General features: G+C 41.9%; 5 protein-coding genes across 7 annotated transcripts; 2 read left to right on the forward strand and 3 right to left on the reverse strand.

The window, feature by feature from the left end:
• Positions 1-3378: 3378 nt before the first annotated feature.
• Positions 3379-14191, reverse strand: hhipl1 (HHIP-like 1). The gene is made up of 9 exons (XM_053845595.1): positions 13857-14191; positions 11738-12384; positions 11503-11646; positions 9323-9651; positions 8569-8695; positions 7958-8103; positions 7799-7880; positions 4733-4815; positions 3379-4652 (listed from the first exon to the last, which is right to left on the reverse strand). The coding sequence occupies exons 1-9, from the start codon at positions 14127-14129 to the stop codon at positions 4126-4128; spliced, it is 2358 nt and encodes a 785-aa protein (XP_053701570.1). The 5' UTR covers positions 14130-14191; the 3' UTR covers positions 3379-4125.
• Positions 14192-15074: 883 nt separating this feature from the next.
• On the reverse strand, positions 15075-22296 carry rrh (retinal pigment epithelium-derived rhodopsin homolog). Its single transcript, XM_053845596.1, has 7 exons — positions 22126-22296; positions 18815-19005; positions 18221-18320; positions 17885-18038; positions 17502-17670; positions 15439-15617; positions 15075-15356 (listed from the first exon to the last, which is right to left on the reverse strand). The coding sequence occupies exons 1-7, from the start codon at positions 22235-22237 to the stop codon at positions 15254-15256; spliced, it is 1008 nt and encodes a 335-aa protein (XP_053701571.1). The 5' UTR covers positions 22238-22296; the 3' UTR covers positions 15075-15253.
• A 1132-nt stretch (positions 22297-23428) lies between these two features.
• Positions 23429-24453, forward strand: LOC128747594 (cytochrome c oxidase subunit 8A, mitochondrial). The gene is made up of 2 exons (XM_053845575.1): positions 23429-23625; positions 24160-24453. The coding sequence occupies exons 1-2, from the start codon at positions 23509-23511 to the stop codon at positions 24253-24255; spliced, it is 213 nt and encodes a 70-aa protein (XP_053701550.1). The 5' UTR covers positions 23429-23508; the 3' UTR covers positions 24256-24453.
• A 1215-nt stretch (positions 24454-25668) lies between these two features.
• On the forward strand, positions 25669-32845 carry LOC128747316 (glucosamine-6-phosphate isomerase 2). 2 transcript variants are annotated; one of them, XM_053845128.1, is made up of 7 exons: positions 25669-25910; positions 26347-26525; positions 26597-26698; positions 29850-30032; positions 30296-30480; positions 30774-30948; positions 31860-32845. In XM_053845128.1, exons 2-7 carry the CDS (start codon positions 26402-26404, stop codon positions 31922-31924), a joined length of 834 nt encoding a protein of 277 aa, XP_053701103.1. In that variant the 5' UTR covers positions 25669-25910; positions 26347-26401; the 3' UTR covers positions 31925-32845. The 2 variants fall into 2 exon arrangements, with proteins under 2 accessions (XP_053701103.1, XP_053701102.1); XM_053845127.1 differs by having other exon boundaries at positions 26401-26525; positions 31860-32541.
• Positions 32846-57297: 24452 nt separating this feature from the next.
• On the reverse strand, positions 57298-70226 carry gabrg1 (gamma-aminobutyric acid type A receptor subunit gamma1). Of its 2 annotated transcripts, none has more exons than XM_053845319.1 (9): positions 70008-70226; positions 63856-64016; positions 62890-62957; positions 62064-62284; positions 61716-61798; positions 59996-60133; positions 59764-59916; positions 58779-58981; positions 57298-58705 (listed from the first exon to the last, which is right to left on the reverse strand). In XM_053845319.1, the coding sequence occupies exons 1-9, from the start codon at positions 70076-70078 to the stop codon at positions 58427-58429; spliced, it is 1377 nt and encodes a 458-aa protein (XP_053701294.1). In that variant the 5' UTR covers positions 70079-70226; the 3' UTR covers positions 57298-58426. The 2 variants fall into 2 exon arrangements, with proteins under 2 accessions (XP_053701294.1, XP_053701293.1); XM_053845318.1 differs by having other exon boundaries at positions 57298-58708; positions 70008-70225.
• Between the last annotated feature and the right edge of the window lie 628 nt (positions 70227-70854).

Genomic DNA, 70854 nt, shown 5'->3' on the forward strand with positions numbered 1-70854 from the left:
GATACACTGAAAATCCTCCCTGTCTCTGTCTGTCTGTTCCTTTAAGATATGACTGAAAATATGGTCGACAAGACCTTGAGGTCGCAACCAAGCAGCACTATCTCCTGATAAGGTGGCACCTTCTTACTGAATTTACGATCGTTTCCCAGATCTGTCCGACATCATTTGTGCAACCCAAAGTGAAATGGTGTTTCAGCATTTTATGCAATGAATTGAGTGACTAACACATTCAAGTCGTACACTGTGTAATTTAATTTGGATTTTCTGATTGTGAAAGAGAGGGACCTCTCAGGTGCAGGGGTCCTTTGTACAAGTAACATCCGACTTACCACCTGCTCGACTTACGTCCACCCGTACTTACGACCACGGCCAGCAGATACCAGCAGATGCTTTTTTTTATTCAATGTCTGGCACATAGCAGCCCCTTAATGAGGGGAAGAAGCTGTTCCTGTGACGGGAGGTTCTGGTCTGGATGGGCCATAGCCTCCTGCCAGAGGGAAGAGGAACAAACAGTCCATGACCAGGGTGAGAAGGCTCTGATCCAACCTGCACGTCTCTGGGTCCTGGAGACATACAGGTCCTGAAGAGGTGGCAGGCTCTCCTGAAGTCTATGACCATCTACACTGTCTTCTGGGCGTTGAGCTCCAGGTTGTTGTGGCTGCACCAGGACACCCGCCGCTCCACCTCTCTCCTGTAAGCCGACTCATCTCCATCTGAGATGAGCCCCGATGATGGTGGTGTCATCCGCAAACTTGATCAGCTTCACAGACTCATGGCTGGAGGTGCAGCAGTTAATGTACAGAGAGAAGAGCCATGGAGAGAGAACACAGCCCTGAGGAGACCCAATGATGAGGGTCAGAGTGTCGGAGACAGTCGTCCCCAGCCGCAGGTGCTGACTCCGGCTGGTCAGGAAGTCTGTAATCCATCTGCAAAGGGAGTCAGGCACGTTGAGCAGGCGAAGCTTGTCTTGCTGCAAATGCTGCAGAATGAAATGAAGGGCCTGAAGGGGGCACGTGGCTTGTAGTTTGTGACCACCTTGAGCCCTCTCCACACCACAGCCGAGTCATTGGCTGAGAACTGCTTTCCACGTTTGTCAGAGTATACGGCCTTAGCTTTCTTCAGCTTACTCTGAAACCGATAATTCAACTCTTTGTAGCAGTTCCTGTCCCCACTCTTGCGCGCTGCCTCCTTCTCCCGTCAAATCTGGCTGAGTTTAGCTGTGAACCAAGGTTTGTCATTTGCATAACTCACCTTGGTGCACGTTGGAACTACTATATATCCAAGTCACAGTGTCTGTATCCTCATCCAGATTATTGGTAGCAGCCCTGAACACCTCCCAGTCTGTAGTCTCCATACAAGACTGCAGCTCCTCTTTAGCTTCACTTGTCCAGATGCTCATGCTCCTCACAACAGGCTTGGAATGCCTTGTAACAGAGTGTTCAGGTAATTTTTAAGATTTTTGTAAGATTTTAAATGACACAAAAGCTTATACGCATGGAGACTTGAGTACTAAAATCAGGAGCTGCAGGTGAAAGGTTGTGGGATTCCTGTTCCCCTTGCTCAGTAGTGAGTGAGTAATCCAATCTGGGCAACCTGAGCAAGGAGTATTGAAAGGCTGGGTGTAGGAACGCTGCTGATCTCCATTTTGCTTTTGCACACAGGATGGCACACTTCCTTGGTGCGGGTACCTTGTCGTACTACCTACCTATGCTACCGTGGCTTCTCAGACAGGCTTCTAGCTTGACTGGAAAAGTGTATCAAGACATAGAACCTTTCCATTGTGATAAATCCATAAGCTTTTGCATGTGGATTAGACATAATAGTGCCAGATGAAGTTAAACTTGAAGTTCAACCTCATAAATAATATACTCTCACTATATACAGTGTGAGTCTCTTTGCACCCTTGGCTCTTCGATGAAAGACCATCCAGTCAACTGACTACCAAGTAGGGGTAAATCGTTGCAGGCTACTGTGTAAAACTGTCATGTCTGCAGTGGAGAGTCACGAGAGGCACATTTTATAGCTGCATGGACAGAGGGATACTTATTGTATCTTCATTTTTAAAATGTGGAGTAGTTGTCATTAAGTAAAATAAGAATAGTAATCTAATACAGTGGTACCTCACGACACGCTTTCTTATTGTGTATAACGCAGCCTCTGTATGCAGACGTGTCCGGTTAGCTCCATTTACTGACTGTTTTTTCTTCATATTGAGGTGTAAAACCGTTCCTGTCTCCACACTGGACCGTGGTAGAGTGTCACAGGGGAGGTGCTCGCTCTCAACACCTTTGAGGCTGGAGCGCGCACTCCAGGATTTTATGTCCTGTGGTCGGCTGGAGCTCAGACAGGAATGAGACGAGTCTCGGACAGAGCGTTACTTGGTTTATGACTTTGTCACAGCCAAACTGCACAGAAGCGCACATTCAGAGCTGGACACGCACCGGGCACTTCTTCACTTCTGGAGAGACGTCACACACTTGGCAACCCCTCCCACATGCAGCAGCCACACACATAGACGAACAGCACACCTGCAGCAGACACTCTACATTCACTCCTACAAAAGCCTATTTTATGGCTTGGAACGCATTATTTCTTTTTCCATTCATTGTAATGGGAGAAATCGATTCAGATTTCTAACAAATCACTTCTCGAACGGCGGTCTGGAACGGATTGTGGTGGAGAACCGAGGTACCACTGTTTACCCTGCACACTATCTGCTCCAGCCACCAGTCTGTGAAGATGATCAAGTTTGAGGACCGGCAGAGAATGTTCTTCTTGAGGCAGCTACAAAAACTACAACTGCCGACGAAGTTGCTGGTGGAGTTCTACACGGCCATCATCCAGTCCATCCTCACCTCCTCTATCACCGTCTGGTACAACAGCGCCACCTCCAGGGACAAGAGCAGACTGAAGCGCATCATGTGTTCTGCTGAGAAGGTGATGGGTTGCAGCCTACCACCTCTTCATGACCTGTGTGTCTCCAGGACCCAGACACGTGCATGTTGGATCAGGTTGGACCCTTCTCACCCTGGTCATGTTTCTCTTCCCTCTGGCAGGCGGCTACGGTCGATCCAGACAAGAACCTCCCGTCACAGGAACAGCTTCTTCCCCTTGGCCGTCAGACTGTTGAATTTGTGATCAGCCTTTTTAATTTAATTTTATTGACAGCAGTTTATTCCGAAGCACTTTCCTAGTTGGTGGTATCCCCACTGACCATGGCTATACATTTAATTCTGATTATCTGATCACACCATTTGTAAATGCGTAATACCAGCAAACACCAGAAACATGCACTGCTACGGTCGTTTCAATGCAGTTGAACAACAGCAACAATAAATGTAGAAATGACACCTAAGTGCAAACTTTAAATGATGAAGTAAAAATACAAGATGACCGATGACATGTAGAAGTTCTTTAGTTTGGCCTTTATTCATCATCTCAAGAGACAAAAGCTTGTACTCATTAAGATAAAATCTCTCAAAAACTCTTCATTGTTAAATTTCTTTTAACCAGTGAACAGTTCATTAGTGTTTAGAGGAAGGCCATCAGTGAAACTGGAGACACCTTGGGCTTCTTTCAACGTGCTGGTTTACCAAAACCATGTGTGGGTTGTCCAAACTCACAGCTAGTTTCATTAAACCTGAGTGGTGTGGTGTTGTTTACCCTGTCTGCATCAGACCGAGGTACCTGACCATCTAATGCTAACTATGCAACCCTTTATATGACGCACACGTCTCATCTTGTGCTGCATGCTGAATAACATTTTCACTTGTAAGACACTTTTTTTTCCTATAATACAACATAGCAATTCAAAAAGTTCTGGTTGTTGTCTGTGACTTTCCGAGTAAAAGTTAAGAAAAGATATTTCATGATTTGTATTTTAGAATTCAGAAAGCAGAAGTCAGATTTTTCATTTTCATTTTCTTCTACTCTCAAGCTAATGTTAGCACATGACCACATTTGAAAGAAGCTCAAATTGCATTTCACTACTTTTACCATACATGTACGCCAACCCTTGACAAAACCCAAACTTTGATTATACAACCCGAGAAACCCAAATTTAAAACACCAATTTTAAAAGAGAATGGTAGTTTGATTGTTTATGCTCATTTTTTGTTTGTACCGTCAGACCTCAGTTGCCTGATCTTGGCTACCACAAATAACTCCAGCATCTTCGTAGTGTTGACAGTTATGCTTCCCCACGCCTGCATGCTGACACTCTAGCAAGCTCGATTCAGTTCCTTCACACTGGACGTCATCCAGCAAAATGGGCAGATGCTCTCCTTCTCCAAACTCTGCGTTCTTGACAGGGACCAGAGCGTTCTGGAATCCAAGCTGTTTACAAACCACTATTGCGTTCTGGATATTCCAGAGATCATCACATACTGTTCCCCATTGCCCATTAACAAAGATCTCCACCCGTCCACGATTTCTTCCTGCATCACTGATAAGTCTAACCGAACCATTTTGATGTTTGCCCTTTCTTCGCCGGCCTTTACGACCTTTGGGTATTTTGCTGGTGTCTTTTGTTGGTGATGGGAAGTTTTGGTCCTGTCCAGCCAAATGATCAGTGAGCTTCTCGAGCCTGTCATGTGTTTCTGTGTGGTGGGGGCCATCTTTGTGTTTCTTAGGAGGATCAACAGAAATGAATGCTGATTTAAAAAAAAAAAAAAAAACAAGAACAGAGTGAGTTGTGAGAGTCATGCCTTAATAAACACTGAGGCTAACTCACTTTCCTGCGGCACAAACTTGATCAGGGAACTCTTCACTCTGACAGGTTGAGCATCATAGTGACACTGTCTTGGTGGAGCACGTCTGAAACATATATTCAACATTTAGGTCAAATCAAAGCAGTTGAGTAAAAAGACTGAGGTTTTAGGTTTAAAATGGAATTTTAACAGTATCCTGCACTTTGTAATAGCCATTTTGAATTTGAATTGGGGACAAAAACCTTCTGTTGCATGTCTATGAAAATACATACATACAAGTACATGGTAACTGATGAGATCATTTTTATCACTTTGAATCAATCAGTCTTTATTAATGCAACTCAATATTGCCTCAATGTCCAGACAGGAAGTGCACACTTTATACAGCTAAGCTTAAACATCAATGGAAAAGCGATCAATTGAAAACATAGCTAATACCATTGTATCCTGTGATTCTAATATTACTCATACTTAAATATAGATTTTTTAAAACCAATAAAGTACTATTCTTGATAATGAAAACTAATAATCTAAAAAGTGGTCAGCTTCAAAGCTCAAATATTCACATCAACAGGCATCATCAGGAACAGCTGAGAACAGGCCTCAAGTCATCGCTCAAGTTTGCAGATGACATCACCGGAATTAGACTTATCTCAGAGACTACAAGAGACTACTGACCTGGCGCAGCCATAAGAGCTCCAGTCACCCCAAAATGACTCAGCAACTCCATACTTCACATCGTAGAGTTTATCAGTCAGCTTGGAATCTTGTCCACCCGAGACATAAAGTGGGAGCTAAATATCGGTCTCATCATGAAGACGGCTCAGAAGCGGATATAATAATAATAATAATAATAATAATAATAATAAACCTGTTTTCAAAAGCGATGAACGGTTTTCAGATTCTGAAATTAAAGCGATGTTGGACAACATGACCTTTGCCTCTCTCTACTGAATTAATTGTGTACTGCATTTGCTTGAACATCGGTAGACTGCTGCCACTTTACTGAAAGATCACCTCCTTCTGTTATATTTGACATCAGTCAATTACACCTACAGTGGTGGTCAAACGTTTACATAACATAATGTCATGGCTGCCTTGAGTTTCCAGGTATTTCTACAAATCTGATTTTTCTCTGATAGAATGATTGGAACAGATACTTTTTTGTCACAAAAAACAATCATGAAGTTTGATTCTTTCATGACTTTATTATGGGTAAACTGAAAATGTGACCAAATCAGCTGGGTCAAAAATATACATACAGCAATGCTTATATTTATATTTGGTTACTATCGGACTTCAGGACTTTGGGAAGGCCATTCTAAAACCTTACTTATTTAGCGATTCCATTACCACTTTTGATGAGTGTTTGGGGTCATCGTCCTATTGGAACACCCAACTGCGCTCAAGACCCAACCTTCAGGCTGATGACTTTAGGTTTTCTTGAACAATTTGAAGGTAATCCTCCTTCTTCAGTGTCCCATTGACTCCCTGTAAAGCACCACTTCCATTGGCAGCAAAACAAGCCCACAGCATAATACTACCACCACCGTGCTTGATGGTAGGCATGGTATTCTTGGGGTTAAAGGCAGCACCTTTTCTACTACAAACATATTGCTGGGCCATATTGTGGCCAAACAGCTCAATTTTTGTTTCATCTGACCACAGAACTTTCCTCCAGAAGGTCTTGTCTTTGTCCATGTGATCAGCAGCAAACTTTAGTCGAGCCTTTAAGGTGCCGCTTTTGGAGCAAGGGCTTCCTTCTTACACGGCAGCCTCTCAGTCCATGGCGATGCAAAACACGCTTGACCGTGGACGCTGACACCTGTGTTCCAGCAGCTTGTAATTCTTGGCAGATGTGCTTTTTGGTGCTCCTGGGTTGACTCTTCACCCTCCTGAACAGTTTTCTCTCAGCAGCAGGTGACAGCTCACGTTTTCTTCCTGATCATGGCAGTGACAAAACAGTGCCATGCACTTTATACTTACAAACAATTGTTTGCACTGTTGCTCTTGGAACCTGCAGCTGCTTTGAAATGGCTCCAAGTGACTTTCCTGACTTGTTCAAGTCAATGATTCTCTTTTTCAGATCTGTGCTGAGCTCCTTTGACTTTCCCATTGTAGCGTTTGTGGGTGTTTTTATTCAATGAGCCCTTTTGAAATGGCCTCAGAGAAGTCACCAGCTGTAGCCACTCATGATCACTCACAAGAAGTTAAGAAGCCATGCTATGAATCTCATGTCATTGACACAACTTTCTAAGTCTCCAAAATTGCTCATTCATGTTGCTGTATGTATATTTTTGACCCAGCAGATTTGGTCACACTCAGTTTATAATAATAATAATAAAATCATAGAAGAACCAAACTTCATGAATGTTTTTTGTGACAAAGAAGGACCTGTTCCAATCACTATATCAGTTATATCAGAGTTGTAGAAATAACTGGAAACATGACATGCCATGACATTATGTTCTTTACAAGTGTATGTAAACTTTTGACCACCACTGTACATGAGCAACATTTTTTTCTGCTATGTGACTTACACTGCAGAGCAACAGCAACCCTTCACTGAAAACAAGCTGAAGTGAAAGAGTCACAGATTCGAAACTGTCTGCTCCCCATCGCCTTTATTATCATTGGCACCAGTGACCACCACGGTTACTTGATGGCCAACAAAACCAAATTACTTTACTTTAAAAATCACACAAACTGCCTCATGAGGATGCTGTATGAGAGAAGAATTTGAGTTTGTTTTTGGATAATCCAGTTAGCGTGTTAACACAACTGCTGTTGAGTGAATATTTTCCAATGACATCAGTTATATGTTAACAAGATAGAACTGGCTTCAGATTTCTATCAAGGAGTCTTGTTGGTCGGTCAGTCAGTGGAGCATCATTGGGTGATAAAAACAACATTGTGAAACTTGAGAGTTTAATTCAATCCAGTCAAATGTGTTGAAGCTTGGCACTATGCTTTCTGTTGCGGGATCAAGCTATTGCAATATTGCAGCTATTGTAAAAACATTCCATCAATTCATATTTCATTTTGTTTGTCTCTTCCTGTTTGAACCTTCAAAGCTACAGTCACCTTACCTGGAAGGATCCACCACTTTATAAATGACACCTGAAGAAGACATAGCGCTCGGCACTGACGTTGACAGGAAGTACAGCTCACCTGGGGGTACAGAATGATCAAGTACTGAAAGTGAAACAATAATGGAATTGCAAAATGATTAGAGGAGAGGATTTGACCTGCTTCATCCTCAGCAAAGGAGATGATGTACTGATGATAGTTGTTGATGAGCCCAGGAAAAAGACACGTCTGACCTAACCCCATGCAAATCTCATTGTAATGCCAACGCTGTGTGTGTTGATCCTCTCGGAGACTCATCAGACGCCTGCAAACAGAAAACAATACGAGTAAGTATGTAAAACTGGAAAAGTGGTGAAAGACCAAAGTACACACTTGTTTGTCTGTTGGTTTGTCCGTAAACAGAATAAATCCCAAATGGGCTAATGTACTTGAACGAGAAGTAGTGACTTGATTTTGGAGAAGCTCCGCAGGTTCATTTGGATTTATGTGGGTTTTTATAAAAGATTCCACCGTTTCAATTTTTCAAAAGAAATATCCAGTTGCATGAGAATGTCACATTTGGACGTTTAACATTATGACTTAAGAAAACACAACATGCAATGAAATCACTGCTGTAAATCAATGTTGGTGTCAATGTGGAGACCTTTTGAAGGTTAAATTAAATCCAGCAGACAGCATCACAGATAATGTCACACGCCTGGATCAAGCTTCCTCCCCTGGTGAAAACGCCCCACAGTTCCACTGAAAAGCCGTTGCGAAAAGCATTTACCCACTCATGAAGTCTCCAAAGATGTACAGACCATTTAAGTTAGGATATTCACAGCCTCGGTAGATGTATCCTCCAGTCACTGACTTTCCCTTGCTGTGGGGATATGCGTAGATGGGAAGAGTATCACCTGAAAGAAAGTGCAAATTGGTTTTCATTTAAGTATTTCATTCCGAAACATGTGAAATATGCGTATAATGGTAGCAAGCAGTGGTGTTCCTTCAGCTCACTGTACTCTCAATCTACACTTACAGGACTCCGGAAACCAAAATGGATTGCAAGAGACACCTAAACCTATAAGGGGCAGAAATCATTATAACAGTTCTACACTTTACTCCTTTTCGATCCCTCATATCAAGTTGATGATGATGAAAGAATTTTTTTGTAGCAAGCTGTAGTTTAGAGCTTGTGCAACTTTCAGACCATGCTTGCTACTACTTTGGGCAAATGGTTCACAAAATTCTCGTATGCTTTTCTACGCAGGTCCCTGAAGGTAATGAGGCTTCATGAAACAGTGCCATTTTTTTCCAGAGCCCACTGTAAGGTAACATTGGCTTTAAATATTTTGGTATGAAAAACCATTTACATGAAACCTCCTACTGAGCACCACCGACTGAGCCCTGAAAATGAGGACACTGTTTGATAAAACCTCATGAGCCTTCTACTAATTCACACTGAAAGTGAAAATGTTTTCGTCTAATAGCGACAGTGGTTGCTCCAGGAAGCAATAAAAGACAATCACAGTCGTGGTCCTCACCAAGGGAAGTGTTGACACACAGTTTGTTATCATAGCAGGAGAAGCCCTCTCTGGCCCGCCAGCCGTAGTTGTGACCTTTCTCGATGATGTCAATCTCTTCGAACTTGTTTTGGCCCACATCTCCACAGATAATACGACCCTTGCCCTCTTTACTCCTTGGGTCTCCTCTGTCCACTGAACACCTCCACATGTTGCGGACGCCGTATGCGTAGACCTCAGGACGAGCTCCAGGTTCATGGATGAAGGGATTGTCAGGGGGAATCCTGTACAGTGGACCTCTGTCATTGTCATCCACATCAATTCGGAGGACTTTGCCAAGAAGAGTTGACCTAGTGGAGCAACCAGCCAAATTAGCAGATCAACATCATGATAACACTCTATAAATCATAGTATTAAAATCTACTGCGATGGGACTTCAAATACCAGACACCAAATGTTACTAAATGACAGTCAGTTATCATGGTCTGCTTTTTGGTTTTATTTTGTCTGTATTCCTCCTGTGTTCTACCCTCTGTGTCTCTATTCCTCCTTGTGTTTGAACTTTTAATAGCCGTGATCCATGATCTAGTTCTGACATCCATGTGCTTAGTGTTCCTTCTTTTGTTTCCTCTGATCTGCTGGGTGTGAGTTGGACCACCACATGCTTGTTTGTTCGCTCTGATTATTTGTTGTGGTTTTTGTGTGAGTGTTCTGACCGCAGACTTTCTTTTATCAGATTTTGCTCTCCCGGTTCGGTGACACCCTCAGTTCTGATTTTTTATGTATTAACAAATTGTAATGTTGAGCAATTGAACCCTTTATACTACATCAATTATCAGCACCTGGAATCCGCTGGATTCCGGATAAAATTCATCATAAAAGCGGTTTGTGGTGAAGGGATGAATTTGTAAAATATAGTTTGTTAATTGAGTCGGTATGTTGATGTAAAATATTGCAGTGTCAAGGATTGAGAGCTAACTACTGGGTCGAATTTCCCAAAGTGGGACAAATAAAGGCAATTTCATCTAATCTCTCAAGTCTTTAAACTGTGTTTATGCAATAAAAAAGGACACTATTAAAAGCCCCAACACTCATTGTTGGAATTGTTTTTTTTTGTTGTTGTCATCCATTTGTTTTTACTTTATTTACCAGTAGGGAGGCCACCCGAGGATCTGAGAGAATTTCTACAATGTATTCAGGGGCACAAGGGACAGAGTGATCAGTCTCAAGTTAGAAATTAAGTGGTCATCATCAATGTAGTGAGTGCTTATGCCCCACAGGTGGGGTGTGACCTTGAGGAGAAGGAGACCTTCTGGAGCGAATTAAATGTACTGCAGCAGAGTATACCCAGAGGTGAGAGAGTAGTCATTGAGGCAGACTTCAATGGACATGTTGGTGCAGGAAACAGAGGTGATGAGGAAGTGATGAGGAAGTGAACTTTGGTATCCAGGATAGGAACAATGAAGGTCAGATGGTTGTAGACTTTGCAAAAAGGATGGAAGTGGCTGTGGTCAATAGTGTCTCCCAGAAGAGAGAGGAGCATAGGGTGACTTATAGAAGTGGAGGTAAGGAGCACACAGGTGGATTACATCTTGTGTAGACGATGCCACTTGAAGGAGATTGGTGATTGTAAAGTAGTAGTGGGTGAGAGTGTGGCCAGACAACATAGGATGGTGGTGTGCAGGATGACCATGGTGGTGAGGAAGGTGAAGAGGGCAAAGGCAAAGTGGTGGACGCTGTAGGAGGAAGAGTCAAGAGTTCTTGGTGTGTCATCTGGAAGAAAAGTGTATAAGGAGACTTGGTGCTGGAATGAAGAAGTGCCGGAGTGTGCACAAAGGAAGAGGTTAGCTAAGAAAAAGTGGTACATTGAGAGCACAGAAGAGAGTAGACAGGAGTACAGGGAGGCCCAACAAAGACAAAGGTAATGGTGTCAATGGCCAAACAGAGGGCCTACGAGGACTTGTATATGAGGTTGGACAGTAAGGAGAGTGAGGGAGATTTGTACAGGATTGCAAGGCAGCGAGATAGAGATGGGAAGGACGTGCAGCAGGTTAGGATGATCAAGGATAGAGAGGGGAATGTTTTGACTGATAACAGAAGTGTCTTGCAGCTGTCATTGCAAAGAGTCAAATCCACTCTTCTAGCAGCCATTTTGGTAGGGATTTGGGGGTGGACTCGATGAAAGGTGAGCAGCTTCTTACTTGTTCTGGGCATTTCCGTGAGTTCCAAAAGGATCACCCGCCATGCCGCCATCTCCGGTAAAAATGTACATGTATCCATCGTCACCAAACAGTAGTTGCCCTCCATTGTGATTGGACGCTGGTTCATCGATTTCAAGAATCACTCTGAAATGTCAGTGGACAGGACAAAATCATTGTAGATATGGTTGTGAGACACCCACATTATTATGAGAGACAACCTGGTAAGTATACCCACCGCTCAGAACTATGGTCCACCATATTCATGTCATGAGTGGAAATGCGAAATTCACTGATTCTGATTCGCTCATCAAACCCCACTTCCACAGAGTAGTACACATATAGCTTCCCATTATACTTGTATTTGGGGTGAAAGGTTAGTCCGAGGAAGCCTCTTTCGTCCCCCTCCCATGGAGATGTCAGCACTGCCTTTGTAATATTCAAAAATGGTCTTTCTAGTTTTGACCGGTTTGGCAGGTAAACCCATACCACACCCACTTGTTCTGCCACAAAAAAACGGTGCGTTCCATCATTCGCATGGACCATGGCGAGAGGATTTCGGAGTCCATTCGCCACCTCTTCAAGACAGAGCTGCATGCAACCATCCACCCCTGACTGGACTTGACCCAGGCTCTGCGACAGCTTGTGGTTACTGAGAAGGTGAGGGTAGCAGTAGTCTGCATCATTCAGCTGTAGGTACTGACAGAGACTTGTTTCATCATTTATGAGTCTGTGAATGTTCTTGTCATCAGACAGATGAGAGATGGTGGAGCTGCACTTGGACCAGAACCTGGAGCAGTAGTCTGGACACAGCCCTGGCATGGTCCGGACTGGAGTGTTGGGGTCCTCAGCATCAAACAAGTGAGCAGCATAAGGTGAACACTCCTGATCAAAGAGGCAAACCCATTGTTTATAGAGGATCTGTACAATAGACTACAGGCTTCGGTTATGACATGATATTGCAGTAAGCTGTTGGCAGTGCCAGAATTAATAACAGCAGGCAGTAGTGTCAGTAGCTGTAGGATCACCAGTAGAATCTGGCGCCGACAAAATAGCAGCAATGACGACAGTATACTGGAAGTAGTGAGTGGCAGACATACTGCTCCTTTCTTGGATTTTGCACCAGTCAATTGAATATTGAATATTATTTGAATATTATTTATCATTTGTGACGTTGTTGCCTTGAACTGGCTTTTTTGCAGGTCACTTTTTTTTTCCATTTTCCTCCTATCTTGTTTTTTTGTGTTTTCATGTGTTGTATATTTCATGTATTAGGTTCTTGTTGTCAAGTCATTTGAATCACTGGCACATATTGCAAATCTATCAAAACCCTTAGGTGTTGCTGAGAACAGCCATGCAGTGCATATTGTTTGCAATTGTTCTTTTCAATATAAATACAGACTGTGGGTGCTGTCATTTTAAATTACATTTTTAAAGAATAATTATGATTTTAAAATGTACCATTCATTCCTCAAGAGGTTAAACTAAATTTCAACAGATTCGTCTTCATACTGACCCGGACTACAGTCACTGTATGTTGGAAGACCACAACAATGACTATAATGCAACATGCAGGTGCACATGTTCTGTGCACAAGATGTGCAGCAGATCACATGCGGACACCTGCAGCTTCAGGTACAGCTCATCTGAGATCTAGAGAGCTCAACCTCTTCTCCGTCTTTATTGTCAATTGCTTTCACATTGGTTTTCACAAGGTGTTTGCATTCATCCAGATCATGTACTTGATGTGGTAAAATCTTCACTGAGATTATGTATATTAATTTCCCTTTTGTTTATTCCAGTTATTTCATTTGAGTCAGTTTGAATGCCACCCATTGATCTCTGTCATATCCTCTCTTTGTTTTCACTTTTCTTCATCATATTGATCATCACCTAGGCTGACCCTCAACAATCTCTTCCGACTAACTTCGGGGTCAGAGTCCAGCAGCTAAGCCAGTACTTTTTTGGGATATTATGTTGTAATGTTTCACTGGATGCTGGGTTTTATAAGTATTAATTTTCCTTTTCTCTCCCTAAGCACACAGTTATCAGTGTATATGTATATATGTGCAGAAGTTAGACTCATAAAGCAAACTTAGACTTGTATATTGCATCACTATATACATATATATAGATAGATAGATAGATAGATAGATAGATAGATAGATCTATCTATACACACACACAGAGTGATGGAGGCGCTTGACTGAAGGCGCAGTGTACTTGCAAGTGTGGACTGGTGAAGACTGAAATCACAGATCACAGTGGCAGAACAACATTAGTTCCTTAGACGCACGCTAGAATACCAGGGCACAGTGATTTCAGTGATTCTCCAGTCAGATCGTGGCTGTTGTTACCTGACACAGCAGCTCCACTACATAGCCCGCACAGCTCGCGTACCCTTCGTCATCGAATTGGTTCATTACGTGATAGAACCGGGTCATCAGCTGCTGGTCCTTTTCAAAGTCGCAGCAGCCGAATTCCTTGTACATGACGCAGAACTCCAGCTCCCGAAGCGGTCGGAACGGGGGCTTAAAGTCCAAGCACTGCGGGTGCAACTTCGCTGGTGCGATCATCCACGCACAAAGGTACAAAGCATGTGCGAACCGCAGGACTTTTCTCGGATTCATTGCGTTCGATAACGAGTTCAGAACCGCAGCTTCCTGTGTGCACTTTGCTCTGGTTCTGATCACATGCTTTGATTTGTGACGTCGTGTCCGGACCACTCTCTCGGGGTCCATAAAAGGGAAGGAGAAATAACATGGACGGATCGCAGGTAGTTCACCTGGATTTCTGTCGCTACTGAGGCATGGCTAATATCAGCGTTGTATTACTTAACAGTGTTATATTACAGATGACCTGCAGGTGTCGACATTCCCCGTCTCAAACAAACCGAGCAAAAAAGACCAATTTTCATGTCTTTTCAGCGAGGGATTTGTACGGTAGTGAAGAAGTACAAAACACATTTACAAACATCTTTAGCAAACATTATTTTTCCTGAGTTTGTAAGCGGTTTGTAAGCAGGTTAGTAAATCTGTTTTCAGAGTCCGTAAATTAAATTTGAGTTTGTAGGTATGTTTCCAGTGTATGCAGGTTTTTTTTTTTTTTTTTTTTTTAACTCTTATTATTTTTGCAGGCTGGCTCCACCAGTGTCTGCCGCACATTTTTGTCTTTCAAATGGCAAAATACATTCTATTACATGACGTTGTCAATTTGAAGTGAAATAATTGTTGAGGCCTACTTGCACGTTGTTTGATTGTGTTATTGCTTCACACGCGAATCTTGAGCCTTGTTTTTAACTCATGGCACATGGGTTTTTATTTGCAATATTTGGTGACTAAATGTTTGTTGTATCATTAGTCAAAATAGAAACTAACTAATGTACTGTAATTTTTGCTCATGGGGCTTCTACTTTTTAAGTATTTTTTTTTTTTTTTTTTAATGTCCCTTTCCAATCGGCCCTCAAAGTTTCATTGAAACGTGCGACGTAGTTATTCTGTTTCACCAAGATTAAAAAAAAGAAAGAAAAAAATGGGGCCCCATTATATAACCCAGTCTGTCATTGGTGTAAGTTAAGATACAAGCTTCCACAACATTTCAAGCACCCTTTATTGACACAATGTAATGTAATGTAATGATTCATGCAACAGAAGAGAAGAGCTTGAAATCAACTCATTCATTCAGACACACTTTGCTTGACTTTCTACATAACCACAGCAGTCCATTCAATTATAGAAATCATCTTAGACAAGTTCTACTGACTCAGTGGGGGCTGTGGAGTTGTCATGACAACCTCACTAATGGAAATGTGCTGTCTGCTCTGACACCGTATCATGCCTAGGATGGCTCTTCTGAATCTGCAAGAAAGAAAAAAAAACATATTTCCGAAATGTTTTTTGTGCATCGGCTTATGCTGTGGCAAGTAACGTGTTTACAAACTTCTTGTTGGCGATGACATAAATGCAGGGGTTGTAGAAGGTGGAGGACTTGGCAAAGAGTGGAGCAATGATGGCCATGGGGGCAGAGATTGTTTTGGGGTCACTGAACGATGCCCACAGACACACTATGGCGTAGGGAGACCAGGCCACCAGAAACATCACGATCATCACAATTGACATCTACAACACACATAAGAACGACAACTTAACCATTTTGTTAATGCTGCCAACTGAATCACGCTATGATTAATTAAAGTGTCATGAAGACAGGCTTCTATACATGGTAAGCAGAGGGTCACAGAATTGTCTATGGTCAACCTATTGCCACAGCAAATCTGCATCTTCCACTGGAACCCATTGTGTGTACTAACTCTGCGTTGCTGAGATTTCGGTCAACTAAATAATTGGAGACACTCAAAACAAGGGGTGTCCAAATGTGCGTCTGGTGCTGCTTGTTTTAGCTGACACCCGATTGGCAAAGATGTGTGTGCTTGGTTTTTTTTTTTTTTTCACCACCGTGGCTCTTTCTGGAACAGTTTGAACACCCCTGCTCCAAACCTTCCTCTAAATTTGGGATTTACTTAAATCCACTCACATTCATTTATAAGTGAGAGCAGCAACCCTTGCTTGTGATAAATATGTTTTAAGTAGAGACTATATTTTCCTTTTTATTGTAATATACTACAGTATATGCTCATTTCTTTACGCTTTGAGGTAAGCCCAACCCATCGGAAGTGATCCGGGTTTTGTTTCCCACAGTTACATAAGCGCTCCCCTGTGACTATAGTCTATCAAAGAAAATGTTGACCTATTTTCTGGGTACATTTTGATTGAAAGCATGACAGGTCACTGCAGTCAGAGAGCCAGTCTCCCCATGTCACAGCTTCTTGTCTGTTTCCCCACACAGCTTCCCTGCCTGTCTAATCTGTTCCTCACACATCAACCTCGTACACCCTCCTTTGCACTTAATCACCTTTATAATATTCCTATTTGTCACCCACCTCGTTCTCCTTGACTTCTTGGTCACCTCCCTGACAAGAGTCCATCTCCCCAGATTGCTCAGTTTAGTTGACAGACAGCTCTGGTGGTTCCAAATCTGATCCATTTACGAGAAATGGAGGTTCTGGTGCCCGTTTACCACCTTAAATGTACAGTGGTACCTTGGTTTTCAAACATCCTGGACTTCGAACAAATCGGAAGCCGGAAAAAACACAATGTGCGCGGACGAATCAGATGACCCACGACGCGTTGTTATGTATAACGCAGCCTCTGTATGCAGACGTGTCCCGTTAGCTACATTTACGGACTGTTTTTTCTTCATATTGAAGTGTAAAAACCTTTCCTGTCTCCGCACTGGACAGTGGTAGAGTGTCACAGGGGAGGCGTTCACTCTCTGCACCTCCGAAGCTGGAGCGCGCACTCCAGGGTTTGATGACCTGTTGTCGGCTGGAGCTCAGACAGGGATGAGGACAGAGTGTTACTTGGTTTATGACTTTGTCACAGCCAAACTGCACAGAACAGCACATTCAGAGCTGGACACGCACCGGGCACCTCTTCACTTCTGGAGAGACGTCATTCACTCGACAAGCGGCCACACACATAGACGAACAGCGCACCTGCAGCAGACGCATTACACTCACTCCTACAAAAGCCTATTTTAAGGCTTGGAACGCATTATTTGTTTTTCCATTAATTGTAAGGGGAAAAATCGATTCAGATTTCGAACAAATCGTTTCGCAAACGGCCGTCTGGAACGGATTGTGTGAAGAACCGAGGTACCACTGTACCTATTTTCCTTAGGTGGATTTCAATTCCAGGTCCCTCACACCTTAGCAAGGACTGTGGATACTAGCAAATAAAAAGACCCATGTTGACGTAGTTGACATTATACTAAGGGTCTCTTGTCAACTCTTTGGAAAAGTTCTACAGTAAAATATGGATAACTCGAGTTACCACCCTAGACATGTATCGAACTTCTGGTTTCACTCACTTTTCTGATATCCAAATAATGTCACTAGTTATCTTGTCCAACAGACAAACAAATAAATTTTTTTTTTTTCTCACCTTCGTCACATCCATCTGGTCTGACCAGGTAGCGTTGCTATTGTCTAAACCATCTGTGGACTTGTACCTCTTTACCATGACAGACACGTTGTAGTAGCAGTAGAACATAACAGTGAGTGGAATCACAAAGTTAACAGCAATCACGGCCATGGTGTATGAAATGAAGGACCTGTAAGGAGATATTGGCAGTCAAAACCTTGCTAGTTAAATCACCTTCACAAGTTCAATGAGTTATAAAAATGGGTTTGAATCATAGCAGCTTCTCAGTACCTCAAAACATGTTCATAATTTTGCATTATTGACTCTGGATTTTAATGAAATACTAAAAGTAGAGTATAAATCATTAGTGAAAGGCAGACAAAAGTGATGTTGCATCAACTCACGCATCATTCTTCCTCCAGTTGACTGTGCATGTGGCACCTGTTGGATCTGGGGCATAGCTTGCCCAACCCACTAGGGGCATGGAAGACCAAAACACTGCATTGAGCCAGGCAGCTAGAATAAGAAGGTTGTATGACCTGAGTGTCATTTTCTGACCTGAAATGACAAGACACACTCAGATATATAAATGACTATGGATCATCGTACAATCAGTACATTTGCCTTTCGTTTTTGTCTTTCCTGACAAACAAAAAGTGTCAGTCTTAATGTTTACATTTTTCTTTTTCTTCAGAAGACTATTTTCTGTCAAATTTGGATAGAAAGGAGGAGGTTCGTACTTATGTCTGGCCTGCAGATGGTCAAGTAGCGGTCAATGGCCACGACGGTCAGCAGGCCGATGCTGGCCATACCAAAGAAGATGTTTAGAGCTGCGTAGATCTGGAGACAAATACATGAAGAACACACACTTTGAGAAGATGTCAAAGTGAATATTAGGCACGATTAGAGAACAGACACGTGCGGCTAAGCAGATGGCAGAGACAGCAATTTATTTTCTCTTCTTTTTTCTTTTAATGAATTCAGGTTTGAATCTTTTGATTTTTCTGTGTGGAGCATGCACGTTTTCCCTGTGCTTGCGTGGTTAGAAGGACACTCTAAAATTGCCCCTAGGTGTGTGTGTGTGTGAATGGTGTGTGTTCTCTATGATGGACTGGACCTGTACAAGGTGTATTCCTGCCTGTCGCCCAATGACTGCTGGGATAGGCTCCGACATTATTATTATTGTTGTTGTTGTTGTTGTTGTTGTCGATGATGATGTTGTTATTATTCGTACTATTATTATTATTTTTGTTGACAAACTTTTACATCCATCCAACACCACTTCCTTAATTTTAACATACTGTAAATGGCACTATGGTCCACAGTGCACCCACCTGGCAGCCGGTGTAGCCAAACTTCCAGCTCCCGTGAATATCGGAAGCAGCCGACATGGGATATCCAATGCCAGCCACCCCTATATCAGTGAAGGCCAGGTTGATGATGATGAAGTTGGTGGCATTTCGGAGCTCCTTAAACTTCACAAACATCAGGAGTACTACGATGTTACTGGCCAAACTGATGATCCCTAGAAAAGAGGAACAGATGTCACTATTACTGCTGTCATCCTCAGCCATTGGACTGGTGCTGCGTGGGTCCTACTGCACATTCCATTTCCATTGCCAGAACTTCATAGTTTCTCAGTGGGGTTTAGGTAAGGCGAGTTTGTCTGGCAAATCAAGGACACTAGCACCATGGTATTGTGAATCAAGTCTACACATAGTGTATTATAATGAAAATAAAATTGCAATAAAATAGCACTCCTGATTACTCCTTCAAAAAGTTACTTTACAGATTACTTGAATTTAAAAGTAACTAAATTAGAAAACAAGTTACTTGTCAAGTTACATTTAGCAGCCGATGACATCTCTCATTGAGGTTGGGGGTCTTGCGGATCCAACGTTTACCTGTTTGGGATCATTTTTTCAGCACAAGCTTATTTATATGAATGTACAGTCAATGTTTTATTTTGACACACTCTAAACCATTGGAGCAAAAATCACGCACAAAAAAAGGTTAATAATCATATATTTCCATTTCTATAATAAAAATGTAGGATTCTTCTTCTTATTATTATTATTTTACTTTTTTTTTTGCTTATTTAACTGCCAGGCAAAAATTTTGTAAGTCAGTTTGTCACGTCTTCTGTTGGCCACCTGGAGCCACTAGCTGCACTTAAGTGGCTACTGTCACCTCTGCGCTCTCCGTTGCGCCGGAGAATAATTCTATTTCTTTGCAGAGAAAGCTCAACATCAGTACGTCACATCAGTACCATTTCTTGCAGCACCAAAGAAAAAAATTTGCTAGAAAAATCGATTACAAATGTTGTTTAACTTGACCTATCAAGAGGATTAAAAAAAATAAAAAAAAAGTTTACCTGAATGTAACTTCAGTTCTGTGAATACGTGCGGAGCCCTCTAATGGACTTCGCTATTTGTTAATCCACTCTGAGACTCTGCCTTAGAATTGATTCGCTTCACTCTTCATCCAAGTAGGCTCCACCTCTCTCGATAAAACCCCCAGTTTCACACTGTTCATCTCTTTTTGGAAACTCAGATAAAGAACAGGGCTGGCTTGGCAGACAGTTATAGGGCTACACACATATTCATAGAACTGAGATTATATTCAGGTAAATACAGTTACTATGTCATTCGTGCTACACCCTCAAATGGGCTTCGCTATTCATTAATACCACGGCAAAGACCGTCGAGATGAGTTCCCTCTCAGTATGGCCCTCAACCAAAGAACCAGCAGGATCCAGAACCATTCCACATAAGAACCAGCCTGATTCATCTCAGTGTGGTCCTGAAACTGTCTGTTGGCCCGAATGAGCCACAGACCTCGACGCCATATCTCTGAGATAAGCTCGAGCAAAGGTAGAAGCTAATGACCAGGATGCAGCTTCACAGATGACCACCACGGACACACCTCCAAGTTTGCAGACGAGGAAAGCGCCATGGTTGAATGAGCCGTCAGGGGGCTCAACTCCTCATCAGCTCTGGAGGTCCAATCAGTCAAACGTTGTGTGGTCAACACTGTCCCAGCAGACTGACCCCCATAACAGACAAACAGTCTCTCCGATTTTTGTACTGCTTTGGTTTGGTCCAAGTAAATCGCCAGGGACCTCAATGGGCTGAGTCAATGTAAACCAGCCGCTTCCTTGTTCTGATGTGAATTGCTCTCAGAGGTATGATCCGTGACTTGAACGTTGACGAAATCACCTTAGGGATAAAGGTCAGATTTGGGCAAAGTATGACCAATTCCCTATCCTCACCAAAACAACAACCATGCCAGGTTAGTAGACAGCGCAACAAATCCCCCACTCTTTCTGTAGACACCAGAGCGAGAAGGAGTGCCGTGTTGGCCAGAGATCTCCCACTGATAATTTGTCCAGAAGTCCAGAAACCGCCTTGTGCCTGGACTTTCCGGACCCACTACAATCACCGACAGATGCTGGTCCCTTATACGCTGCAGCAGCGGCATCATCAGGCGTAACAGAGGAAACAAAACGTTTCAAAACGTTTATATGATGGGCCGACCTTAGACTACCTGACAGGGTCACATCCGTGAAGTAGTGTAAGCGCTGGATTACGTACCCCTGTGACACCCCTCTCATCAGATGCACCCGTGAGTCCCAGAACACCAGGTTGTGGCGTGCTCGGTCAGACATAACCAGATGGCAGTTCCTGTCTCGCACCGGATCCAGTCTCAAATGATCAAACCAACTCTGCAAACGTCTCATGTTCAGTAACCCCAGTTTCACGACTGGTTGTGCCGACATGAGATGCAGAAGCTCCGAAATGTTTTTGGCTCTCACCTGAGGGCTGTTCCTCACGTTATCTGTTCGAGCAGCTTTACGCGCTCGTCTGACAGCCATGCTGACGTCAACCTGGAGTCCACCCAGATTCCCGGGTATTGAATCTGATTGCTGGGGTGTAGCGCGCTCTTTTGGAAATTCACCACAAACCCCAACTGACTGATGTGAGACAAGATCTCCCCTGAGTGTCTCACAGCTTCCTCTCTTGACATCACTAGAACCAGCCGGTCGTCCAGATATGTAAGCACTCTGATCCCCTTCCTCTGCAGTGGTTCCAGATCCACATCCACGAACTTGGAGAAAGTCCAGGGGGCTAGGGAATAACGGAATCGATGGCGATTTAACTGAAAAAATGTTTTTCCTCCACAAGTAGTCCTGAGCTGGGGGTTCGAAAACCGGACACCCACAAACCACGACAGAACTGAATGTGTAGCGCGTGGAGAGCAGAGAGAGCACAGACAGAGGCACCAGACACAACACACTTTCTAAACTGTTTATTGAACAGTGTCTATATCTATATATATCTATATATATATCTATCTATATCTATATCTATATATATCTATATATATATATATATATATATATGTGTGTGTGTGTGTGTGTGTTGACATAAGTGGTAATAATAAAATACATTAACCCAAGCGCAAAAATAAAAATAAATATCAAGAATTTCCTCTCTTGTTTTACAGTGATATTTAACAACTCAATGACCGCAATGTTAAAAGCATAAGTATGACCTGGTAATGGAAGTACCAGGCTCCTGCATTAGACAAAAGTCAATATGTTCAAAATCAGCTACTGCTGGTGAAGCTGTGTTCTGTTTCCTACCTGCAGTGATCAGGTATCCAGCCACAATGTTGTGCTCCAGTTGTGTAAATGCACTTTTCTCTCCATGAGGGAAGTTGATGCTGGTCAGGTTATCTTCAGAGTCTGGCTCCATTTCATTTGACAACCAAGAGAATCAAACCAGACTGAAAAACACCAGGAGCCTCAAGTGAATGTAGGCCTGACTGGTCAGTTTATAAGTAAAATCTGTGGAGGAGGAGTGAGGGATTACCCCAACCATTGTGCTGGTTGTAGAAATAGCCTGTTTGTTACGGCAGGATTAGAGCTCACGTGAAAATTCTATTACTCCCCGCATAGTTTCTCAGAGAGCTCAACAAAATAACCATGTTGGCTGCGATTGAAGCTAAGTCAGTCATTTTGACAAATATGTAACCTAACATAATGAAGTGGATGATTGATTGATAATTTTAAGAAATAATTGAATAAGAAATATATTACACAAATGCAAGTTTTTATACTTGCGTTAAATTAAGATTAACTGAGGATATATTTTAGGAACAGGAGAGCGGTAACAGATTCGCAAGCCATTACAGAAAAATAATAGATGTACCTCACAATTTTGATGGCAAAGACAACATTTACTTAGTACTTTATGGTCATCCATCATGCTTGGTAAGAGATATTGTTTTAATTCATACATATTTTTTGTTATTTTGTTTCTCTTAATAATGTTTTGTTTTGGGTTTTTTTCCTTAGGCGACCTTGGAGGACATGGGGAAGAATAGTGGTCAGTTGCGCGAACTGACAAAGGTGTCTACTCTGTTCTCATTCATCCATCCTTTTTCAGAACTACGTCGAGGAAAAAAAACAAAGCCCAAGGTGTTATGCAGAAGTGTCAGTGGAAACTGAAACGTGTCCGTTTCAAATCCAAGAAATTCAAGAGGTTGGATAATTTTGTCGTACAATTCCAAAAGGCTCACACGGCTCAGCTCAGCGAGCATGAAGACTTGTTCATAGACCTCAGGAGAAGGTTTGTTGTCTCGTTTTGAATGAAATATATCGGTATGCATATCGCACAACAACTTTTATGATGAATGGATGATTACAATGCTGAACAGAAGCAGATGAAATGATTGTGTGAAAGAAAAGGCTATATTCAAATCAAAGGCATGAAATACTAACACATACACGCAATATTGAAAAGATCACGGTTTTCATGAGACGTAAAATCGCCTTTAAAACGGAAATTCCCTGCCGGCAACTCTAGCACAATGGCGCCCTCCTAGCAGCAGGTGGCGATGTCGCCCTCTGAAGCTCGTTCACTTGGCCTCTTCCGCCGCAGAGCAGCAGAGACGAGACGACATCACCAGCAACAGCCAGGCTCCGTCTAACAGGCAGCAGTTGTCTTATACAAAAGCATAAAACATGCCTGGACTCCTGAGAACTATCGTGAGTCGAGCCACTCCGGTCCTGCGGACCCAGGGTGTAACTCAGCGTGCTTTCCTACACTCTAAACCTGCCAAGGACAGCGTTGGTGCCATGGTAAGTGAGCGTTGCTGCTAATGCTAGCTGCCCTTGAATGACGAGGTCAATGCTTATTGCATGGTGAACATTATGTTTACCGCTCAACACTAGGTTTTGCTAGACAATTGTTTCATTTGACGTTGTTGAGGTCAAGGTTGTCGTGACGTCCGTCAAGACGTTTAGCGCGAAAAGCTAAACTTGCCTTAGCTTTGAAAAATAATAGTTAACGGTGAATTAAAAACTTGATTTTATATATTTATATATTTTAAATGATCGACTCATTATTGTGAAACATTTATTTTACGATTAGGTTTGACTGAGATTGACTAATAGTACACTGTGTATTAATCTCAAGTGCTTTATTTCAATAGTCGTCATAATGTTTCCATTGTGTTTTGGTGCTTACTCCCTTATTATCAAAAGTATCGAACATAATTCCAGCTCATGTGCCATTTACAATGTCAATGTGTGTGGCAACCTCTTTAACAGCGTTTGTAGTAATGGGCTACATGTCTTAAAACAATGACATATTCTAATCACTCTATCTACCAGGAAACCGTTGTTGGACTTGGTTTTTTCTCCCTGGCGATCCTGGGACCATCTGGATGGATCCTGGCCCACTTGGAAGATTACAAGAAGAGGGAGTGAAGTGGACATTTTACCAGTCTTGTGTTGGAGGGCTCCAGGCACCACGTGGACCACAACCGTGTTCTTCAAACATTAACCTGTTACTCTTCACTCCTCTACCTCTCTGCCACTGCATCCAACTAGACATGGTTCTAATCTGATTGAGAGAATCATGTGTTTTATTCCTGTTTTAATGATTAAACTTTAAACTCAATTGTATGACTGGCTCTTTGCATAACTATTTAGTTGTTATATATCAATGTCATGTGATTTATGGTGCATGGAGCTTTTATGGCTGACGTGTTATCTTTTTTTGCCCTAATGAATCTTTTCTGACACATGAAAAGACCAGATATTAAGAAATGGACACAGTCTGTCGGTCAATAAATGCAAGCTATCTCAATGCCCCACACAACTCTGGCAAGGCCTAAATTTCCTTCATTGTTCATGTCTTATGATGGGTCCACAATCTGCTGGATGCAAGTGTTTATTTATTTATGTCCACTCTTGAGTATCACCTTGTGGACCAGATGGCAATGAAGTTCAACTGCAGCTGTCTGGCTCTCACAAGACTAGGATCATAGTGTCGTGAGAGCTTCAGTGCCAGTTGGAGAGATTCCCGACAAGATTGTTGCTGCGATGGATGGAGCATTGGTTGCACTTTGACAATATAAGATGCTAACAGAAAAAGTGCTCTAATAACCTTAATTTTATATAAATTCCAAATAAGATGCCTGTGAGAACAATAAAATTAAAATGAACCTAATCCTATTGAATTTTTTTTGGCCAATTCAACCTAAGGTCCCTCAGATCGAACATCCACTTCCTGCTGCAGCAGCGTCTGGATGCAAATGAGTTTCTGGATGGCTGAATGTCTCACCTGGCAGGAATGGGATGCAAATCAAATGGATGTAATGAAGAAGACATGCTGGAGATACTCGGATACAAATCAACGGTGTGGAACTGTTGTGGTTTGAGGAATACAATTCATAAATAAGAGCAAAGAGTGCATCAATGTCTTCACAAAGTCCGAAGATGGGTTTATCTCTGGATTTACGTTTAGTAAGAAAGTTTCAGTGACAAATCAGTCAAGGGTCAAAAGGCTCTATTAAATTTGACAGGGAAAATCTCTAAAGAAGGACAATTAGATGCATTTTTTAAGGTCAACGAAACAGTCACCTCTGTTTCACTACTTTCTTGATAATACACATACACCATCAGTTAACCACAGCATAGTCCTGTTCAGGGTTGTCGTGTAAATTCTTTTCCCATATTCCCAAATTCCCATTTGTATATAATATTTTATGATAACTGTGATTGAAAGTGTGTATGATTTATTTATTTCTTTATTTAAAAGGCTCACCATAATGCATTGCGCATGGCTGAGCCTGGCTGAACGCGCCTGCGTCAGAGAACTACAAGTTGCCTACCGGCGCGTGTGGATGGCGTTTCGTCTGCGTGGCTTGACTCGTGAAACAAACATTTCCGCCTTAAAAGTGGGGGACGAGTGATCGGGAGTAGATCCACTTCTCTACCTTACTTGAAGTAGGCCGTTTATTTCGGGTGATGTGTCACATGACGAGCGTCAACACGCAAGCCGAAGCGAAAGTGTCTTTTCTATCTCAATTTCCGTCGTCTGACCCTTCATAAATTCTCAGCGTTTTCAGCAATATCAGGTAAATTTCTCATTTGACGCATAGCATCGACCAAATAGTGTATTAAAAATGACACATAAAAACAAAATCTTGTCATTAATAGATGCACTTTTTTTAAATACCATGGTTAACTGCAATTAGTACTTAAAAATAGCATATTAGCCACCAAGCTGTTGACCGATATATACATTATTACAGGCTGTCGTCTTGTGATTTTCTTTTTATTACGTTGTATTATACAGTACGTTAAAAAAGATGTGAATCCAAATCGACGTTGACTTCCGTGAATTAGTTGTGACACATCTGACTCGACCTAGTTGTTTCTCCTCAGACCCTTTGGAAACGTAACTTGGCTCGCACATGAATGAGATGGCATACTTGCTTTCAATAACTGACGTGTAAGACTTTTGGAAACAAGTCGCTAGAAATGTTGAAATGTCCTTTATTTATTTGAAAGTGCCAGTCAGGTTCCTCAGATGCGCATGCTCCGTTTGTGACTGACACTGTTTAGAATGAGGCTGGTGATTCTGGATGAGTATGACCAGGTCAGTGAGTGGGCCGCCAAATATATCCGGAACAAGATCATCCAGTTCAAACCATCAGCTGACAGATACTTCACCCTTGGCCTTCCTACAGGTAATGAACAGTATGCCAAAGTGTTGCTGAAGATTTTAGATTCATTCTCACATGCATTCCCAATCTCAAAGGGAGCACTCCATTCGGCTGCTACCAGAAGTTAATAGAGTACCACAAAGCTGGAGATCTTTCATTCAAGTACGTTAAGACCTTCAACATGGACGAGTATGTTGGTAAGTCCAGAAGTAACCAACTGGTCAGTTATTGGTTCTGTGCATGCAAAAGTGTTTCTCTCTATTTTAGTTCATATTCTGTGTGGAACATTTCAGAACCACAATTTCACATTTCTCTCATTGCCATGCACAGAGGTATGGACAACGAATTTGCCATGGTGTTGGGTGTGTTTTCATGATTTGAAAAATGACACACAATAGATGAGGTGAGAGGAGACCGGGAGCACCAGTGTGAGATGAGAATTTCTCCTAACATTTAGTAAAACTAAAATGACAATAAATATGACACTACAAATGGACTAATTTGTAATATTTTATATTTTCATTGCATACCAAACAAGATGTAACATTTGTTTTGCATACAATTAGGCGTGAAAATTCCTCACCTTTTGAAGTAAAAACAGGTGATCTACATTAATATATGTAAAATAGAAAAGGTGGCTTCTGTGTCTACCCCTTGTAGCTTCTGAAATTGAAGAACCTTGAGCCTAATAAACATCGGAAGTGTGCTTACTACAATGCTCAAGACTGAGTGCACTTCCGTAACACACATGCTTGGTTCGTCGATTCCACACGTCAGAAAGTCTGCTTCATCTGCGGAAGTCTGCAAATGAAGCGTTCTTCTTACCGACTCGAATAAGGAGGCCTGGTGCCCAGTGTAAGACCGATCCTGCCACTATACCTTCTCCAATAAACAAAGTTTAACAGACAGCTGATGCTATTTTATTGTCTACTGACCTGATCAAAATCTTAAGACCAGTTGCAAAAACAGCTATAATTTACATTTTCCACATTTGGATCAGAATAAGGTTTTACGTAGAGCTACAATATGCAAAATCAAGATGGGGGAATTTGAAAAGTAATTTATTGAACAGCAAGTAAACTGAAATCTGCTGTTTATCAGCTGATCAAAGGTTTAAGACTATCGCTAAAAAAATGACAAAAAACTGAAAACGGAACAAAAAATTTCTCAGTTGGACTCATTGATGAGTAGCTCCACTGCTCTTGTTAATCACTTCAAAAAAATGTTTGGGCATGCTTGATGCCAGTGTTTCCAGGAGGCTATTGGGAACATTGCTCCCAGTGGTGAAGATGGCTTCACGAAGGGCATGAACTGGAACTGATGGCCTTTTTTTTAATAAACTTCCCTTGCCATCCTTCCCCAAATGTTTTCTAAATCAGGGAAACGTGTGGGATGGTCCAAAAGAGTGATATTATTCACCCTGAAGAAGTCCTTGGTCAAGTTAGCATTGTGAACTGCGGGCTTGTCCTGTTGAAAAAACAGCTGTTAGCACACAGACGAGGACCCTCAGTCATGAGGGATGTCCGCTGCAACAGCTGCACAAAACCAGCCACTGTTTAATGCCCCTCCACCACCTGAAGCTCCAGTGTTCTAGACCCAGATCATGATGGACACCCCTCCACTGTGCCGAGTAGAGATGTGAGATGTGTGAAGAACATTTTAGATTTTCTGTGTTAAGCAAGTTTCTGTGAATAAGTCAACCATTTTCATGCCTGTGCCATGCATGTTGAACATAAGACAATTATGTTATACCATCTCAATATTATTATTATTATTTTATGATATACTCTATGTTATTAGAAGAACTTCATTATTAATGCAGACATACATTCACATATTTTCTCCTTTTTTATCAACAAAAACAAAATTCTTGGCCCCATTCTTTACCCCTTGCTGTAAACAAATAAACATCTGTCAAAATGTGTCAATCAAGGGTTAAGCCATAATAAAATTGACTAAAATACGAGCGAGAGAAGAAGAGTAGAATAAACAAATTTAACGTCAAATAAAGTAAAAGGATTTCTTAACACTAAGCTACTTTTTCTAGCATTATGCACTATCCCTCTTTGCTTTGAGCAAGAGAACAAGAAATCACACATTTTAATGCAAATAATGTATGCAAGGCTATTTCTTTTCGAGTCTTGCAAACTCAAAGTCAATGAACAGTCTTACTTAGTAGTCACAATGGTAACTCACAGCTAACGTTGCAGCTTCCACTGTCGAGGAGAACCGCTTCTTGGATTCATTAGATAGCGTGACGTGGTCTGAGTCCCTGTTTCCACAACTTTGACATGACGTCACGCTACTTCTTTCGTTGCTCCACCACCTCCGGAGGGTAATCTTACAGTGGCAGAGAAGTGCAAAACACAACAAAATTCGAAGATGAAGGTGTGAGCCGGTGTTTATTCCTACAAACAAGCTACATTATTCTCCCGGAAAAGCCATGGATACATCCAGACAGGGCCAAACCAAAGGGCTTGAGCTTATCATAGCCATCTCCATGCCATACATGATTTGGCCCCATTGAGTGATGTGTCTGTCGTATGAACCTTCAGCTTCATCTCAAATTCCTCGTGGATGCAGTTGTCGTAGCAACCTCATCACCACATCATGTTGCACGTGTAGTTTATGTTTTTGTTGGAGCACCTGCCACATAGTTCTAGATCCCCACAACCGCCCAGGTCCACTTAATTCTACTGTGATGGCACGTCTAACTTTCTCTTTTAGCCTCATCTTAAGTGTGCGCATGAGGATTGTTCTTTGGTGGTAAGTTGACAGCATGTCAAGAATTACATCATATACATGCCCAGCATTAAAATAATTCCGAATAATCTCAATAAGCGAGGGTTCGTTGGCAGCCATTGCTCTGAAGTGTGTTCGTGTCCAATCAGTGAAGAGATCGTCATTGGCAAGGCAACCAATGAGATACAGTCTCTGCTAGCCTGGTGGGTGAGACTAACACGCAATTTGCGTTGCGTGCTTTGAAGTAATTTTGTGGTGTTTCCTGTTAATTGCATTGTCTTTTGCACTTCTCGGCCACCGTATAATCTCCATATATTTGGATTGGCGTGCTGATGTACTTCTACCCCGATTTGTCCTAGTTTCTTTTATTTGCTATTTGGGCAGGCGAGCTATGACAGCGCGCAGTGACGCGTCACTTGATGATTTAGTTTGGCAATGGTGGCTCAGTGTGGTCAAGCCCCGGTGATTGTCTTACTATGCCTTGTTGTACAGTGTACAGCATTTATCAGCCACTTGGATAAATATGCTCCAGTAGTAGTTCAACAGCTTTATCTACCTAATATCTTGTGAGTTTGCTTTCATGGCAGTGTTACTCTTTTCTTGCAGGCCTGCCCCGAGACCACCCAGAGAGCTATCACTCCTACATGTGGAACAACTTCTTCAAGCACATCGACATTCACCCAGCCAACGCTCATATTCTTGACGGAAATGCAGAAAACCTGACAGCAGAGTGTGAGGCCTTCGAGCAGAAGATTACGGACGCTGGAGGGATTGAACTGTTTGTTGGAGGTCTGTGTGTATAAGAGTATAAGCCGTACTTGTTGCATGTTTAATATGTGATTTGATTCACATCATTTCAAGGATTGTAGTGTTTGTGTGTGTGTGTGTGTGTCTCTCTCACTGACTGTGACTCAGAACGCTGCATGAGTGTCTGCTCCTGTGAGGCTCTTACACTGACAGCCCTGGTGGCGTTGTACAGAGGACCATATCCACACTAAACAACATAACAGTATAACAGCATAAGTAATTCTCTCTACTGTTTCCATCCGCAGGCATAGGCCCTGATGGCCACATAGCCTTCAATGAACCAGGCTCCAGTCTGGTGTCCAGGACCAGAGTTAAGACCCTGGCCAAGGACACAATTGAGGCGAACGCTCGCTATTTTGATAATGACCTGTCAAAGGTTCCCTCCATGGCCCTCACCGTCGGAGTAGGAACTGTGATGGATGCCAAAGAGGTGAGCAGGAATTAGTTATTTACAAAGATGCCCTCATTGAGAATAAAGATGGTGAACACACTCAACAGTTAAAAAAAAAAATTATATTATTATTTTTAAACTCACCAGCATTCGTGTCATGTGTTTAAAGAGAAAAAATGAGTCCTTGAATGAATGAAACTAAAGTTGTCGAAGTCTGAATGCAAATACTATTGTGTCTGTTTTCACCGTGAATTAGATTAGAAATAATTTTTATTGAATTATGAACAGTGCTGAAATATCTCACATCTTCCTGTTGACTGATTTATGTTCAGGTCATGATTTTGATTTCCGGTGCACACAAAGCCTTCGCCCTGTATAAGGCGATTGAGGAAGGAGTTAACCACATTTGGACCGTGTCGGCCTTCCAGCAGCACCCGCGCACTATCTTTGTATGTGACGAAGATGCAACGCTGGAGCTGCGGGTGAAAACAGTGAAGTACTTTAAAGGTAATCAGGAGAGGAAGGTCATGAACCAGCTTCATAAACATTAGGTCTTATGCCAAAATGTAAGATGCGATTTCATGTGCAAGGTCACTTGACCTACATGGGGTAGTCTTAATCCCAGCTGTGTGTCTGACTGGTCTGTATACAAACAGGGATGTTCTCTCCACTTGGGACATAAAAGCAGTTCATTGACATGTATTTTACAGTTTGAACAGAACGTACTACACAAAATTACAGGGTAACTGCTACAACTATGACAGTTATGCTGTTGCAACAACAATGACTGTCATGGTTGTCATAGTCAATGAAAACAAACAAAATAACGAAAACTATTTTTGTGACTTTTTTTTAATCCCGCACCTGACAGGTATACATGGTGAAAAAACGGCAAAACTAGGACACCCTCTTTAAAGTGAATTAAAGCTCATTGAATTTGAAAAGGGAAAATGTGTAACTATTACTCCCTTGATGACTACAAATATAATGGCTACCACATCTGCTGGATGACATCAAAAAAGCATGACTACCAGCTCTACAACCACAACTAAAACTACTGCACCCTTAGCTGCACTTGTGATGGGGTGTTCCAGGCAAAGCCTGGTGGGGCATCGCGCATTTGGTGGCCGCTGCAATTCAATTTATACATTTGCCCCAGTGGTCTGCTTTCCCAGACTGCTGGAGCCCAGCCATGTTAGTGGTTCATTGCCAGATTGCCGCCTCACAACAAATAAAGCTATTTGGACAAGTTGAGGACATGGAATGTATTACCTCTCCTTCAAAAGCTACTCTGATAATGATGCCATGACTATCACAAATGACACATCACCTACTTATCTACTTGTACCACTACAAGAACACTAACCCCTGTGGTGACTGTGTTAATATTCTTCTTTTTATCTTCAATTGTTCTCCAGGTCTCATGCATGTTCACAACAAACTGGTGGAGCCTGTACTCAGCATGAAGGATGAGCAGCAGTGAAAAACTTCCGTGACTTGCTTTGTCTTTTGCTTGTAAAGGTACAGACGTACACAGCAATGTATGTGAAATGCATTTGGGATTGGCAGTTTTTGACCGTGGCGGAACCAACCGATCCGATGGCCTGCTTTGGTTCCCCTCCAATAGACTTTTTCCCCAAGTGAATTAAGAGTCTATATCGACTCCTCCTCAAAGTGTTGTTGTTTTTAGTTTGTTCTCAGAGGTTTCTCCTGGTAAAAGTGACTTTAAAGGGATCATTTAGAAAACAAACATCTCTGTAGACTGGAGTGAGATCATACCGAAGCGAAATCTTGCAAGTGGAGAATGCAGAGCCTTTTCTGTTTTTCTGTTTTTTCTGTCATTTAGACTCATACTCAACCAGTGAGATAAAACGTGGTTGATGAGAATTCTCCAATCTAACTTGGGTCTCTTTGTTACAAAACATTTTGTGGGGATCACAATCAACTGTCCTGTGGTTTCCTTACTTTACTACTGTGAAATAATGCTACATTATATTTCATTTGATGACATTCCTAAACCTCATTTAGATAATGGTTGTTGCCATGAGATGTCAGATATTTATAAAATAAATCTTTTGTCAAATTCTTTGCCTCTGTGTTTTTAAACAATCATGAGCAAATACCGAAAGAAATGTCCAGAATGTCTGGAGTTTCTAAAATCACAGCCAATGAGTAGACCAGTGGATAATATACATCCAGTCTCACCACAACACACACGATCATCTGCAACATAAACAAAATCCCAATTGTCGTGTCCTGGACTCTGTTCTTTGTGAACATGGTCCACTCTGAGAAAACCTGAACATACACGTTCATAAGATCTTTTTTTTTTACCATTTCAAAGGCAATTGAAGAGGTACACACTTAAATATTAAGGTATTTATTGGAAGTACAATGACACCCATTTAGAATTTTACAGGTCAATCTTTGCTGATTATTTGTATTTTTGTTAATTTGGCGTCACAGACTGTCCATACAGATGCCACAGCATTATTTGCACATTACGATCGCCATTATTTTTCATTTGTAGATTTGTATCTATTTTCTATGTACCCATAGAGATGAATGGCACCAGTAAATAAAACATTTATTGCGATTACCTCTGGAGGTTTTGTTTTTGACGGTGTTGGTTTGTTTGTTTGTCTATGCTCAAAAGAAGTTGCAGATGAATTTGGATTACATTTACTGGATATATGTGAAATGGGACAAGGATAAAATGATCCAATTTTTTGAGTGATCCAGACCACTGTCTGGATCCAAGAATTAGTTTTTGTTACTATTATTGCTCGTGCTCCTGACAGTGACTCTTTTTCCTGTTTCGATAGTTGCCTCCTGATTTCTTCTTTTCTACGCGCACACCCCTGTAACTACAGACCTTTGATCATCAGACACTGTTCTGATGGTTAAGGGTTTCACCAGTAAAATATTTTCATATCCTAGAAACTTGTAGAAGGAAGGTGATGAGTAAACTCATTCCAACAAATGATATGGAGAAAGACTTTTGGTGGCGTTTCAATTACAGAAGGAAGTACTGGCCTGGTATTATTTTGCACTGTGCTGTCCAGCCTTTTCTTCAGGCCCGTTTTCTTCATAATGAAACTAAAAGCTTCAGCTCACACCTAACCCTAACCCTGGAACGGATTCTCATGATGACAGGCCCAAGATAAAAACATCCAAGTTGCTCCTGCTGAATGTGCGTCTGAACACCAGGGGGTACTGTGTATCAGCCAAAATGAAAGGCAAGTTATCCGCCTTGCTGCTCGACGAAATTTACCCATGAAAAGTCTTCAGTTAAGAAAAACATAGAAAATTGAAACACATCATTTTATTTTTTTTGACTCGTCATAATGAAGAAATTTTACCTGATCCCAGGAGCAGAGTCCAAAAGGGGAAACAGGCAAGGAGAGACTCTGTAGGATGGCGGTATCACATTCTTGTGGGGGAAGAGTGTGTCCTGTCTTACACCCGCTGCTGACGTCACAATGCTCAGTTTCACGCTTTTCTAACTTGTCATTATAAAATGAAACTTCAAGTTAATGTTTTAAGTGTGACTTGTGACTTAAGGTGACTTGTTTGAAATGCATCTACCATTGAAAAAAAGGAGCCACACAGCACACACTGGATTTTCTAGAATTGGCTTCATGAATCATGCCCCGCTGTCGAACAGAAAGTAGAATGGCCCTCATCCTCATCTACAGACAAAATCAGATGGGAAACCCTCAGACAGGAATTATTAAATTTCTGGAATTATTAAATCAGAGACTAACCTTTAAATAAATCCTAACTCAATAGACCCTGTGGCGGCGCGTATGAGGCTTTGGAGAGACTGTGGAGTTCTAACCTTCTGCTCCAGTGATTGTGGTGGATGCTCACTGCGTCTGACAGCCAATAAAACTGCTGCTCTTCACCTGCTGGTCACAATCAATGTCTGTTCAGCACAGGAGACCTGAGAGGCACTACAGAGGTCCACGAGGTGGGTAAATATTCACTCTTGTGTGTGGACAAGCTTTCTGGGATTGAGGAATGAACAGTTGTTTTCTCATGTGGATTTTAAGTTCATCTTGTATTCAATAATTTCTTTGCTACACAGAGGAGAGTATATATATCTCAATGATTTCTGAATAAATACTAATTATTTCATCTGTTCAAACCAATAGGAACCACACCTCAAAAACTGGATTCTTCACGTGTGTATTTTGTGACCAGAGGAGTCCAGAGTCAAAAACAAACAACAAGCCATCCTTTCTTTACAGTAACTCTGGATTTGAAATGCTTATGTGCAGTTTACTGCAGTTTACTGAATGGCACCCGACAGCAGGGTTTATCCATTTTTGAAATGTGTGTTTTACAAAATGAAGACATTAGAGTCAAACACAATGAGCAAAACGCAAGAAAAACACTCAGAGAGCCCAAAGCACAGCCAAGTCTCATATCCCCCCTATAATGTAATTTTCACTCCATAGTAGTGACAAATTTGCCAATACATTACAAATACATCTTAAGTAAGCATTCTCCACTTTGACTGCGCAAGGAATCCTCTACAGCCAACCTCAACAGAGAACAGCAATGCAAGCCACCCCTTCTCTCTGCAGTCCTCCCTTGTGGTACTCCATCTGTGAACTTGACCATCCTCCAGATGGCCTCCCATTAGTCTCCTCTACTCAAGATAATAGCTGTTCTTTCACATCTCAGTGAGACTCATTCACTGTCTGAACATGTGCTTGTTTGTCCCAAATGTCCCTCATTCATCGCAGTTCTTTCATGCTCTATAACCCATTGTGTTGTTTGAAACTGATGACCACAGATGGTAATTTGGGGCGTGTACAATGAATTCTCAAAACAGATAATGAGTTGATTTATATTTTGAGGCCACTGACACCAAATATTGTCACTGCGAAGGTCTTGGTTTTTGACACTCTTTCCTTGCAAAGGTCCGTTCACACTCCTCTTCCCATGGAAGGCAAGTTTAATGAGGATGATCTTTGTGTAATCTGACCACAGAACCACATCTGGCATAAGTGTTGTCTGGCCAATCTGGGGGAACCTCAGCCGTCCTCCTAGGTTGACTGTCATGTTCCATGATTGGGCCTGGTTCTTGTTGGCGCTTGTGGCCAGTGGCTTTATCCCCTCCCTCACAAACTGGATCAATGCTTTCCTTTTCCTCTCCTACTCCAGAAGCACCATATGAGTGATGTTTTACACCCAGACAATATATGTGCTATGGTGGCCCTCTCCCCACGGAGCTTCCATTATGGGTCCTCTCTAAGACTTATGCAGAATTACATTAAATGTCTTGCTCTATGTAGCCTCCCAATTGGAAATTATCCTTTGAGGGGCTTCAAATAGCAACTGACATGTCACTACACATAGAATGAAAGGAGTGCCGTCCCATGCCTAACTCCAACCTCCACCTTTCTTTAACACAACCCGCTGCCCACGGTGTCAGGATATCAACAGGATGCAACACTGAAGACATCAGTATAAGATGCAAAACTCCACTTCCCAACAACAATATATTCCGCCATGGGAGAGAGAATGGGTTGCTCTGGCAGAGGGCAGGAGCCATTCCAACTTAGTTACTCATTCACTCATTGCCATGGAGAGCGGCAAGCTGTGCATCAGGGAATGTTACTACTACATGTACTAGAGTAGGAGTTACTATTAGCCTCTGTGTCCCACTGCGTAGACTGTCTTGCAGCTTGGAAACATCTGTGAGCTTTTACGTTTACTATGCTGGTCAGGATGGCTGGAGTTTGTATGTCAGTCCCCACAATACTCAGGAACAAAACAGTATTTTGATTATGAACAGCGCTTTTCGCGACTCAAACTGTAGTTGCTCCTCCAAACCTGTAGTCGATTATGATTCAGATGTGGCAAAAATACTTTTATTCCTAGTACTCTTTAGTCCTGAAACAAACCAGAGGCTCTAGACCATTTTTTCATTGATCTTGAATTTGTCTGGTCTGGTTTTTGTCATATTTATCTATATCGTCTTTTTTTCCCAGTGTTTGTCTTTCAATGTTAATTTAGTTTGTTTGCTATACGTGGTTGCAATATGTGGTTTCTTTATGTATTGTTTTGCTGCTGTGACATGTCAAATACATACAGGTGCCCCAGTAGGTAAGGTCTGCTTCTTCTGGGGTTTGGTAGATGTCCTCTTTACCATCTTGGAACTCAACGCTCAGTTCCACATCAGTGTACCCTCTATCAGAGTTTCGCATCATGGTACAACCTCCGGGCTCTGCCCGGCCACTGAGTCGTAGCAATGTACTTCCCATCCAGCAGGACGTAGTGTGCCTCCACCTATAAAAGGTGAGCACATCTGTGACTCATCCTCAAACTCCTCCCATCTTCTGTGACGACAGCCATCAAGTTGGTACTGTGAGTAACTACGAGAAGCCTCGGCGGGAGGTTTTCCTGGCATTAAGGAGGGGACTGTAGCGGCCACGACATCCTCCACCCAAGCGTTGAGCTGATCTTACGGAGAAGGATGACCGGCGTTTCGATGTAACTGACACCACTACATCTTGTGCAGGGCAAGAGGGTGGTGGAGTTGAACAGGATGAACAGCATTACCCCATAGATACGGTCCCCTGTCTCTATGTTGCTGCAGCTCGCCTCATGGGAGTCAAGCTCCCTACCTCACCTGAACCTCAGGCTTCATTTATGGAGAGCCTCAAGATGGGGAAGCATCAGGCCACAAGTAGGGAGAAGCCTAGTTCGGTTTGCCCTAAATTGAAAGATGTGTGGGCCCTCGTAGAGCGTGAGGCTGCCTCCCCCAGGCGGTTGGCCCCACTGTAATCCACTATGGTTCTTACTGCTTGGTAGATGGAGTTGACTGGAAGCGAGGTGTCCCACATCCATCTGGTGCCATGCATGCCCCTTTGATGCCAGGAGTTTGCTTCTGCCCGGGTTGTCTGGCTGTGCTCCCAGCCATGTTGTTCATTCGGACCTACTCAGGGTCCACAAAGGTAATTGCCCTGGCGAACAACATGACGTTTGTGTGCAGGGCGATGGATCGTCTCACTTTCTAGACAACGTCGCTCACTTAAGCAGAAACCAAAGGTACTAGACACCCTAGCTGTGATGCTTCAGATGGCCCATGCCTTTGCCAATCTTGGAGGCTTATCCGAATCCTAGTGTTTCAGGTTGCCCTCCCCTCTTTGAGTGGTGTCCGTCCTGTGACTGTCTTCTGATCTGGTCATTTTGCTGGTAGAGGGCAGGAGTCTGTGTGGTGATGCAGGACAAACGTCTTATTGGGAGTTGGAAGAATGCTCTCAGATCTTCCTCAAAGCCATTGACAGTGGTGCCAGATCTGTCTGATCGTGTGTGTCCTCGCTCTGAGCCAATGCCAGACCGGGTATCTGACCTTCTAGTACCCGTACAGGATGACTCAGAAAAAGACTGTGAAGTCATCAGATTGGCTTGCGTCTCCCCGGCTGGTCACACGTCAGACACCGTGGACGTCACAAATGTCAGCAGGCGTCTCATCCTCTGGTGACGGCTCTCATTCTGAGTCAGGGGACTCTCTGGATTCTTCAGACTCAGCAGGAGGCATCGCTGCTCATGTACGGCCCTTTTGTCGGGGACCAGCTGCAGGTTGAAAGTGTTCCTGTCAGTGGGCCGACTCTGACGTCATATTCCTGAGCTCCATTTCTGTCAGACTTTCTGGCAGCTTGGAAGAACCTGTGCATTCCCCAGTCAAGGTGGCTGGAGAGGATTCTGAACACGTCTGAGGTCAGGGGAGCAACACGATTACTTGAAATGAAGTGCATGTTCTCCTGAACAAGGAGGTAGTCGTGGCCGTGACAGTTGCGCTCACCAAGTCTCAGTCAGTACACCGTGTCTTTGGGGTGCTACTGGACTTGGTATTGGGGTATTACACACTAGACAGATGCGCGCGTCCAGACCATCTGCCGCCTGACTTCACAGTTAATGGAAGTGGGGTGTCACGTGACATCAGCAGGCACCGTGATCCTACTAAGGTTTATCACAGCAGCACGCACAGTGCACACACACAGTAGCACACACAGTTCTGCTGGCTCTGCTGCACATGAAGGAACTCCAGTGATGGTTTGGTTGGCTGAAGTTGCACCCGGTCAGGCGTGGTAATCCAGGAGTGGGCCTTGCAGAACATCAGATTCTTGAACCCTCTTGCCCACCACCAGTGGTCAAATTCTTTGGGATGCATCTCTCGGTTCACTCAGGTGTTCACCAATGCATTTCTGACAGGCTGGCGAGGCACCTGCGATCAGGCAAGCATCAGCGGTGTGTGGGACGACGGGGAGTCCCGGCACATCAATCTTGGCATTGGCCATGTTGTCTCATTTCGGACGCCCGATCGCAGACCTGTTCTTCAGCAGAGAGAACTTCAAATGTACCCTCTGGTTCTCACTTCGAAGGACAGGGTCGAAGACAACCCTCATTTGGGCTTCGAGTAGCAAGTGTGTTCTCAGCCTTATGAGAACATGGATCACCTTGTTATGCCAGGCTCGTGCCCTGTCTCTGCTGTGCTTTCCTTTCTGCAGTCTCTGCTGGACAGCGGCTGGGCAGTGTTGACATTGAATGTTTTTGCTTCCACCATTACAACACATCATATGTGCTCTAATGGCTATGGACAATGTCTTGCCAGGAGCTATCCATTGGTGTCACATTTCTTGTTGAAATTGGTCAAATTGTGGCTTATCAGCCACATGACGGTGGTCAGGGATTGGTCATTTCAGCACTCAGCTGACCAACTGAGTGGTTGTTGCTACACCAGATGTGTCTTCAAGCTAGCTGCTGCTGGCTTCCTAGGGACCCATGACTGCCAGTCAGTCAGCTTGTTTAGATTTCTGAAGGTGACCACCCGCCTGGATGTATGTGTATCTCTGGTGGTTTGACTTGTCACTCACTGGTCAAACATGCAACTGTAGACCTGTTTGATTCTGAAGCTGATGTAGAATCACAGGGTTACAGTTAGTAACCCTGGTTCTGCAGGGAAGAGACCTCTAATATCTCCACTGAGAGGTTTTTAATTTCCTCCTTTTATTGCCCTGTCCCCCCTCTGTATTTCTCCTCTCACTCTTCATCACTTTGCTCAAGAAGTAAATATTCACCATGGTGATCCAGCCAATACCCAGTAATTATTGCTCAAGTGTGTGCACAATGGTATGCTTAACCAACCTACTGTTGATACCACAGGAAATCATGCAAGATAATACTTTCACTGAGGTACGAACATCGAAGATCTCACTGCCTCGCTTTACAGAACTTGCAGAGATCAGGAATTTTGCACAACTTGACTACACTGATTTCAATATTTGCTCACTCCCGTTGTGTATTATGAAGCTTCAGCTAATTTATAAAATGGTAAACACTGTGACTTTAAAGAAGTGCATTGCAAACCGACCAACATGCTGAAACAAAAACAAATAGAAATACTCAGGTAGTGAGGCAAGGGCAGACAATCAAGACAACAGAATTAAAAGACAAGACATCTGTCCACACACCACTCTGGTGGTATTGGCAATCACGAACATGGACGATCTGATCTGTTCTGGTTGAAAACTGTTCTGTGCACATGTACTGTACACACACAAAGCATCACAGAAATAGCTATTGTGAGTTATTTAAATCCCAATATACATCTAAATTGAATGGTTTTATTTTAAAACTCAAGCTGACTGAACTCTTAGTGTCACAAACTGGAGGATGCAATTGGTCTTGAGAAAAAAGATGTTGACTAAATTTTTTCGTCTCTTTTCTCCTCAATTGTAGTCAACAACTTATTTTAACAACAAATAATTCATTTATATGTGTAAAGTTTAAAAAGAAGGTAATAGATTATTACAATAAGTTGTTTACAATGCACAACTGTTTGTGTATTCACAGTTTTCTCCACAATGTCACAAACCCACACAATGCAATTGAAGAGTGAGTAAACGGTCAACTCAACTATGCACGACTCATATCTTTTATTAGTTATGGTTTATCTTAGTGTTGAAGAGGAGTCACTCTGACCTTTTGTGATACACTGCACATTTCCCGGGAAAATGTTCATGCTTATGGACTTTTCCACACCAGCTGTCGCCTGCTGATTTTGTGTCTCTTTGTGTCTCCACCACAAACTTGTGTATGTGTCACAGCGCTCCATCGACCTTAGACACGCACCTTTATCTTTGAAAAAAAGACATTGTTATCTAGGCTATAAGGATAGGTTGCTACTGCCACATCACATGCCTTACTTTGGCAAAATATATTTTCAATAGTGTGAGCACAAGATTAATAATTACCATTTACAACATCAGAGAGGACTCGCAAATAATTCATCACTGCCTCTCAATCCCTAATGCTCTGTTCAAATACAGTATTATTGAGTGAAAATAATGTATCTCTTGGCTCTGAATCTTCATGAGAAAGCGTGATGTCAGCCACATGTTTACATATCCACACAGTCCTGTTTCATTCAGCTGTGAGGACTGTGGTCTTAGACAGTGATCATTCTCAACAGTTTTCTGTGGTGACACGGCCTGAGACTAGAGCTGGTTATGTGGTACACCCGTCAGAGAGGCTCTGATACCCAATGTTGGTGTTTCCAGAAAATTTTAACTCAAATTTACAAATTTTATCTTATTCAACTAAATCTACGGTAGTTTTAGTGCACAATAACGTCATGATATTTCGTCAACTAAAACTAAAAACGTTCGTCGACTAAGACTAGAGATGGGGCCCAATCCAATACAGTCTTTGATGGATCAGGAATTGCCAGCAGAGATTTCTGATTCTTGAACTAAGACTAAGCTTCAGGTGTTCAGCTGAAATCTCTTCCCAATCAGCTCAGAGTTTGCAGAGCTCACCGTAAGATTTCTAGAACATAGGATGCCTCAGTTTAGGAAATCCATGACACTGCTTCTAGCCATTTAGCATGCAAGCGTGCACTGGGAACTAAAACTCGCAAATTCTGTTGCATACAAGGAGTGCACAATAGAAATGTAGAGTGGCGGTGTTCGCTGATAAAACACAGAGGTTTTCAGAACTGAGCACGACAGCCATCCAGAGCAAAAACCAGTATCCATCTGAATGGCAGACATAAAGGAAAGAGAAGATGAAAAGCTGGCCAGCACCAGGCCCCAATATTATCCAAACATACTGCCTTAGGAAGCTGTTGGCACTTCATGAACAGACCCATCCTCAGGTTCATTACCTGTCATTACGACATGGAACTTTTTCCACGTACCTCTTGGTGCAAATGGGCTGCTGATGGACTTGAATTACCTTGGTTCACATTGCTGATATCCAACTTAACTTAGCTAAGCTGTACTGATGCATTTCAGTCACTGTATGTGGTGATGTTGTGGCTAAATGTTGTCAATACAAATGAAAACACAATACATGCATATTAATACAAAGTATACATTATAATTTTGGTCAGTGTTCAATGTCTTGTGCGCCATCATGTGGTTAAGCAAATGATCAATAATTTATTTCTTGTTGGATTATTAAGGCAATTCTGTTCTGAACAGTGTATTTGGCAAAATGGTTTGTTGAAACACATTATGTGATACGTCATAAATTGTGTGTATGTGTTATGTACATAATCCTCAGGTGCACACATGTATATTACTCAACTCACTGATCCTTATGACTCGGATCTACGGTGACGCTATAGGAATGTCATTTGGATTAGACAATGCTGCTGGTATCGTGCATGGGGGCATAAAAATTCAATTTCACTACCTGGTTTTGACAGAGCAAAACAAGGATAGTTTTATTTTATTGGTCTAAATTCATATGAAGACGATTTTTTTAACGCCGTTGTCATAGACTACTCAAGTACCAGTGTTGAACTCTGGTTTAAGTTTCGTCTTGTGCCAGTTAAGCGTTTTTTGTTTTTTTTCAACCAATACTCAGGACCTTTTTGCAAAATGAGGACATTTGGCTGGTCCTCACTTCTTCAACCCTCATTTTGAAGGCAAATAACTAAATTATTATATTATCATATTATATTATTATCATAAGATTTTAGTAAGCTTAAGGTTAGCTGTTTGTGTTGGATGGTTAAATAAAGGATGAGAGGATGGGGAAAGCATTGTTGTTGGCATGTCATTGGCAGGCCTCACAAAAATAGAAAGACTAAAGGGCTTTTCACATTGCGGGTTCTGTCTTGGGTGGCATGAGTTTGTTGGTTTGTGACCCACGACGAAGTACGTCTGAAGGAAGTCGTCATGAGCTGCGAGACAACCAATGTTCCCTCAAATTTGTTATGCGTCTGAGCAAACACATAAACTCTCTGAGCGGTCACCTGGACCAAGTTGAGCAAGTTGAGTTGACCTGCGCTGCAACGATTCTCTCTCTCTCGTTTCTCTCTGCTGTGCGTTACTCCGTCGCCCAATTGGCTCAGTGCATGTGCACATTTTGATCAATCATAAAGTGTCATGCACTTTGTCTTCTGAGACAAAGTGCATGTCTCCAGCCGGGATCAAGTCCGTGGCCAAAACCCAACTCGCCTGTGTTTACGTCTTGGACTTATGAGTCTAAAGAGCTTTGTCTCGAGACAGAACTGTGAAAGCGCCCTAATGTGTGTGTGTGTTTATACATGGTCCAGTTGAAGCAACTTTCTAGAGCACATCAAACGGTGTGCAATAAAGAGGAGGCCTTCCAAGACTACCTCAGGACATGCCGAGAAATTGGCCTCTTGAATGTCATTGAAAAAAGCAATCACACAAGTTCAGACATGAGTGATGGTGAGGAGGAAGACATTCTGGTATTCAAGTGGATTTTAAGATTACGCTGGGAATGGTTTAGTGAGAGGAGAAGCAGTGGAATTACGAGCTGCAAAGGAGAGGAATGAAGCTAAAAAAAAAACAATAAATGTGTGTACATGAGAGAGAGAGAGAGGCAGGAGGTCTGGTGAAGGGAGGGAGCACAAGAAATGAAACCAAGTGAGTTAAGGTTTCAGAGAGCAGTCATACAGAGTGATGGACACATTAAAAGAGGTGAATAGCAAAGTGTAGGCAGGTTGGACCAGGTGAGGACGGTGATCTGTGATGAAGAGTAGCAGTGAGAGTGAAAGGGAAGCTCTGTAGGACAGTAGTGAGACCTGCCTAAGCAGATACCCCGCTGGGAATGTCAGCCAAAGCAGGAGACAGAAGCAACAGATATCGGAGCCATAGCCCAGGATGAAACATCAAAAATCCAAGAGAACATGAGGAAAATGGCCGCAAAAGATGAAGCACTCAGTGAATGCCTCAGACAGCAGAAACATGATGACAAGGGGGTAGAGGACACAACATGGAAGCCCTTCCATGGCATGTACCACCACCAAGAAGTGGCAAACCTCGAGATGACTTACCAATGGCAGGACAAAGCCAGATGAACAGCACAGAGGCACTGATCATGGCAGCACAAGAACAGGCCTTAAGCACCAGGGCCATCGAGGCCTGGATCTACCACAGTATTGCCGATCCAGGGTGCAGATTGTGTATACATTTCCCAGAGAAAGTTGACCACACAGTAGCAGGGTGTGAGATGCTCACAGGAGCAGTATACATGAAGAGGTACAACTAAGTGGCTGGGATAGGGTACAGGAACAAGTACCCATATCCCATGTACCCACGGGACATACCACAAAGAGTGGTCAAAACTCCAGGACAGTTGCTTTACAGAATACAGACATGGATGTAGTGTATGTGATATTTAAGGTTCACACTCACTAGTGTCATCAGTTTGTGTTCTTCGGCTCACTCAGTCAGCCACACATTTGTTAGGATGCCAATGAATTATTCACACAGTTCAGCAAATATTGTCTTATGAGAACAGCTCTAATGATTCATTGCTTGTCCTATTCTGTGTGTGCAGATGAACTTGAATGCTGTTCATGGTAATGAATTGTCTGCTGTGAAGTTCAAGTAACTGCTTATGACGCGCAATGTAGAATTAATGTGACAAGATGAAATTCAGCACATTCGGGAGCGACACATAACAGGTTGGGGACAGGCACAAAAACGCTCAACACATTAATCCACACTATATTTATGGGTATGGAAAACCTCCCACAAAACAATGTTGAATGAATAACTACTATATATATATATATATATATATATATATATATATATATATATATATATATATATATATATATATATATATATATATATATAGACAGAGAGAGAGATTTACACTTGATACAAAATCTTCTTCCTAATACAATAGTTTCTGAGAGTAGGTGTGAGAGAAGATTGTTGTGCTCTGCGGTGTAGCACAAGGCAAATGGCTGCCGCTCTTTCCAGCCTCAGTGCCACAGAATACACAATTCAATCCAAATACAGTGGTATCTCGGTTCTCGACCACAATCCATTCCAGACGGCCGTTCAAGAAGCGATTTGTTCGAAATCTGAATCAATTTTTCCCATTACAATGAATGGAAAAAGAAATTATGCGTTCCAAGCCTTAAAATAGTCTTTTGTAGGAGTGAATGTAGAGTGTCTGCTGCAGGTGCGCTGTTCGTCTATGTGTGTGGCCGCTGCATGTGGGAGGGGTTGCCGAGTGAGTGACGTCTCTCCAGAAGTGAAGAGGTGCCCGGTGCGTGTCCAGCTCTGAATGTGCGGTTCTGTGCAGTTTGGCTGTGACAAAGTCATAAACCAAGTAACGCTCTGTCCGAGACTCGCCTCACCCCTGTCCCAGCTCCAGCCGACAACAGGACATCAAACCCTGGAGTGCGCGCTCCAGCCTCGGAGGTGTGGAGAGCAAGCACCTCCCCTGTGACACTCTACCACTGTCCAGTGTGGAGACAGGAACGGTTTTACACCTCAATATGAAGAAAAAACAGTCAGTAACTGTAGCTAATGGGACACGTCTAAATACAGAGGCTGCGTTATACATAATAAGCGCGTTGTGGGTCATCTGATCGGTCCGTGCACGTTATGTTTTTTCCGGCTTTTTTTGGGGGCGTTCGAGTTCTGGATTTTCGTTCGAAATCAGAAGCAAAAAAATCTTGAAATTTTTGTTCGAACTCCGATTTGTTCGAAGTCCGGGACGTTCGAAAACCGAGGTACCACTGTAAAGCCAGCTCAAGTTCCTTAATTTATGGGGTTTCTCCCTTTTTGTATATCCCATTTGGAAAGAAAAGATCTTGTGCCAATTGTAAAATATGAACTTTTTTGAGTCCTTTGACATTGTTCGGGTCCCATCCCCATGATGCTTGTGTTGTAGTTTTTCCTTCATGTACTGTATACAACCCACTTCCACTTTTCGTGTTTGTCTGCAGAGCATGTAACAGAGTTTCCCATTATAGGAGCAGTCATTTGCACCGACATGACCACATTGCAGATTTAGTACAAAAAGCGTTTTCAAAGATTCGTCCAGGACCAGTTCTTTTTTGTCTTCTTTCCATCCACTGCAACTGTATACAATAATGGATTCCACATACTAAAACATCAACAAACTTGAATAAATTAAACTGAGAACACTTCATGAGATGAGATTTTTTTCCTGCGTGTTCAGCATTTCGCTGATGAGCAGAGAATATCATATGAGGCACATGACATGACACAACATGAGTCATGACTTGATGGGCAAGGGAGCGACATTTTGCTGAGTTTGTATTTCAGTAACATGCAGTCTGAGCATAATTTGTCAGTGATCTTGAACAACTTCTGCTGAATGATGCACGTGAGCAACCTGTGACAAAGCAACACATAAACTTAAGCTTTAAATGTCTGTATCTTTCAATGGTGAATATCATATATTTTCGCATATCTTTCAATATTAATAATTCTTGATTTTTTTTAAACAATGTTTTTAAAATAGCCGATATAGCATCTCGAAGGAAAGTAGAGTTATTTTAAAATTTTATTGAGTTTAGATATGACTAAGCATGAGCAGGATGAGCGGAGTCATCACAAATCGGCATGATTGTGCCGTAAAAAGATTAGTAGCGAAGCCTGTTTTTGTCACCACCGGCCCCCAATACAGCTTGCAAACTGCATTTTGCTTCGTGTCACTCCGGAGATTACCCGAACTGCCACCACACAAACAACGTTGAACTGCCTTTTTTCCCCACAATATCTGACTGGCCGGCATCATCTGTCCATCTCTCAGGTCCACCGTCGCTCATTCTGGTTATTATTTTTATCTTCTTATCTTCCAGCACGCGGAAAGCGAATCACAGAAACTAATATCATTTGTGTAAAAATAAGCAAAACGTGTGCACGTGTCTAAGGTTCTCACAACCGCCTTTTGGATCTGATTCCTTTGACACTGGTCATTCTTGAACGCTGTGATTCATGGCATGCTTCAGTGTCATACGTAGATTACGGAATGCGAATACGAAAATACGTAGATCACAACATGCCTCTGTGGCATCAACTCAGACAAAACTGAGTTAGAGCATCAGGTCTTGTGACTTTGCTGTAGTATAGTGGTTAAAGCACATTCCCGTGATTCATTAGGTTGCTGGTTTGCATCCGGTGTATGTCTCTTGTGCATTTATTTATCCGTGATATCGTTGATTGTGAATACTGTTCGGCAGTACTTTGTACAAGGTTCAGCGCAAGTGCAAGTTTTAACTCCACTTGATAGATGAGAGAAAGCAACTCTCCACAGGAGTGAGTCTCCACCTAAACTCTGACAATGCATCTCGCCAAATTGTGGATTATCAAAGTACCCGCACCCCTCCAATCCTGGCCCCAAATTAATATTGATGTACCACTTCCACCCAATAAACAGAACTGATCTCTCAATCGTCTCTATCTTAACAAAGACACATTAATGATGGCTCTAGAGAAGGTTTGCTCGATTTTCACCTGTTTTGTAGCTGCAGTTTAGCATTTTGTTCCCACAAATTAGTACATTGTTCCCAAAAATAGTACTTTTTTCCCTTGAATTAGTATTTTGTTCCCTCAAATTTGTATTTTGTGCCCACACCATTCAAGTTAGTATTTTTTATTTTTTTGCTGTCAGGTCTGGGGCGCCGTACGGGACTGATAGACATTGTCATCTGCTGGATTCAGAACACGGAAATCTCTCTGTTGGGGGCGGTGTGTCCAGTCAATAAACAGGGTGATAGCTGATAATCGACCAGAAATATTCCCCTATAATTTATGATAAACAATTCATTGTCCAGCACTACCATTAACCATGAACACATTTATTATTCTGTTAAAGCAAGGTGGATGCACGTCTTTCATTTCATGTGCTCTGTCTTTTAAGTCATAGGAATACGAAAGCTGTCTTTCGCATCTGGAGGCAGATGATGACTCCTCGTGTTTACTGCTCAGTTACTCACAAGGAAAGGTGATCAAACTAATGCCTCGCAAATGTGGTCATGCTCTGGAACGTTCGTGTCACCTGGCTGATGGCAACTTCCTTGAGATACTTTTTTGTGGGTCACAAACTACCAGCCCCAACTGAGTAGAAAAAAAGAACATAACCTGAGGCATGGAGCTAAGAGGTTGCAGAGCAGGGGACAAATTGGACTTTATCCCGCCGGGCCAACTTTCTACTGGGGCATTAACCGACAATTGAATCATTGGTGCTTAGACTTAGACTTGACTTAGACACAATGAAACACAACAGTGAGATCATGGCAATGAAATGTTGTTGATTGACTCAGACTCAGATGGAGAGCAGTGGAGATCCTCAGTGGAGCGGTTAGTCTGGTATGCGAACTGGAACGGATCAAATGATGGAGGGAGTATGGAGATGATGCCAATGCATCATCTGGAATCTGTTGCAGATGGGTTTTGCATTGTAGCATCCATGGGTGAAGTGGAATCAAATCAATGGTTATATGCAACTAAATCTTTTTTTGTACGTAGACTGTGTCAAAAGTGGTTTGTCCAGGACAAAATATGAGCACCAACCCCACAAACCCCTCGTGTCTTGCCGGTGCGTGTAATTTTTGGGTGTTCGCTTTGCATAGGTTAGGTGGCAATGCAAAATAAAGAAATCAATGGTAAAATGGCAAAATGTGAGCATTTAGTGTTCCAACTGGTTCTGGGAAGGACGGCCTCTGATCTTTCATTCATCTGTGTTTGTCGCAACTAATAGTGGGAGTGACATAAACTTAAACTTTGAAAGAAAGACCAGATTGACAATGGAAGGTATTAAAACGTCCAAAGGGTGCTATGGAAGTTGTTCCCCCTCGACTCAGATGAGGAAGAGCATTATTAAGAAGCCACCAGAAAAGTGATGGTCAAAATTATTAATATAGAGGAAAAAAATGAAAGAAGATTCTTCATCTGTTTAAATAATTCTTGAGCAGTGAGGTGACTACTGGTGGTCACTGGTTGTTGGGAAACATGTTACTAGTTTCTGATGGCCCAACACTTTTTTTACACTATCCATTAGATGTGCTCAGAGTATTTCCATAAAGGTGTTTTGTTTGAATAAAGGATAAATTCAATCTTAGATGAGATGAAAAAAACCCCAAAAACCTCTCACTCGGGCAGCCATGATCCATTTTCCATGCAACTTTTCTTTTGTAGAAACACCTCATAAACAATAGATGTTGCAATATAAGCAATCCCAGAGCTCTCAAAGAGCACTCTGGTGTCAACCAGAGAAGAGTCCATAGATCTTAAACCATTCAAGTGGAATAGCCCTTTTTGGCTGCATGACCTGGTTTCCCTTTTTCACATCCCGTGTTTCACATTCATGAGTGACAAAAGCCATGAAACAATTACTGATGTTGATTTATAGATATGCAATGGGTTATAGAGAAAAAAAAGTAGAGAAGTATGTCCATCAAGTCTGTCAAACTGGGAAAGTGTTGACGACATTTTCATTGAGTGTGTTTCATGTTCTTCGTGATGTTAAGAAAATCTATAGTCCAATGAATTGGGTAAAATGAAGCATACTGCATAGGTCAGTTTGTAAAATTCGTATTCCTTTAGGGTTGAACATCATTGTTTCATGTTCTAGCACGTTAAAGTGCTACTACGTGGTCAAAGAATATTTGTCTTACACCCAGTTCATAGGTGCATTTGTTAAGGAGGAAGGATCAAGGAGAAAAAGGAAAAATGTCTTCACTATTGGCAACCATACACTTGCAAAGCAAATTATAGTCCATTTGGCTTCTATCTGACATTAGGAATTGAGCTCGGTCATTTTGGCGTGCAAGGAAACCATGAATACAAAGGATTGGGGCGGAAGATGGCAAGGCAGAGGCAATCCAAGATGGTCTGACAACATGTGGTGAATACCAATTGCTTCCTTTAATTCTTAACCTCAGTCCTCAACCTCAAAAATTCTGACGTTGAGGAAAATATCTCACTTTTGTGATTTGCCAGCACCCAGAATACGTATTTTCAGCCACAAAAAAATGGCTTCCAAAGCTGCAAAGAAAGTGAACTACAAATGTATTTTATTTGTTCATGGAGATCTAAATATTACAAAAAAACATTGTAATATCTTAGTTTATGCCCATTTTATGAGTTATTTACCTCATTGGTAACACTTGGTTTGGAGAGCTAAGGTCAAGGATTTGACCTTGAGGGTCAAGGATTGAGGATTTAGAGAGGAATTGGAATTCACCCAAGGACTCGGGCCGCCAGGTGCACACACTGGGTTGCCTCATTGGAAGCATATGGTGCAGGCAGGAACAGCCAGCTAGGTGTTAGCCTAGCTGTTTTAGCCATCAGCTTGCCCTGGTCTCGAGACTCAGGTTTCTTGATCACCAGGACCATGAGTGGGGGACTTACCTCAAACAACGGGTCCCTTTAGTAGAAACATTTGAAGCGGTCCACATACACACACACAAGAGAAACGCCAGACAACTCAGACACTCTGAGGCAGAGAATAGGGTCTGGACATTGGCACACTGCAAATGAGAGAGGCCCTTCCTCTCTCTGGTGGACGACTGTTCTGCCTTATTATGGCATGCTGTTAATCTGGTAATCTTCATGCCATTTTGGCCATATACTGTATGCTTTCCATAAGAACTCGGAATGTGTCAGTCTGTGTCAAAATAAAGAAGTACACTTGAGTTTTGCTTGGAAATGATCTGCCGAACTGGATCTCGATGCAAAGGGAGGGCAGAATAGTAAAAAGACTTTCAATCATCAGTTGCAGCTGAGAACAAAGACAATAACAGCCTTTCTAAACAGGCTGAATCGTGGAAAACTAACTATGGTGGCCACTTCGGCTCAAGAAAGAATGGAGTCATCATGGAAGACTAGATCAAGATGTTTTGCTTACATGCATTCCAGTAAGCCATCATCGTCATCTGCTGCAGCTAGAGCGAGAGCAAAATCAGAAGATGCACAAGTTCATCTGTCATTCATTAAAAAAGAAGCTGATACTGTAACACAACAAGCTGAACAATTGAAAAAAAAAAGCTGACCTAGATGCTGACCTGCTTGTGCTGAAATCTGAAAGGGAAGCTGCGGCAGCGCTAGCTGATGCTACAGCTTGGGAAGAACCTATGCAAGAAAGTCGAGCCCCACATCAACCCTTGCTAGGAGAGATGCCACCGATCAACACAGCCATACGCAAGTGTATGTTAGTCCGCATGCAAAGGTGGAAGAGATTCGTACCAGTCAAATTCCTGTATCAGCTCATTACCAAGCCTCGAGTAGGAATCAAGCAGAAGAGGAAAAATATGCTGTTTTGTTTGAACAAAACCAACATCGATTTACTCCTGGGCCTAGAATACTTTTTTTAGAAATGCAAGATGCAAGATCAGACTTTAAGACTTTATCACAGCAAGAAGAACTTCTGTCATCTGTTCTCAAAATGGCTGGGAAGTCAGTCAGCTGCCCAAGCGAAGAGAATCTGCCTATACTTACAGTCCAGTTGATTATTTTTTATACAAGGTTTGGGACAGACTGGAAGAATGTTTTTGAGCACCTGAAATTAGAGAACATGCATTTCTCAAGAAAATTCAGAGCTTTCCCAAGTTGAGTTTCGGGAAAATCAACACGGTCATCTGTCATCTTCCAGGTCTATCTCACCTTGACCCAGCATATGTAGTCAAACCTATCCTTTAAAAATTGCCTTTTAATCTGCAAGAGAAATGTGTCACTGTTGCCTCGAAGTTAAAAAAGAAAACCATGTGTCATTTCTTCCTTTGGGGTTCTTTGTCAGCTTTAGAAATGAGGAAGCAAAGACTCGTAATGATCCCAGCTCTGCGTTTGTCACGAGCATATCTCACAACTTGCAAAGATTCCAGCAACCTACAACAGTTAGGAAAACATAAATCCTGCAGCCATGTGAGACAGAACAACACTCTTTCACAGGGCCTTGATCCAGATAAATGGTGTCCATTACATCGCAAAGCTCATCCATTGCAAAAATGCATTTAGAGGAAAATCAATGGGTGAAAGCAAAGACTTTCTGAAAGAAAATCATATCTGCTTTCGGTGTTGCTCATCTATTCACCACAAGTTTCCGAATGCTCTTCAAGTTATGGCGGGGAGCAGAGGGAGCTAACTGTTGTGACCTCAAAAAGCTCAGAGAAATGTGGAGATGGAGGTACTTACAGATCCTGTTCCAAAATATGTTTGGTTAGTGTATATTCTGCTGGTCAACCTGAAAGGTCTGTCCTATCCCTTAAAAATTGCCTTTTAATCTGCAAGAGAAATGTGTCACTGTTGCCTCGAAGTTCAAAAAGAAAACCATGTGTCATATCTTCCTTTGGGGTTCTTTGTCAGCTTTAGAAATGAGGAAGCAAAGACTCATAATGATCCCAGCTTTGCGTTTGTCACAAGCATATCTCACAACTTGCAAAGATTCCAGCAAGTTGTGAGATATGCTTGTTTTCCTAACTGTTGTTTCCCAACAACAGTTAGGAAAACAGAAATCCAGCAGCCATGTGAGACAGGACAGCACTCTTTCACAGGGCGTTGATCCAGATACATGGTGTCCATTACATCGCAAAGCTCATCCATTGGTGGTGAATAGATGCTTAGGTGTCACAGAAGTCACTGATATGTGTGCAGAAAACTTACTTACTGTTATTGAGTCAATGGATGGCAGGACTCCGCTCCCACTACCTACCATCATTGAGTGTGACATGATTCCTGACGATAGGTGAGAAATTCCTTCACCCGAAATCACTAAAGACCACCTCAGATCTTAATAAAATTACAGAAGTTTTTATTCTATGTGTCCATAAAGTGAGACAGCAGTATAATGGACATCACAACGAGCCATATGCTCAACATCCTCACTAAATGACATGTTAAGTGGACGTAATCTCAACAATTCTCTCCTGGGAGTACTGATGCGCTTTCACTGCAGATGTGCCACTCATGTTTTACTGTTTAGTCTCGATGGGGTCTTGGAGCCCATGGAGTTAAGGTTCCCTTGGTTTGAAGACAATGACCCAAGAAAATCAGTGAAAGATGATGGACTTGCATAATAGCCTTCTAACAAAGATGCTATTGACACTCTTCAAACAGCACAAATATGTTGCTGAATCAAACATAAAACTTCATCAAATGGCAGGATCGTAATGCAGTCCTTTCCATCAGCTGATCGAGCATATGATCTGAAGGAGATTGTTCTCTGAGTGGATCCAGTGCCTTGACAACGGAGTCTGTGTCTTTGCTGAAATTTTCAGACACCTTCAGCGTCACCCGAGAAGGAAAACCAGAAACCAAAAGAGGGTGTAACTCCCTCGTCGTAAACACAGACACAAGTGGTTTTCCAGCAACTGATTTATTTGAAGCTTGTTCTCCAAATTCACTGTGAAAACTAAACAGAAAAGCCAAAGTCAGGGCTATGCCGCGAGCAAAAAGTGTTTAGGCACTAGAGCAGCGCACATAGAAGTTGTCGAAGCCATTACGCTGTTTAGTTTCATCAATGCCCTTAGACCATTTACCTGCTCTCAGAGGACCAGTTAAGACATATTGGTCGGATCGTATCACTAATTTTGTTCATGGCAACTTCATGGCCAAAGTTTTTGCAATTATGAACTCTCAACTATTGGTACCTGTATCATCGGACCCTGAAGAACCTGCTGTTTTATCTCCATCCATGTTGTTGACGCAAAAGTTGGAAACTTTATCGGCACCATCAGGAGACTTTAACATCAACAGACTGTCACTCAAGCATTGGCAAAGAGTTCAAGCACTTGCCGATGCATTCTGGAAGAGATGGAGGACAGAATACCTGCCAATGCTTCAACCAAGAAGGAATAATGAGAGACGCAACCTGTGGGTGGGAGACGTGTCACTAAAATATTATATATTATGGCCTGTTTTTATGTTGGTATGTTTCTTTGATTGTTCATGCCATTTTGGCCATATAAACTTGCTGTAGGAACTCGGAAGGTGTCAGTCTGTTGTTGCTGTAGAGGCAACTAACTGACTTTGCGCTTCTGTGTACGTGTCCTGCGTAACGCAAGTCTGTAAGTACTTCTACGTCGATTTTCTTTTGCAATCTGTGTATGAGGCTTTGCGCATGATATATATATATATATATATATATATATATATATATATATATATATATATATATATATGCTGATACTATAACACAACAAGCTGAACAATTGAAAAAAAAAAGCTGACCTAGATGCTGACCTGCTTGTGCTGAAATCTGAAAGGGAAGCTGTGGCAGCGCTAGCTGATGCTACAGCTTGGGAAGAACCTATGCAAGAAAGTCGAGCCCCACATCAACCCTTGCTAGGAGTGATGCCACCGATCAACACAGCCATCCGCAAGTGTATGTTAGTCAGCATACAAAGGTGGAAGAGATTCATACCAGTCATACCAATTCTTGTGTCAGTTCAACCCTAAGCCTTGAGTAGGAATGCAGCAGAAGAGGAAAAATATGCTGTTGCATATGCAATTTTAAACAAAACCATTGTTTTTGTTTAAAATTATATGTTATATATCGTAGTCTACTTCACTTTCTCGGAATGATTCTATTTAAGTTTTTAAGTATGGTGGCTTGTGAAATTGAACTCATCATTCTCAAATTTGTGGTTCAATACAGTAATTTTGTGATTTAACAAGACAAAACAGACCAGTTTTAAATTTTTCCCATCTTGGTAAATAAAAATCATCATTTTGAAATACCATTTTATATTTACTTGGGTTTGCTCTGAGTGATGTTAAAGTTTGTTTGATGATTTAAAAGCTTTGCGTGTGAGACATGAAAAAACAGAAATCAGGAAGGGTCCAAATACTTCATTTGTATGTCTTCATTGTCTTAACCTAATTAATGGGAAACACAACCGGGCCCCTTAGACTCCTGTGGCGTTTCCATTTACTGATGTAATGTGACCAATTTCTAAATTCCATACCCCGCTGCAAGAACTAAACAAGAGATGGGTGGACCTGCTTGAGACAGAAACTAAGATATTGCACGAGCAGGTGGTGTTCAACTTCTGAGAAATAATCATTGCGACCATCTGGTTGCAGACTGAAGGCACATAGAGTAGAAAGACTAAACCAAGCTCAATATCTTCAAGTTGCTGGCAAATATGCACAGCTCCCATTCCAGTCCAGGTGGTCTGCCTGGGTCAAGCAGTCCACTGTCTAAAGGCAGTGGGACAGTGATGCTGAGTGCTCCTCTGCTTCACTCCCAGCCACAGGTTCGACATTGGATGTATTTTGGGGTCTTATTGTATTGTCCATAGGTTTTTTACCACTGTTTTCATGGAAAATATGACAAGGGACATTAAAGTTCCTCTAAAATAGGTTGGCATTTTTTGGATCTTGCAGCACAGGGTTAAGTGAAAGGTTCCTGTTCTGCATAAATGATGAAGCTGTTGCCAGGCAGACCTGTCAGAGAGGGTTATTTTGGAAGCCAGCGGGTTGCTCTGTGATCAATGAGTCTATTCCACATCGCTGCCGAATCTCACTGCTGTTGTGGCACGCTGATCTTCTTTGCTGGCCTTAAGCACTACTAGAAATCCGGACCAACATGTCCGATCTTAAAAATTAATATATTTGTTCCACAACATAGAATAGAATAGAATACAACAGAATAGTAAGAAGCTGGATTTTTTTTTTTTTTTGGCTTGTCCCTTCTCCGCCCCTCTGGTGTCAATTGAATCTAATAACTAACCATAAACATTGTAAAACGCACAATAAGGAGAAGGAGGACAACACCGAAACAGGAGAGAAACACACTAGTAGAACCTGTGAGAATAAAAAACAAGGTGTAAGAAAACAAACAGGGAAATGAAAATGACACTGTGTTCATGAAATACCGTGTAACTAAAAGAAGTGTAGTGTTCAGAACGGCTGTACAGAGATCAAACAAACAAAGCTCATGGTGGCCAAAACATACGTACTGTTCTGACCAGATTATCACTGGAAGTCCCGGAGAGGGGTCATCACCTTTTTACCTTTAGAACTCAGAGATGCGTCGAAGGGGAGACACTGTAGGCTTGTGGACAGTGCTGATGGTTGTTTTCCAGCTAAGCATCACCATGCAAGGGTCAGCAATGTAAAGAAATTGTCCGTGGTTACAGTTCTGCCCTGACTATGCATGAATGGCTCTCATCAGTACACTTTCATACAGTCTCTCTTGTACTTTGATTTCAAGTCGCAAGTCACCCAAAACTTGCCCAGTTCCGTTGCAATGTACTGCAGGAAACAGCAGCGAGTCTTTGATGGGACGAAGGTTGTAGGATGCAATGCAAGCCGGCAACTATTTATCCCCCTCAGCAAAAAAGGTTGCATGCAAATTTGCAACCCTTTACCCACCATCCCCCACTGCCACAGAATTTACCAGAGGTTACCAGGTATGCCGGAGGTTCTTTGTGTTTTTATGGACAAGTTAAATGTTTCTACACTTTTTTGTTGTTGGCACAAGAGCAACACAGGCACATTTGAATATAGCAAAAATAATTATGGCTCTGCAATTAATCAAAAATAAATCACATTTTAATCACGTTTTTATTAAGTGGTTTTATTTATTTGTTAGAGGTAGATTTTAGAGTATATTTTGCAATCTTCTAATCTATGCACTACAACTTGTACATGCTGTTTGTACTTGTCTCTGGCACATCTCGCTAAAAGTAAGAGGTGCACACTGTTTACATTCACTTATATTTATTATAGCTAAAAAGTAGGAGATGCACTTTGGATTTCTTTTTATTGTATTTGTTTGGCCAAACAATAAGTGCTGCACATTGTTTTTATTTTTTGTTTGCACTAACATTGAGGTGGCTTATATTGATTTTATCGATTTTTGTGATTTGCACACAGCTGTATTACAAGGAAGATAAACATTTTGTATTACATTTTGTATATATTTGAATTGTAATATTACATTGCAAAAATGCTCCTCAAGGGGACTGGTGAAAATACAGCCCTGCATATTGACTGGTCAGGCAGGGTTGACCATTGAGCCGACAAGAACTTCTTTCATGTTTAGTTTTGGCTGTGTTACAGCCATCGCAGAGGTTGGTCATCAGTTCATATCATGTGAGGGCAACTCATAGTACCATGAATTGACAGAAATAAGGTGGTCAGCTGATGTTGGTAAATAGGTTGTCGCACAGCTGATGACGACTTCCTTGAGATGTTTCGTTGTGGGTCACAAACTGGCTATTTTGCGCAGGGCGCCACCAGCTGAGGAGGAAAAACTACTTCGCAGAGGTGCGAGGCCGCACAGCAGGGGGCGACTCGAACTCTTATGAATGGCTGATGGGTGCATTCCTCAGGTAATGGCTGCGTTTACAAATGAAGAAGAAAGGGTCTTTCGACCCTTCTCCGGGACTTTAGGGGTGCAAAATTTCTCGGACTTCAATTGTTATGTGATGTGGTGAACCATAGTTCCTCTTGGAAAACCTGGCCGACGTCTAAAATAGAGAGTCGACCGTTGAAGTCATTGTTTGTGAAGAGGACACTGTAACTGGTGGCGCTGTCAGGTGATTCAAGAAACACATGATTCAAAAGTTTTCAACTCATTTTAATTGTTTCCTTCAATGAACAAATACAACTTGTTTTACCCCAAAGATTTGGAAAAAAAGTGGTTGAAAATTTTGTCAGTGGTGCAGACTGTGTAGCCGTGTATTTCATTATTTCACATGACAGGGTTTGAAATCCCATTTGTTTTCATTACATAGTCGCCTTGTTTATAGGTGTAGTTATTTGCACTTGCTAATTCTAGACACTGCACAACAATTAATTTGTTTTGACAAGGGAGGAAATGGACCAACAGCATCTTCTGGAATAATTTTAGCCGAGAAAATGTGTTTGACAGTGTTTGTCATATTCCACTGCTGGAGACCATGTGACTTTATATTTTTCAAGTTTGGCCACTTCACCTGATAGACTAGGTAGCAAGCATGCACTCAGGTCAATGGACCATTTCATCTTCTGGACCATTTCCAAAAAGCTGATAGATGAAAATTGGAGGATGAAGCTGACTTATATACACAACACAAATGGTTTCCACAAACTGACGTTCACTACTGATGAAAAGGACGACACATCTTGGCAGATTAGCTCACCATCAAATAATGAATAGCCTTACCGTCTTTATTTCCTGCTTTAACTACAACTTCCCGCCACACTTAAGTGAAACACCATAGTTGTTGAGGACATGTCATGCAGTATTAGGTCAACATCATAGCCATATTTCTTTGTCTGAAGGAGAAATCCCCATCTCTCTCAGTCAAGACATCAGTTTTGTAAAAGGACTCTACATGACAATTTGATGCAACACTATTGTTCTTCAGTCATTTTGCAGATACTTATAAATGACCTGCTTGGATGTAAATGTAAAAGGTTCAAGCACTTGTGTAAAAAACCTTGCAACCTACAATATACATCAGGAACACCTGTCTCAAGTTTAGATGCATTACCATGTTTATGTTATATTAATATACCATAATAATAAACGATGCCCTCATAGTTATTAAGCTGTCTGGCAATTGAAGAATATTAGTGCCCCAAGCTATACAAGCGATTCAAGGCACTGCAAAATACCTCATCTATTTTAAGTAAGTTGTGGTAAGTAAGGAGTAATAGTTTGTCAAGACATTCTCTCTGGAAAAATTTCTTATAAATACTATACTCCAAAGTCATCACAGGGTTTATAAATAAAGATATCCGATCCAGTAGACTAAATTAAAGAGGCCAAAGGCTGTGGGGAAAAATATTCGTGAGTAAGAGTCAATCTTAGAAACTCGCACATGCATGCGGTTTTCACGCCAGGCTCCAGAGCGACAATCGTCAAAGCAGCAGAAGAAGCTGGCGCAGTCTTTCCCATCCAAACAATCATAGGCGAACTGGTCGTCCTCGTGATAAGGAACAATATTGTTCATCTGCAACAGGGAGGTCCCAGGACGGATGTTTACCATGCTTGGAACTCTCTGCTGCAAAGAAAACATCAAGGGTTAGGCAAGTTTTGGCCACTCCAGTTTCCTTAAAGCAAGTCTTGGTCACCTGTGTGTTGTGGTTTGACTTGGACTTCTTGGTCTGTCTGTTGCTGGTAAAGTAGTGCAAGGTGCCGTACTCCATCAAAGCAGCGAAAGTGAAGATGAAGCACACGGACACAAACAAGTCCATCGCAGTCACATATGACACCTTAGGCAAAGACTTCCGGGAGATGGTGCTGAGCGTTGTCATTGTGAGCACTGTAGTGATACCTGTTTTTGAAAAAGATATGATTATTGGCTCTTATAATTATCTATGCTCATCCAAAGCACACGGTGACTGATGTTGATGTTCTTTCTCAGAGAGAACTAGAATGAAACCAGTGACCTCTTGGTCACAGCCTGGGCACTAGACCCGGGTCATGCAATGACACCTTGAGAATCCATTATCTACTAGTTTTGTGTCATCCAGAAGGCACTGGAAAGATATGTTGCAACGCTGGATGAATTGAACAAGAGGTAGGCAGAAAATAAACTATTTTCTATTCATACAACAACCAGAATTCGATTCTTGAGAGTATATTTTTGATATAAGCATTTAAAACGGTGTGGAAAATAAAGGTGATCTGATCTAATCTAATCCAATTTATATCCTGCCTGAAGGAGGATGATGCACAACCTATAAATAGATAGACCTACAATACAGTGATAAAACCATGCTGCCAATGTTACTAAGCAAGTGTATTTGTCATCATCAATCCGCCTCGATGCTGGAGGCAGTTTTCAAAACTTGGTCAAAATTGATGTTGTTGTTTGTTGTGTCCTTGTATATTTTTAAGATGGTGGAGACCATTGACACCACTGTCCACTGATGTCAAGCACCAAGTGAGAGCATCTTCCATTTTAGCTCTGTGCCTCTACCTCAGCTGTCACATTCTATTGAATAATAAAACTGTTCCAGAATAGAATGTGATTCAAGGATGACAAGCAGTGAGTGATTTAGAAAATTCACCAGAACTATGAATTAAGAAATAAGAGAAAGAAAACCCTCAAACCTAGAGACGTGCGGGCAGGAACAGCATCTTTGTTGATCCAGAAGGAGACCCAGGAAAGAACAACAATCATGCTGCAGGGGATGTAGGTCTGGATGGTGAAATATCCCATTCTTCGGCTCAGGTCAAAAAAGATGGTCATGATAACGTACTCGCCTACAAAGAAAAAATAAATAAAAGGTAGCTGAGTGCCAAACAGGGGAAATATATTAATTAACAGTGGTTGCTTACATACCTGACTGGGTGTGAGCAACATCTGAACTGTTCCTCAGTCCAACAAAAGCAAACTGGTAGAGTCTCCAGTATCGCTGATCTGCCACTTCAACTGCTCGTCTTTGCCAGCGGTACAAGATCTCATTTTTAGGGTAACCATCTAAGAGACCCCATGGTGGAAATACATGTGAGAACAGTTGCAATAATAATGACCATGAAGATGACTGAACCATGGCTTGGTGGAGGACGACATTCAAGATGAGAGCTGAACAGTCCAGTTACAGGAAATTACACCAGAGGAGCATGAGCTGATAATTGTGCATGGAGAAACAAAGAGGCAGATAGAACGTCCCAATACCAGTATCAGTGCTTGTGCCAATGCTGGCTTATATCGCTATACTCGTGCTTGTCAAGCACTCGCTCATGTTAGGACCCAATACTATGACAGTGTCGCAGTATTCACCTTCCATGGATTCAATGTGTCACAAGTTTTTACAGGGCCAACTCACACGAATGAGGGTGGTCACAGGCTCTCACAGGGCCACACTGGCCCTTTCTCCACGAGTAAATATACTACCTGCAGTGCAGCGTTGTGACTTTTTAAAATATTCATTTGTTCAAAAATTACACAAAAGTTCCTACAACATGGTAACGCCTAGCATCGGATGGAGAGCATAGCAACAGAAACAAAAACCTTAACTTTTGGAGACGTACTGTGGTTTGACACAAAATACAACTAGTTTGCCAAAATGTCTGATACGTTTGGAGGGAAAAGAGGAAAATCTCCCAGAGGACCATGCCAGAATGAAGTGCAGACCTGGCAGAAATTACAACGCAAAAACAATATGAAATCTCCCCTGGCTTCTCCCGCAATGTAAATGTCAGTTGCGAATGTCATTATTGCACCAGCCCTTCAATGTGCAGCTAAGATTAGACAACCACAAACCTCCTTTCAAGTTTGTCATTGATTGACAACTGAAGTTAGGAAATGACAACCACGGAAGGTGGGACTTGAAAGAGGAGTACATGTCCAGTACACAGACTGTGTTTACATGGATGGAAGAACGGCGCTGGTGACTGACTTGACGCCTTAGCGGAGACTGACACATGCTCAAATGAACTAATACACCGTTGTCCCCTTCCAAAATGAAAGAAGAATGACTTTCTCTTTAAACACTGACAATATTCATGTGGGGTCACTCGTATGCCTGCTACGGAGCAGGAGGGTGAAGGACTAAAGGGCAGACAAGACAGCAGAAGGTGGCACTTGAATAAGCATTAGTTAGTAGATACTCATTTGCACTGCTCATCCTCATTTAATGATACAGTATATCTCCTGTGACTGTAATGGTCTTGGTGGTTGTCCTCCACCCATGGAATGGTCTTTGGTTTTTTAGTGGAGTGTGGAAGATCATAACAAGACATGAGGCTGAAGGACGACGCTGGAGACAGATGGATGGTGGCACAGACAGCGTAACTCAGACTGGGAGAGGGTACATAATTCATTTGATCTGTCAGAGCAAATGGGACTAGGTGACCTCCTCTCTCTGGTGGTGGAGCGAATGATAGCCAGCACAGGCTCAGAGAAGGTAGCCTCAAGCGGAATGGGGCCTTTAGGCAGGGAACAGGCTTAGCCACTATGCTAGCCCACAAAGAAGCCTCTGCCGCTGGGCAGGTTGCATAAACTGGGGTTTTGAGATGACAGGTTTGAAGATGGGAAGGGAAAACGTCGGACCACCTACAGCTTGAAAACTCCAGCGGACACGAGTGCTCATCCATTGGAAAGTTATGCAGCTTAAGGTAACACTCCGCATTTATAGTCAACCTAATGAAACAGAATTGTGACAGAGAAACAGCATCTCTCAGCAAGATTTCGTCTCTCCCAAACGTGAATGAAGAAGTGCATTTACACAACAAATGTCCAGAGAAAAATGAGAGTTAAAACATGCTCTGAGTAACTTTGACCAGCTGGAGGGGTCCTCCACATCCAAATACAGATGTACACATCCAAGTTGCACAAGCAAGATCCTTGTGGGTTTTCATAGATTAACAAAAAAAAAGTAATGTTCACCAGCCACAAGAACACTTACCTCAGAGTGTACATGACTCTCCCATTACTCCACAGCCTAAGCAGGCGGTTAGGAGTGGTGATCCAGTGGGCATCGGATTTCCTGGAATTTCTGAAGAATGTGTCCGGAATCCAGATTTTTCCTACCATGTTACTGTTGAGCATGAGCAGCTTCATTGAGCTGTTGAATTTGAGCCTGCTATCGTACCATGTCTGGGCGAAAAAGATGTCGATGGTGTATTCCTGCAGCGATAATCAGATGACACATTACGGTGCATGAAATGAGTCAGCCTCTGACTGTCAGGTGAAGGTATTAAATGATCGGTCAGACAGACATCAGACTACACTCTTTTTTTGTCAAACTTGTCCAGGCTTTCACTGCAGCCTTCAGTTGCTCGTTCTGGGGAGTCCCTCAGTTGACGCAGTTGACTTTAAAACCTTTCACTTCTTGTTCCACAACAAACCATTTCACAGTTTTGTTTTCATGGGCCATAAGCTCACTGCACATTCAATGCTCTGCCAATCAGCCGGGTTGAATATATATATATATATATATATATATATATATATAAAAGATCGTATAAATCACATATATATATATATATATGTGATTTATACGATCTTTTGTGATTCATCTTCATATCACTCATTTAAGCTACACTGACATCAGCTCTAAAACTCCATGATCTTAAAGGTCGACTTCATTACAAAATGTACCAGTAGAAGGCTCAACAAATAGAGAAAAATAAAACTGGAAAATAGACATTACAATTTCAATGTATAAAAAATACACAAGACACATACAGTGAAGCTCAGTCACTAGAGAATGTTGTAAAAAGCCATCTCACCATGTTAATGGGATCCACTGGTCCAATGCTGTTGACATACACAGCAGTTTCAATCACAGTGGGCCTCACTGAAAGCAGAGAAGATTTGAATATATAATGCAGAGTCATTATTTATGTCTAGCTATGTGTGTCATGGTTCATATAGCCGTGTACTCAACAAGCAATTTTCCTAAGTAGCAGTCATGACCATTATGTTCACAGCAGAAAGTCAAAGCATTTTCCTGCTATTTAATCCAGAACTTTGTGAGCCATTTTTTGCAAAAGGCTTTCATACAAGTGAAACATGATGAATAAAGAACTGTGACGCACAATTATCAATCCAGGACGCTGCTTGTCGAACAACTCCTCTTGAAACACCTCTATCTTACAAGCACATTGCTATTTATGAACAATTACAATGTGCTGTCCAGTGTACTGTATTGACTTGATTTCAGTGACAACTAAACTGCCCAATATTTGAAGACGATCGAGCGGCGAGACAAAATTGTGTGCTGAGTTTGTGACAGCGTAGCTCTACAATCATTAGGTTTGATAATATGCAATAACTTATTGATATCATGAAACTCATTTAATAAAAACAACAACATTCATACATATTACATGAGGAACATATTCCATTCTGAAAATGTGCTGATGAGAGGTAAAAATCATTGTCTGCACATAGCAGTTCTCATTTTTGCTGTATGCACTTAAGTGAATGTGTTTTTCATGCCATGTTGGTCAGCTGAGGAGAAGATGACCGCCGGATGACTTGGGAACCACTACAATCATTAAGCAGAAACCAAGATACCAACATACAGGCTAGTCACATACTACCACCCCTTGCCAAGATTGACCATTGTTCAGCGCCGTGTTCTGGAGCGTACATTGCCGGCAGCTACAATTGCAACACACAGCTCCCTACCCCCAACCATCCACCCACACGTGCCCCAAAGCACATAGTGAAAGACACAGAACTTCACTTACCTCCTATGTCAGGCCGCAACTTGTTGTCATAGCCCTGCAGCAGTTTATTGAGGATCAGCGTCACATCGCTCTCATAGACCTTCGGAGACAACACCCAAGTCTTGTTGATAGGAACATCTTCATAGTCCTCCTCTTCTTGTTTGCTTGGCCCGAACGCCCCGCTGCAAGGAGGGTGAGAAGAACACCATTTTCACAACCACGATAGATCACCCATAATGTCTCTGTCAGTTTCTGTGTCAGTTTTGTTTCAAGTCAACTTGAATTTCAGTTGATGCTTGAAAGACAATATAATAACTTATTTAATCTCTATTTTCAGATAATATATTTGCTTGTTTGGGAATCGGTCATAGGTGTGTCATTATAATCCAAGTTCACGTCACCTGAAAGCACGTAACCTGAAAGTATGGCGGAGAGCGGAGCCGACACAAGCAGTTCAGAGCAACTTGCTAAACATGGTTCGTTGTCCGCTATATAGAACTGGTTTGGCTTCTCCAGAGAGATTTCATCGCAAGCCGCAATACACCGAAAGCCAGCAGAAGCACATCAAAGAGAAACGAAAACCACTCACGAAGATGGGCTTCTGGCGCCTGGTGAAAGAGCTGGATACACGATACCGTCTTCCTAGCAGGAAATATTTTTCGAATATCGCCCTGGACCAACCAACCCGTGGACATGCCGAAAGATGTACCCATACGTCACCTTCACCATTCACCATGTTACAAAGGATTGGCTTCTGAAAAGCCATCGTCTGCAAGCAGGCTTTTTCCAGAGGACCACACTGTTGAAAACATTCCATGGGGTCTGAGGAAATTCCTCCACGAGTGGGGTTTAGACCAGAGAAATCAGGTGTGCCTGACATCAGACAGTGGAACCCGTGTTGTCAAAGCGGCATCCCTGAATGGATGGACTAGCTTGTCCTGCTTTGGGCATATCCTCCACAATGTTGTTGGTAAGCTTACTCCTACACTATTGGAACTTGATCATGCTCACCAAAGTTGTAGAAGCTAAACAAAACAAATAACAAAAATGAGCAAATAAGTATAACAGGAATTGCACAAAAAAAAATAATTGAAATAGAAATAAAAACAAAAGTTTAAAAACAATATACGACTATGTCTGTTTACAAAATGAATTAAAGTAAACAAAATTAAAGTACAAATGACATGATTTGTGAATTTACAGTAGATTAGTGTATTCAAGATCAAACTGATTTGAAGCTTGTTGGGGTTTTTATCATTATTTTACCTGTTATTTATCTATTTTTGCAGAAAGAGCCAGCGGGTGCTTGAACAAGAAAAAGCACTCAGGCTGTAGAACGGCCAACGAGGCACCTGGTCCTTACGTGGCAGGAAAGTGATGTCCTGCTCTGTGACTGAAGGGTTAGGGCTCCTCCTCAACTTTTACTGATGCCCTCTCCTCTGAGATCTATGTTAAAGTATGTTGATTGAGCCCTGCTCTTAACATGATCATGAAAGATCTACTGAAGAGTAAAGATGCAGACCAGATCAAGACCAAAAAAAAATGTGCTGGAACACTTGACCAGCAAATGTGCAGACCTAAACACTGCAGAAGTGATTAACATGGCATTGTCTCTCAATCCACACTTCTGCCGTCAACACTTGACTATGAAAGAGAGTGTTTATGGAAAGTTGTGAAAAGTTGAAAAAGGTTTATTGTCTGTTCTAGTAAATACATAAGTTTGTCTTTAAGCTTAGCAACAAGCGCCGGTCTGAATGTCACATTCGGAACGCTAAGTGAATAGCGCAAGACATGTTGTTCTCAGGAGACGGAAATGACCGGATCCATCGCCATTTTAGAGTCGGGTGCAGCGTTCGTCAGCCACCTGAATCTGAAACGCTTGAAAACATCCGGAGTAGAAACTTTCATAAATGCAGTCTCTCTGTCTCGGAGTGCTGCTACAAGCGGCTGAGTATGTAGATATTTAACCGACACAGGTAAATCGACAGATGATCTCACATGTTTATTACTTGTCCTTTTGATAGAATAGTTTCTGCATTCTGCAAGGTTTTTCTATTTTTTTGCCTTCTTGAAAACGTGCCTGAATAAAAATGATTTAATGGTTCATGTTTTCACATCATGTACACAGAAGGTCTCATCATTTTGATTACAAATTTGTTGTCAATCCATGTGATCGGTATCAGTGATCGGTGATGATCATGATGGCACTTACTTTATCACTGCTTCAGGAACCTTCATTTAGAGAAAATAAGTTGTCAATCCCTCCTCGTTGAAGGAGGAGACTTTCAACTTCATATCACTGTTCAATTGCAGACAGAAGAATGAATGAATGAATGAATATTCCAATACCACATCAAACATGCATACAACAACAATTACTATCTACTATCTACTTGAGCTGGGGGATCAAAAATATCGAAACGTTTTTATACATTAATTGCTGCCCCTTTTTGCGGATTGATGGACTTCATTTTAGCATGTGTACGAGTCATAAATCTTTTTTACCGACTTCTTACACTCCCTTGACCATTCTTTATAACTTCAGGCTTCTGAACGTGCAACTCTCGGTCAGTCATACTCCTCATTGCTTGCCTCCTTTGGGTATGCAGCAGTGGGCATGAAATGCCTCCTTTGGGGTGTTCACATCACCACACTCCCCTCTTAGAACTTAGGCTACGTCCCAATTCTCCCACTTACCCCTTCCCCTTCATCTTAACCCTTCCCCTCAAAAACGAGTGTCAAGGGCTAGGGGAGAAAATATTCCACTAAGAAATGAGACACCCGTTGACACACATCAACCGTTGTTAACTGAATGCAACGTCTGCAGAAGCGTCAGTGGAGAATATTCAACTGATGTTTCCCATAAATGTCACACAGTAATCTGAATTGTTTATTACCTCTCTTGTTTAATATTTACATTCATCACAAGTATAAAAATGTGTATTAATACAAACATAACACTGAAACTAGTACAGTTTTTTTTTTAAATGGTTACAAAATTACAATTTACCATATATAAAGATTAGTGCAAACATTAACATAGAAATAAGGCACACATACAACTATGAAAACACAACTGTAAGCCAGAAAACACAAACATTGTAAACAAAACTGATGTGCAAAAAAATGAAAAGTTACCTCATTATATGTTCTCCACCATCTTTTCAAACAACTGTTTACTGTTTACCTCACTTTGCTCATGATGCTTTTGTTCTCTTTTCGATTCATCAATACAAAACAGAACTTGACTTTTGTTATTTTCATGCTGGGGAATAAGCTGTGAGGCTGTTGAGGCTACAGCTACTAATGCACGGCCCTCACAAAGGCAGGTTCAACTTCCTAAATAACAGAGACAAATGAATCTTATCATATAATATTTGTATTAATCCAGGCCTTATAATAATTTGCTTGACACTGTTGTTTCTAGTCGGCATGTTTAATTATCATAAATACAAAATACCTTGTATGTTTGTTTTACATTTTCCAGCTTGCTGAGCTGTCACCTTTTCTATCAGTCCCAACTATAGTTTCCTGGACTAGACCTGACAGCAAAGACGTGGATTTACCGATTCAACAGAACAGAGGAACGCAAATATATTTTGTTGAACTAAAGGCTAATGTCCAAAGTTCCAGCTCATTTGCGGAACTGTGTCAACTTCTTCGTCAACCCTGTGGAAGGTAGAACAGTTCATTATCAAGGACTATCAGCCAAAAGACAAACGTTTTTCACGTGAAATAACCGATGGAATTGTCATGGACGCTAGCGTTAAAGATAATGCTGCAACATAAACATCACTAGTTGGCTTTGTGTGTTTATGTACCAACCTTCATGTAAGAAGCCAACAAGTGAGTGCCCTAGCGAATAGTGTTATTAATATTAGAAAACTAGGTAGTTGTGTTTTTTACATCACAATTCGTTTTTAATACATTTGTGTTCAGAGTTGCTCGCTTGCTCCGTCCAACGTCGTGGTCACAACGCTTCATGGGCATTTAATCTCACTCCTCAGTGTGCATCCTGAAAATCTTGTTTTCAAGTATATACTTCCCCGACCCCTTGGCCCTTCCCCTCAGCCAACAGAGAATTGCGACACCCCTTGGTCTCGTGTGAACACGTAAAACCAAGACAAAGGGCTGAGACTAAGGTGTAAGGGGTTGAATTGGGATGCAGCCCTAATCCACTGCTTCGCACAACTTCATTCTCATAGCCACTTGCTTCTAGTCTTATCGAATGTTATCTTGGTCTGGTCATTGACATGTTTCTGGCCAGCCATGCTGCCTTCGGAACCTTGTTGAACCTGTTGGTATTTCACAAAAGTGGCAATTCTTTCCTCATAACTGGCCGTTGAGGTCTTTGAGGCTATGTTTTCTTCAATAAGCTCACTTGTTCTCACTCTTCAAATCTGATGTATCAGTGATAAAACTTAGTTCAACAATGTCCTGCCTTAGTTTCTTCTCTGCATTGGTCAGCATGTTTATTTTTCTTCCTGAATTTGAATTTGAGTCGTCCTAGCTGGTTTTCCTAATTCTTCATTTCTTTCTGAATTATTCTGATCATTTTTTGGTTGACAAGATTTACAATTTTGCCAATGTCATTGCTGATATTTTCTACAACTCACTGTTCTCTGATCGGCCGTTTTCTTTCCTCGAGAGTTTGGAACAGGCTCTTGAAGCTGTCTCACGAACCTTGCCTCAGCTCGACGGCACGCCATTTGTTTACCGGCGTAATAAACAAGTCGGCATGGAAGCGCCCTGTGATTGAAGGAATGTCTGACACTTCTGAGATGAGGAAATGCAGATAAGTTCAGACTTTAAATAATTGTTTACAAAACTATCTCAACTTTTTTATTGGAGGAGTATTGGTGTTTTTTGGCACAAAGCCTGTTTCCCAGTGCCGTGCAGCTGAAGATCACACTGTTGAGCAAAATAGCTTAACAGGGGTAAAAATTTATTTAATCAAGCAACAAGCCATCATAGACATCACATACAGACACACAACTGATAGAACTGTATGCCTATCTTGCATAAATATATAAAAGATGATGAACAAAACTGTATGCATTTAGCTTGTAGTAAGGGAAAGAAGCATTGTAAATATGAGATCTTGAGTTCTTCTCTTTAAATGATTATTTGACTCAGACGTTTTTATTTAAAAAAAAAAGTTTCAGCTTCTGGAACTTCTCAGTCTGGAAGTTAGACGCATACATATTACAAATGAGTCAAGCTTGATCCGACTCCCCACATGAAGCCAGAAATCTCAAATGATCAACACAGAGAGCACAGCAGTCAGAGGTGTTGACTTCTTAGTGGATCAGTCCAAGGGTGAAAGAACTATAGTGAAAGAATTAATGCTCATGGCTGCTACGTAACTCAGTAATTAAAATCATTTGTTTCCTGTTTTGTCTGTGTTTTAGCTGTTTGAGGGCTATTGAGATTTTGTGTTGTTTTTGGGGCCATACCCAAAATAAGCAACTGTTCTTGCTTCTGCAACTTATCAAAGATATGTACAAATACAACAATAAAACCGAACTCTCATGATGCACAAAGCATGTTGTGATATCTGACTATATGGCAATTACAAATAGCATCATGCCATTGTGCACTCCTGCCCTTCCCCCTGAAAAAGATCAATACACACGTCATCAGCAGCTGATGCTTTCTCACCAAAGATGAGACAAGGCTGAGGTTCCAACAGTTGATCATTTAGGAGCTTATACATTGGTTTATAATGCAAAACACACTGTTTTGGTTAAAAACGCAGTTCTTCCAACTCGCAGTGCAGCAGTCTATTATTGCGACATAATTCATGACATAAATGATTATGAAAAGCAATAACAACGGACAAATTATGCAGGGCAACCAGGGCAAAACATCGCAGTCAATGCATCCATCTGAGCAGAATATTACAGATGTGCATGTTTCAACATCATGACGATAAAACACCTCAGAAGCGCCTCTCAGCAGTATGTCGGCCTATCGACAGATGCGTGTAGTGATGGTTTGCAGCAGCCGAGCAGCCCAAATATGCACGGCATCATAGGGGTTTTTAACGATTAGCACTGGAAGAAAAGGGACGTTTTCCAGCGAGCTCAGCGCTCATATCTGAATCAGACGGACGCAGTCAGAAGAAGCAGTGGAGCGGGCGGCCACATCTGCAGAGCCGCGCGCTGACTCACCAAAGACCCAGGAGAGCGAACAACAGCCAGGACTTCACGGTCCGCTCCCGCGACACCATATGCAGCTTCATTGCTCCTCAGCGACCGAATCGAGAATCCGACACAAGCAAGACGAATGTGGTGGACGAGAAGAGCTCAAGCCGTGAGTGCCGCGTCCATTCTGCACGTGAGTTCAGTATGTGTGTGTGTGTGTGTGTGTGTATGTGTGTGTGTGGAGGGGGAGCTACTATCATCTGCAGTGCTGCTACCAGGATGCATCGTCACGTGCTCTTTTTTTCCTTTACATTAATTGTGATTACGGGGCAACATTGGAGGGCTGAATCAAGCGTTTGTAAACAAAAAAATGTCGTTTTCTGTGATGATCAATCTGGATTTTTTATGTTTTGTCCGGTCAAATATATTGCTCATTGTCTTTTTTTTGGTCATATTTTTCCACTCTTCTTGATGAATGTGACATGTTAAGAGTAAAGAAAATGAAGAAATATTTTAGAAAGGTCCACTGACAGCAGTGAATATTGAAGACACAAACATAGCAGTGTATGCAAAAACACTAACAATTTCATCAATTCAGAATGTCACATTTCACGATTAATAATCTTATGTAATGCAAATGTCTCCTTCTCCTTTCGCACTGCCGCAGTACCATTGAGCTGCTGTGTCAATAATCTGGAAATAATATTTAATAATAATAAGTGTTAGTGTGTGAGTCGAGAATTTGAGTTTGTTTGAGAATTTGGTTTCATTATTTGAGACTGCAACATGTGCTAATTGATTTGCTTGCCATCCAGGTAGGTTCCAATATGCAGGTAAAACTGTCTCTCACTACGCACCAGCTTTTGTCACGCAG

Source organism: Synchiropus splendidus, chromosome 16, assembly GCF_027744825.2.
Source record: "Synchiropus splendidus isolate RoL2022-P1 chromosome 16, RoL_Sspl_1.0, whole genome shotgun sequence".
In the NCBI taxonomy this organism is placed as follows: domain Eukaryota; kingdom Metazoa; phylum Chordata; class Actinopteri; order Syngnathiformes; family Callionymidae; genus Synchiropus; species Synchiropus splendidus.

What these genes read in the sequence shown, in the direction of transcription:
- hhipl1 (XM_053845595.1), bottom strand. Translation starts at nt 14,129, where the DNA reads ATGAATCCGAGAAAAGTCCTGCGGTTCGCACATGCTTTGTACCTTTGT. An exon ending in TAGTGGAGCTGCTGTGTCAG is followed by an intron (nt 12,385 to 13,856) that starts GTAACAACAGCC and finishes CTCTTTGATCAG; the next exon opens with GAGTGTTCACCTTATGCTGC. An exon ending in GTGGACCATAGTTCTGAGCG is followed by an intron (nt 11,647 to 11,737) that starts GTGGGTATACTT and finishes CTGACATTTCAG; the next exon opens with AGTGATTCTTGAAATCGATG.
- gabrg1 (XM_053845318.1), bottom strand. Translation starts at nt 70,078, where the DNA reads ATGAAGCTGCATATGGTGTCGCGGGAGCGGACCGTGAAGTCCTGGCTG. An exon ending in TTCGCTCTCCTGGGTCTTTG is followed by an intron (nt 64,017 to 70,007) that starts GTGAGTCAGCGC and finishes CCCTCCTTGCAG; the next exon opens with CGGGGCGTTCGGGCCAAGCA. An exon ending in TCCGCTGGAGTTTTCAAGCT is followed by an intron (nt 60,134 to 61,715) that starts GTAGGTGGTCCG and finishes GGGGTCTCTTAG; the next exon opens with ATGGTTACCCTAAAAATGAG.
- LOC128747594 (XM_053845575.1), top strand. Translation starts at nt 23,509, where the DNA reads ATGCCTGGACTCCTGAGAACTATCGTGAGTCGAGCCACTCCGGTCCTG. An exon ending in AGGACAGCGTTGGTGCCATG is followed by an intron (nt 23,626 to 24,159) that starts GTAAGTGAGCGT and finishes TCTATCTACCAG; the next exon opens with GAAACCGTTGTTGGACTTGG.
- LOC128747316 (XM_053845128.1), top strand. Translation starts at nt 26,402, where the DNA reads ATGAGGCTGGTGATTCTGGATGAGTATGACCAGGTCAGTGAGTGGGCC. An exon ending in CACCCTTGGCCTTCCTACAG is followed by an intron (nt 26,526 to 26,596) that starts GTAATGAACAGT and finishes CCAATCTCAAAG; the next exon opens with GGAGCACTCCATTCGGCTGC. An exon ending in CTGTGATGGATGCCAAAGAG is followed by an intron (nt 30,481 to 30,773) that starts GTGAGCAGGAAT and finishes ATTTATGTTCAG; the next exon opens with GTCATGATTTTGATTTCCGG.
- rrh (XM_053845596.1), bottom strand. Translation starts at nt 22,237, where the DNA reads ATGGAGCCAGACTCTGAAGATAACCTGACCAGCATCAACTTCCCTCAT. An exon ending in TGGATACCTGATCACTGCAG is followed by an intron (nt 19,006 to 22,125) that starts GTAGGAAACAGA and finishes CCTCTTTTCTAG; the next exon opens with GGATCATCAGTTTGGCCAGT. An exon ending in ACCAGATGGATGTGACGAAG is followed by an intron (nt 15,618 to 17,501) that starts GTGAGAAAAAAA and finishes TGTGTGTTGTAG; the next exon opens with ATGTCAATTGTGATGATCGT.